Source organism: Megascapheus bottae, chromosome 9, assembly GCF_031878675.1.
Source record: "Megascapheus bottae isolate mThoBot1 chromosome 9, mThoBot2.hap1, whole genome shotgun sequence".
In the NCBI taxonomy this organism is placed as follows: Eukaryota; Metazoa; Chordata; class Mammalia; order Rodentia; family Geomyidae; genus Megascapheus; species Megascapheus bottae.
Window position 1 is genome coordinate 68,052,059 of NC_143517.1, and position 52,623 is coordinate 68,104,681.

The 52,623-nt window shown below is 57.9% G+C and overlaps 3 protein-coding genes and 1 long non-coding RNA gene across 7 annotated transcripts; 2 read left to right on the forward strand and 2 right to left on the reverse strand.

Moving 5' to 3' along the window:
- Positions 1-20,536: 20,536 nt before the first annotated feature.
- Positions 20,537-22,739, reverse strand: Ly6h (lymphocyte antigen 6 family member H). Of its 3 annotated transcripts, none has more exons than XM_090339495.1 (4): positions 22,721-22,739; positions 21,483-21,613; positions 21,136-21,255; positions 20,537-21,015 (listed from the first exon to the last, which is right to left on the reverse strand). In XM_090339495.1, the coding sequence occupies exons 2-4, from the start codon at positions 21,547-21,549 to the stop codon at positions 20,780-20,782; spliced, it is 423 nt and encodes a 140-aa protein (XP_090195621.1). In that variant the 5' UTR covers positions 21,550-21,613; positions 22,721-22,739; the 3' UTR covers positions 20,537-20,779. The 3 variants fall into 3 exon arrangements, with proteins under 3 accessions (XP_090195621.1, XP_090195620.1, XP_090195619.1); XM_090339494.1 differs by lacking the exon at positions 22,721-22,739 and adding an exon at positions 21,990-22,068; XM_090339493.1 differs by lacking the exon at positions 22,721-22,739 and adding an exon at positions 21,708-21,784.
- Positions 22,740-29,621: 6,882 nt separating this feature from the next.
- On the reverse strand, positions 29,622-43,226 carry LOC150059329 (uncharacterized). The gene is made up of 3 exons (XR_016536646.1): positions 42,218-43,226; positions 31,536-31,638; positions 29,622-29,972 (listed from the first exon to the last, which is right to left on the reverse strand). It is a non-coding gene; the product is annotated as an uncharacterized LOC150059329 (long non-coding RNA).
- Gpihbp1 (glycosylphosphatidylinositol anchored high density lipoprotein binding protein 1) lies at positions 33,232-34,966 on the forward strand. Of its 2 annotated transcripts, none has more exons than XM_090338754.1 (4): positions 33,232-33,470; positions 33,793-33,927; positions 34,356-34,472; positions 34,566-34,966. In XM_090338754.1, the coding sequence occupies exons 1-4, from the start codon at positions 33,419-33,421 to the stop codon at positions 34,868-34,870; spliced, it is 609 nt and encodes a 202-aa protein (XP_090194880.1). In that variant the 5' UTR covers positions 33,232-33,418; the 3' UTR covers positions 34,871-34,966. The 2 variants fall into 2 exon arrangements, with proteins under 2 accessions (XP_090194880.1, XP_090194879.1); XM_090338753.1 differs by having other exon boundaries at positions 33,236-33,470; positions 33,781-33,927.
- Positions 43,227-44,938: 1,712 nt separating the features above from the next.
- On the forward strand, positions 44,939-48,882 carry LOC150059331 (zinc finger protein 41-like). Its single transcript, XM_090338755.1, has 2 exons — positions 44,939-45,091; positions 47,543-48,882. Exon 2 carries the CDS (start codon positions 47,678-47,680, stop codon positions 48,275-48,277), a length of 600 nt encoding a protein of 199 aa, XP_090194881.1. The 5' UTR covers positions 44,939-45,091; positions 47,543-47,677; the 3' UTR covers positions 48,278-48,882.
- The last annotated feature ends 3,741 nt before the right edge of the window (positions 48,883-52,623 follow it).

Below are 52,623 nucleotides of genomic sequence, written 5' to 3' on the forward strand. Positions count from 1 at the left end.
GGAGGACAGGACATCATGGAGGACAGGACATCCACAGAGGACAGGACATCCACAGAGGACAGGACATCATGGAGGACAGGACATCATGGAGGACAGGACATCACGGAGGACAGGACATTCACAGAGGACAGGACATCCACGGAAGACAGGACATCATGGAGGACAGGACATCATGGAGGACAGGACATCCATGGAGGACAGGACATCCACGGAGGACAGGACATTCACAGAGGACAGGACATCCACGGAAGACAGGACATCATGGAGGACAGGACATCCACAGAGGACAGGACATCCACGGAGGACAGGACATCCACAGAGGACAGGACATCATGGAGGACAGGACATCCATGGAGGACAGGACATCCATGGAGGACAGGACATCATGGAGGACAGGACATCCACAGAGGACAGGACATCATGGAGGACAGGACATCATGGAGGACAGGACATCATGGAGGACAGGACATCCACGGAGGACAGGACATCATGGAGGACAGGACATCATGGAGGACAGGACATCCACAGAGGACAGGACATCCACGGAGGACAGGACATCATGGAGGACAGGACATCATGGAGGACAGGACATCCATGGAGGACAGGACATCCACGGAGGACAGGACATCATGGAGGACAGGACATCCACAGAGGACAGGACATCCACGGAGGACAGGACATCATGGAGGACAGGACATCATGGAGGACAGGACATCATGGAGGACAGGACATCCACAGAGGACAGGACATCCACAGAGGACAGGACATCATGGAGGACAGGACATCATGGAGGACAGGACATCATGGAGAACAGGACATCCACAGAGGACAGGACATCATGGAGGACAGGACATCATGGAGGACAGGACATCATGGAGGACAGGACATCCACAGAGGACAGGACATCCACGGAGGACAGGACATCATGGAGGACAGGACATCCACAGAGGACAGGACATCCACGGAGGACAGGACATCATGGAGGACAGGACATGCACGGAGGACAGGACATCATGGAGGACAGGACATCATGGAGGACAGGACATCCACGGAGGACAGGACATCATGGAGGACAGGACATCATGGAGGACAGGACAGCCACAGAAGACAGGACATCCACGGAGGACAGGACATCATGGAGGACAGGACATCATGGAGGACAGGACATCATGGAGGACAGGACATCATGGAGGACAGGACATCATGGAGGACAGGACATCCATGGAGGACAGGACATCCACGGAGGACAGGACATCATGGAGGACAGGACATCCACAGAGGACAGGACATCCACGGAGGACAGGACATCATGGAGGACAGGACATCATGGAGGACAGGACATCATGGAGGACAGGACATCCATGGAGGACAGGACATCATGGAGGACAGGACATCCACAGAGGACAGGACATCCACAGAGGACAGGACATCATGGAGGACAGGACATCATGGAGGACAGGACATCCACAGAGGACAGGACATCATGGAGGACAGGACATCCACAGAGGACAGGACATCATGGAGGACAGGACATCCACAGAGGACAGGACATCCACGGAGGACAGGACATCATGGAGGACAGGACATCCACAGAGGACAGGACATCATGGAGGACAGGACATCCACAGAGGACAGGACATCATGGAGGACAGGACATCCACGGAGGACAGGACATCATGGAGGACAGGACATCATGGAGGACAGGACATCATGGAGGACAGGACATCCATGGAGGACAGGACATCCACGGAGGACAGGACATCATGGAGGACAGGACATCCACAGAGGACAGGACATCCACGGAGGACAGGACATCATGGAGGACAGGACATCATGGAGGACAGGACATCATGGAGGACAGGACATCCATGGAGGACAGGACATCATGGAGGACAGGACATCCACAGAGGACAGGACATCCACAGAGGACAGGACATCATGGAGGACAGGACATCATGGAGGACAGGACATCATGGAGGACAGGACATCCATGGAGGACAGGACATCATGGAGGACAGGACATCATGGAGAACAGGACATCATGGAGGACAGGACATCCACAGAGGACAGGACATCCACGGAGGACAGGACATCATGGAGGACAGGACATCATGGAGGACAGGACATCCACAGAGGACAGGACATCCACGGAGGACAGGACATCATGGAGGACAGGACATCCACAGAGGACAGGACATCATGGAGGACAGGACATCATGGAGGACAGGACATCCACGGAGGACAGGACATCCACGGAGGACAGGACATCCACGGAGGACAGGACATCATGGAGGACAGGACATCATGGAGGACAGGACATCCACAGAGGACAGGACATCCACGGAGGACAGGACATCATGGAGGACAGGACATCCACAGAGGACAGGACATCATGGAGGACAGGACATCATGGAGGACAGGACATCCACGGAGGACAGGACATCCACGGAGGACAGGACATCATGGAGGACAGGACATCATGGAGGACAGGACATCCACAGAGGACAGGACATCCACGGAGGACAGGACATCATGGAGGACAGGACATCCACAGAGGACAGGACATCATGGAGGACAGGACATCCATGGAGGACAGGACATCATGGAGGACAGGACATCATGGAGGACAGGACATCATGGAGGACAGGACATCATGGAGGACAGGACATCCACAGAGGACAGGACATCCACGGAGGACAGGACATCATGGAGGACAGGACATCCACAGAGGACAGGACATCATGGAGGACAGGACATCCATGGAGGACAGGACATCATGGAGGACAGGACATCATGGAGGACAGGACATCATGGAGGACAGGACATCCACAGAGGACAGGACATCCACGGAGGACAGGACATCCATGGAGGACAGGACATCATGGAGGACAGGACATCCACAGAGCACAGGACATCATGGAGGACAGGACATCATGGAGGACAGGACATCCACAGAGGACAGGACATCATGGAGGACAGGACATCATGGAGGACAGGACATCATGGAGAACAGGACATCCACAGAGGACAGGACATCATGGAGGACAGGACATCATGGAGGACAGGACATCCACAGAGGACAGGACATCCACGGAGGACAGGACATCATGGAGGACAGGACATCCACAGAGGACAGGACATCCACGGAGGACAGGACATCATGGAGGACAGGACATCATGGAGGACAGGACATCATGGAGGACAGGACATCCACAGAGGACAGGACATCCACGGAGGACAGGACATCCATGGAGGACAGGACATCATGGAGGACAGGACATCCACAGAGCACAGGACATCATGGAGGACAGGACATCATGGAGGACAGGTCATCATGGAGGACAGGACATCCACAGAGGACAGGACATCATGGAGGACAGGACATCATGGAGGACAGGACATCATGGAGGACAGGACATCCACAGAGGACAGGACATCATGGAGGACAGGACATCATGGAGGACAGGACATCCACAGAGGACAGGACATCCACGGAGGACAGGACATCCATGGAGGACAGGACATCATGGAGGACAGGACATCCACGGAGGACAGGACATCCACAGAGGACAGGACATCATGGAGGACAGGACATCATGGAGGACAGGACATCCACAGAGGACAGGACATCATGGAGGACAGGACATCATGGAGGACAGGACATCCACGGAGGACAGGACATCCACGGAGGACAGGACATCCACGGAGGACAGGACATCATGGAGGACAGGACATCATGGAGGGACAGAAGACATCCACAGAGGACAGGACATCCACGGAGGACAGGACATCATGGAGGACAGGACATCCACAGAGGACAGGACATCATGGAGGACAGGACATCATGGAGGACAGGACATCCACGGAGGACAGGACATCCACGGAGGACAGGACATCATGGAGGACAGGACATCATGGAGGACAGGACATCCACAGAGGACAGGACATCCACGGAGGACAGGAAATCATGGAGGACAGGACATCCACAGAGGACAGGACATCATGGGGACAGGACATCATGGAGGACAGGACATCATGGAGACAGGACATCATGGAGGACAGGACATCCACAGAGGACAGGACATCCACGGAGGACAGGACATCCATGAGGACAGGACATCATGGAGGACAGGACATCACGGAGGACAGGACATCCACAGAGGACAGGACATCATGGAGGACAGGACATCATGGAGGACAGGACATCCACAGAGGACAGGACATCATGGAGGACAGGACATCATGGAGGACAGGACATCATGGAGGACAGGACATCCACAGAGGACAGGACATCCACGAGGACAGGACATCATGGAGGACAGACATCCACAGAGGACAGGACATCCACTGGAGGACAGGACATCATGGAGGACAGGACATCCACAGAGGACAGGACATCCACGGAGGACAGGACATCATGGAGGACAGGACATCATGGAGGACAGGACATCAGAGAGGACAGGACATCCACAGAGCACAGGACATCATGGAGGACAGGACATCATGGAGGACAGGACATCCACAGAGGACAGGACATCCACGGAGGACAGGACATCCATGGAGGACAGGACATCATGGAGGACAGGACATCCACGGAGGACAGGACATCCACAGAGACAGGACATCATGGAGGACAAGGACATCATGGAGGACAGGACATCCATGGAGGACAGGACATCCACAGAGGACAGGACATCCATGGAGGACAGGACATCCACAGAGGACAGGGACATCATGGAGGACAGGACATCATGAGACGACATCCACAGAGGACAGGACATCTGGAGGACAGGACATCATGGAGGACAGGACATCATGGAGGACAGGACATCCACAGAGGACAGGACATCCACGGAGGACAGGACATCATGGAGGACAGGACATCCACAGAGGACAGGACATCCACAGAGGACAGGACATCATGGAGGACAGGACATCCACAGAGGACAGGACATCATGGAGGACAGGACATCATGGAGGACAGGACATCATGGAGGACAGGACATCATGGAGGACAGGACATCCACGGAGGACAGGACATCATGGAGGACAGGACATCATGGAGGACAGGACATCCACAGAGGACAGGACATCATGGAGGACAGGACATCTGAGGACAGGACATCATGGAGGACAGGACATCATGGAGGACAGGACATCCACGGAGGACAGGACATCATGGAGGACAGGACATCATGGAGGACAGGACATCATGGAGGACAGGACATCCACGAGGACAGGACATCATGGAGGACAGGACATCCACGGAGGACAGGACATCATGGAGACAGGACATCCATGGAGGACAGGACATCATGGAGGACAGGACATCATGGAGGACAGGACATCATGGAGGACAGGACATCCACAGAGGACAGGACATCCACGGAGGACAGGACATCATGGAGGACAGGACATCATGGAGGACAGGACATCCACGGAGGACAGGACATCCACAGAGGACAGGACATCATGGAGGACAGGACATCATGGAGGACAGGACATCATGGAGGACAGGACATCCACAGAGGACAGGACATCCTCGAGGACAGGACATCATGGAGGACAGGACATCCACAGAGGGACAGGACATCACGGAGGACAGGACATCATGGAGGACAGGACATCCACAGAGGACAGGACATCATGGAGGACAGGACATCATGGAGACAGGACATCATGGAGGACAGGACATCCACAGAGGACAGGACATCCACGGAGGACAGGACATCATGGAGGACAGGACATCCACAGAGGACAGGACATCATGGAGGACAGGACATCATGGAAGACAGGACATCATGGAGGACAGGACATCATGGAGGACAGGACATCCACGGAGGACAGGACATCATGGAGGACAGGACATCATGGAGGACAGGACATCCACAGAGGACAGGACATCATGGAGGACAGGACATCATGGAGGACAGGACATCATGGAGGACAGGACATCATGGAGGACAGGACATCCACGGAGGACAGGACATCATGGAGGACAGGACATCATGGAGGACAGGACATCCACGGAGGACAGGACATCATGGAGGACAGGACATCCACGGAGGACAGGACATCATGGAGGACAGGACATCCACAGAGGACAGGACATCATGGAGGACAGGACATCATGGAGGACAGGACATCCACGGAGGACAGGACATCATGGAGGACAGGACATCATGGAGGACAGGACATCCACAGAGGACAGGACATCCACGGAGGACAGGACATCATGGAGGACAGGACATCATGGAGGACAGGACATCATGGAGGACAGGACATCCATGGAGGACAGGACATCATGGAGGACAGGACATCATGGAGAACAGGACATCCACAGAGGACAGGACATCATGGAGGACAGGACATCATGGAGGACAGGACATCCACAGAGGACAGGACATCCACGGAGGACAGGACATCATGGAGGACAGGACATCCACAGAGGACAGGACATCCACAGAGGACAGGACATCATGGAGGACAGGACATCATGGAGGACAGGACATCCACAGAGGACAGGACATCCACGGAGGACAGGACATCATGGAGGACAGGACATCATGGAGGACAGGACATCATGGAGGACAGGACATCCATGGAGGACAGGACATCATGGAGGACAGGACATCATGGAGAACAGGACATCCACAGAGGACAGGACATCATGGAGGACAGGACATCATGGAGGACAGGACATCCACAGAGGACAGGACATCCACGGAGGACAGGACATCATGGAGGACAGGACATCCACGGAGGACAGGACATCATGGAGGACAGGACATCATGGAGGACAGGACATCCACGGAGGACAGGACATCATGGAGGACAGGACATCCACGGAGGACAGGACATCATGGAGGACAGGACATCCACAGAGGACAGGACATCCACGGAGGACAGGACATCATGGAGGACAGGACATCCACAGAGGACAGGACATCATGGAGGACAGGACATCATGGAAGACAGGACATCCACAGAGCACAGGACATCATGGAGGACAGGACATCATGGAGGACAGGACATCATGGAGGACAGGACATCCACAGAGGACAGGACATCATGGAGGACAGGACATCCACAGAGCACAGGACATCATGGAGGACAGGACATCATGGAGGACAGGACATCATGGAGGACAGGACATCATGGAGGACAGGACATCCACGGAGGACAGGACATCATGGAGGACAGGACATCCACGGAGGACAGGACATCATGGAGGACAGGACATCCATGGAGGACAGGACATCATGGAGGACAGGACATCATGGAGGACAGGACATCATGGAGGACAGGACATCCACAGAGGACAGGACATCCACAGAGGACAGGACATCATGGAGGACAGGACATCATGGAGGACAGGACATCATGGAGGACAGGACATCCATGGAGGACAGGACATCATGGAGGACAGGACATCATGGAGGACAGGACATCATGGAGGACAGGACATCCACAGAGGACAGGACATCCACGGAGGACAGGACATCATGGAGGACAGGACATCATGGAGGACAGGACATCATGGAGGACAGGACATCCATGGAGGACAGGACATCCATGGAGGACAGGACATCATGGAGGACAGGACATCATGGAGGACAGGACATCACGGAGGACAGGACATCCATGGAGGACAGGACATCCATGGAGGACAGGACATCATGGAGGACAGGACATCATGGAGGACAGGACATCCACAGAGGACAGGACATCCACGGAGGACAGGACATCATGGAGGACAGGACATCATGGAGGACAGGACATCCACAGAGGACAGGACATCATGGAGGACAGGACATCATGGAGGACAGGACATCATGGAGGACAGGACATCATGGAGGACAGGACATCATGGAGGACAGGACATCCATGGAGGACAGGACATCATGGAGGACAGGACATCATGGAGGACAGGACATCCATGGAGGACAGGACATCATGGAGGACAGGACATCATGGAGGACAGGACATCATGGAGGACAGGACATCCACAGAGGACAGGACATCCACGGAGGACAGGACATCCATGGAGGACAGGACATCCACAGAGGACAGGACATCCACGGAGGACAGGACATCATGGAGGACAGGACATCCACAGAGGACAGGACATCCACGGAGGACAGGACATCATGGAGGACAGGACATCATGGAGGACAGGACATCCATGGAGGACAGGACATCCATGGAGGACAGGACATCATGGAGGACAGGACATCATGGAGGACAGGACATCCATGGAGGACAGGACATCATGGAGGACAGGACATCATGGAGAACAGGACATCCACAGAGGACAGGACATCATGGAGGACAGGACATCATGGAGGACAGGACATCCACAGAGGACAGGACATCCACGGAGGACAGGACATCATGGAGGACAGGACATCCACAGAGGACAGGACATCCACGGAGGACAGGACATCATGGAGGACAGGACATCCACAGAGGACAGGACATCCACGGAGGACAGGACATCATGGAGGACAGGACATCCACAGAGGACAGGACATCATGGAGGACAGGACATCATGGAAGACAGGACATCATGGAGGACAGGACATCATGGAGGACAGGACATCATGGAGGACAGGACATCCATGGAGGACAGGACATCCATGGAGGACAGGACATCATGGAGGACAGGACATCATGGAGGACAGGACATCACGGAGGACAGGACATCCATGGAGGACAGGACATCATGGAGGACAGGACATCCACAGAGGACAGGACATCCATGGAGGACAGGACATCATGGAGGACAGGACATCATGGAGGACAGGACATCACGGAGGACAGGACATCCACGGAGCACAGGACATCATGGAGGACAGGACATCCACGGAGGACAGGACATCATGGAGGACAGGACATCATGGAGGACAGGACATCATGGAGGACAGGACATCCACAGAGGACAGGACATCATGGAGGACAGGACATCATGGAGGACAGGACATCCACAGAGGACAGGACATTCATGGAGACCAGGTGTGGAGGTGTGGTGGTGAGGGGTATGAGAGGTATGAACGTTGTGGTTATGTAGGGATATGGGTGGTGTGGGGGGGTAGAGGTTATAGAGGGTGTGAGGGTTGTAGAGGTGTGGGGGTGTAGGGGTGTAGAAGGTGTGGGGTGTGGGGGTGTAGAGGGTGGGGGTGGAAGGGGTGGGGTGGTGTAGAGGGTGGGGGTGGAGGGGGTGTGGGGTGTGGGGGTGTAGAGGGTGGGGGTGGAGGGGGTGTGGGGTGTGGGGATGTAGAGGTTATAGAGGGTGTGAGGGTTGTAGAGGTGTGGGGCTGTAGGGGTGTAGAAGGTGTGGGGTGTGGTGGTGTAGAGGGTGGGGGTGGAGGGAGTGGGGTGGTGTAGAGGGTGGGGGTGGAGGGGGTGTGGGGTGTGGGGGTGTAGAGGGTGGGGGTGGAGGGGTGTGGGGTGTGAGGGTGTAACGGTTGGGGTGTTGTGGGGGTGTGGGGTGTGGGGGTGTAACGGTTGGGGTGTTGTGGGAGTGTGGGGTATGGGCGTGTGAGTCGTGTGGGGTGGGAGTGGCATTAGTGCCTCAGTGGGGTGACACTGAGTCAGTCCCCTGGCTCTGGTGACCCGGCCCTTCCTGGCCTCACTCCTGGCTCCTCTGTGTGTTCTAGTAAGGTAACAGCCGTCTGCACGAGCTGTTCCCGGAGTGATCCGACAGGCCGGGTCACAGCTGTCTGCCGTGCTTGTCCACCAGCATCTCCGCCTCCCCTCTGGAAGCAAATCCCACTCCAGGGGCTTGAACTGACGACTCTCAGCACAGTAGAGCAGACGTGCAGACAGCCTCGGAGTGAGAGGAAATAGATTGCGGATGGAGGGAGAGACAGGTAGATGGACCCATTGACAGATTGGTCAGGAAACAGAGATGATCGACATTTTTCTTCAGTGCAGCCAGGCTGCGTCTGTGCCAGGCAGTCAGCGGCTGTGCTAAGAGCATTAGACGAACCCAAGTTAGAGGCCGGCCTGGAAACAGTCAGGTGCTTTTGAGAACACAACACTGACAAGATGCTGACGTAGAGGCCGGGCGCCAGCGGCTCGCACCTGTGACCCTGGCTACTCAGGAGGCTGAGGTCTGAGGATCGCACCACGAGGCTCTCCTCTCCCACAAAGCACCAGAAAACCCGAAGCAGAGCTGTGGCCCAAGCAGTAGAATGCTAGCCTTGAGCAAGAAACAATGTCAAGGACAGTCTAGGCCCTGAGTTCAAGCCCCAGGACCAACACCCACCCCCCCAAAAAAGTGGGGTGCAGGACCAGGAAGAAAGGGGAAGGGGGAGCTCAGTTGGGGTACAGTGACATCTGCACATGAACAGATATGGAGATGTCGGAATGAAATCCTTGTACGACTAATGTAGGTGAGTAAAAACATCTTTAAAAATAATACTAATAGGATTGGGAGCTTGGCCTAGTGGTTAAAGTGCTTGCCTAGCATGCACAAAGACCCAGGTTCGATTCCTCGGCACCACATACATAAAAAAAAAAGCCGGAAGTGGTGCTGCGGCTCAAGTGGTAGAGCTCTAACTTTGAGAAAGTCCAAGGACAGTGCTCAAGCCCAGGAGTGGCAAAAAAAAAAATAATAATAATAAAAATAATACTAACCACAAAATGAAATAAACGCACGAAGCCCTCAGCTTCATTTTCCCAGCGGACATCTGTGGAGTAGCCAGGCACGCGGTTCAGTTTGGGCGTCTCTGGGGCCAGCAGCCACCCGTCGTGTTCTGCGTGCAGCGGCTCGTTCACCGCCACGGTTGCATAACATTCCCTCACCTAACCTGGTCACGTGTGTTCACCGTCTTCTGCTGGTGGTCCCTGGGCCGCCTCAATATTTCTGCTCTTGGGAATGGTGCAACCATCAGTAGCTGCCCCACACCCGCTGCTGGGCCCTGCATGAGACGACGGAAGGGAATGGCGTGGGCCCGGCCGGGGCACTCGGCTCTCCAGAGCTCACGCTCTGCTCCCTGCACAATTCATCCGTAACCAACAGCCTGCGAGAGGCCGGCACATGCGTCTGTCAGACTGCACCATTTGCTTTGCTCACGGTGTGGACAGCGACGCCCACGGTGCCGTCTCCCTGGCAACCGGCACCGGCGGAGGCCATGCTGTGAACCACCTGAGTGTGCCTTTTGCCACCTCTACTAGATGGCTCATTTTCTTTTTCCGGACTGGAGATATTATTAATCTAGTTTTGATACAAGTCCCCTGTCGTTACACAAGTACCCTGTCGTTACGTTGTTGCCAGTTTCTTTTCCTAGGCTCTATTTATGCTTGTGTTGTCTCTATATCTCTCAGATGCAAGGCAAGAGAGCGGGTCAGAAGCACGGACCCTTACACCACTGACATGGAGGCTCTGGTCACACAGAAGAGACTGCATTCTGAAGAGACAGGAGAAAGAGAGGTTGGAGCTCTGAAGGAGGCAGAGGGGAGACAGAAGAGCTCAGAGAAACCAAGTCAGCAGAAGAAGAGCAGCCAAGAGTCCAGGCCCTCAGGGAAGGGGCATGGACAGACCTGGTGGCAGACTACAGGTCCCACTGTGGGGAAGCCCACACGCCCGGCGCCTTCCGGCCAGTGCAGAACCTGGAGACAGACTGCGAGGGTGAGCTGCAAAGGAACAGGAATAAGCACCTGCGACGACAAGTGCATTAGAATAAGGGCTGACGCCCCAATGCAAACTCGACACGCGAGGAGGACATGGAAGGACAGAGTAAAAGGCTCTGTACGGCGACTGCACACCAGGCCTCCTGGGCCTGGAGAGGCTGCCCTCCCTCCATGACAGAAGAAGAACAAAACCTCCGAGACAAACAGAAGCTGAAGGAACTCATAGCCAGTCAGCAAGCAGGTGAGGAGGTGAAGAACTCCACACAGAGAAGGAGATGGACAGGAGAGGGACACCCAGGAGAGGAGGTGAAGAACTCCAGACAGAGGAGGAGGAGGACAGGAGAGGGACACCCAGGAGAGGAGGTGAAAAACTGCACACAGAGGAGTAGATGGACAGGAGAGGGACACCAGGAGAGGAGGTGAAGAACTCCACACAGAGAAGGAGGTGGACAGGAGAGGCACACACAGGAGAGGAGGTGAAGAACTCCACACAGAGGAGGAGGTGGACAGGAGAGGGACACCCAGGAGAGGAGGTGAAAAACTGCACACAGAGGAGTAGACACACAGGAGAGGCACACACAGGAGAGGAGGTGAAGAACTCCACACAGAGGAGGAGGCGGAGGAGGACAGGAGAGGGACACCCAGGAGAGGAGGTGAAAAACTGCACACAGAGGAGTAGACACACAGGAGAGGCACACACAGGAGAGGAGGTGAAGAACTCCACACAGAGGAGGAGGCGGAGGAGGACAGGAGAGGGACACCCAGGAGAGGAGGTGAAAAACTGCACACAGAGGAGTAGACACACAGGACAGGCACACACAGGAGAGGAGGTGAAGAACTCCACACAGAGGAGTAGACACACAGGAGAGGCACACACAGGAGAGGAGGTGAAGAACTCTACACAGAGGAAGAGGTGGACAGGAGAGGGACACACAGGAGAGGAGGTGAAGAACTCCACACAGAGGAGGAGATGGACAGGAGAGGGACACCCAGGAGAGGAGGTGAAAAACTGCACACAGAGGAGTAGACACACAGGAGAGGCACACACAGGAGAGGAGGTGAAGAACTCCACACAGAGGAGGAGGTAGACAGGAGAGGGACACCCAGGAGAGGAGGTGAAAAACTGCACACAGAGGAGTACACACACAGGAAAGGCACACACTGGAGAGGAGGTGAAGAACTCCACACAGAGGAGGAGGTAGACAGGAGAGGAACACCCAGGAGAGGAGGTGAAGAGCTCCACACAGAGGAGGAGGAGGAAAGCAGAGGGACACCCAGGAGAGGAATCAGTCTCTGACCCGCGGAGCGGCACAGCAGGGATGGTAACAAGCAGACAGCTTGGCGTGGCGTGGTGGGAACTGTGCCCCTCCTCTCAGTGCAATGCGAAACTTGACAATGTCAACAATCCAGTCAAAAGAGGTTTGATCTTAAGAACACACTCCATGGTTTACCCTCTACAGAAACGCTCCTCCCTGACAAGGACAAACACAGGTTCAGGCATCAAAAATGGAAGATTTTTCTTCCAGTTAATGGACCTCGAAGTACTGATATAACCCCAATATCATACCAGACAGGTTTTATAATAAAATTAGTCAGAAGGGCTAAAGAAATGAATAAAGGGGAAAATCCACCAAGAGGAAAAATACTCATTAGTGTATACACCGTAAAGGTTAGCGTGTCCAGGTTCATTAGAAAAATACTTCTGGACGTGGCCGTGCTGACAGACCCAGCAATAACAGTGGGCTCTTCAGTGCCTCTTCCCACTTACAGACCACGCAACAGAAAATTCACAAAGAAACTCCAGAACTACATGGCTCGGTAGGCCTCAGTGACCTAACCAGCATTCACGCGGTATCTCACCTGGCAGCCCCCCTCACACACTCAGCTCTGCTGCCCACGGAACCTCCTCCAAAATCCACCCCGCATTTTATGACAAAAAAGCAGTTTTTAGCTAGCATGGGAAATGAACATAACTCCCTATATTCTGTCAGACCATGATGGAGTAAAAGTGTACCTCAACAACAACAACAACAAAATACAAGAAATGTTCTAATACATGAAAACTAAACAATACATTAGTGAATGGGCCACTGAAGAAATGGAGAGGGTTTTTTTTCCCCCCTAGAATCCAATGAAGATATAAACACAACCAACAAATACAGCAAAGGCCATGCTGAAAAAAGTTTATAGTCCTGAGCGCCTGCATCAAAGACAGAGGTGAGTGAAGGAAACAAATAACCCAGCTACCAATCAGGCAAATAATTGAATAAACCGTTCTCAAAAGAAATGTTCAACATCCTAAGCCAAAAAGTGGTCGAAATTATTCTAATATTCCATCTCACTCAAGTGAGAATGGCAACAATCATCACGAAAACGAGTGACAACCAATGCAGGCAAGCATGCAGAAATAAAGGGCCCTTGCACCATGCAGGCAGAGCTGTAAATCACGCACCGTTACTAACCCAGAAAGAAAAATGAAATCCTGTCACTTTCAGGGAAGTAGAAGGGGCTGGATTTCATCATCACGTATGGTCCAAGCTCAGAAAGCCAGACGCCATATTTCTACGCATTTGTGGAATCCAGGCTTTAAACACATACATACATCCATACACACACACAGACACACACACATAACATGCCCACATATACACACATATAGCACACATACATATACACACATATAACATACATACACATATAACATGCATACATATACACACATATAACATACATGCATATACACGCATGTGCATATATGACATACATACATGTATAGCATGCATCCATCATAGACATACATATACATCCATCCACACACATGTATACGCATATAACACATATACCGACATAACATGCACACAAACAACATACACACATACATCCATACATGCACACACGTGTGCATGATTAGCATACATCCTCACATGATCACACACATAACATACATCCAATCATACACATGTACACATATATAGCATATGTCCATACACACATATACACGTGACACATCCATACACGCATATACACATATACACGCATGCACACATAACAAGCATACACCCATACACATATATACATGCATATACCACATCCATGCACACATTTACATACATAGAACATGTACCCACCCACACATGTACACACATATAATACACATCCATATAAACATATAAAATACATCCATCCATACACACATATGCACATACGTCATACATCTATGCACACACATAGACACACATATAACACATATCCATGCATACAGATAGATACACATATATATCCATACACACATATACACAGATATAACATACATCCCTACATACATGTAGATACACATATAACACCTATCCATGCATACACACAAATATATACACACACAACATCCATCCACACACACATACAATATCCAATCATCCATATACTCACATACACACACATAACACCCATCCACCCACACACATACATGTATACACATCTAATATATACACCTATAGCACTCGTGCACATGTGTGCATATAGCATGCATCCATACATATGCATACACATAGGTCATGCATGCACATATACATGCATACTCTGCATGTACATACAACACACACCCAAACACATAGACATGTATGACACACATCCATGCTTAGACATATGACATGCATGCACGCGTATAACATGCATGCATGCTTCTACGTATTCTTTCCCAGGAGTGGGAAAGTTGTCTGCTGGGCTGTGTTGAAGAGGTTCCCCACGTTTCTGGTTTGTGTCTCTTCTCTTCTAACCCTGGTCTGCAGGTCTGGTCTCACATTATTCGTTCACACTGAACTTTATTCCAGCCATGGGTCTGTGTGAGGAGACCAGGGAGCGGAGGAGAGAGGAAGAGAACGACCGAGGACTAATCACACTGAAATTCACTGAGTCTGTGTCTGGAGCTCACTATAAAGTACAAAGCCCTGGGGTGTGGGCGTGGGGAAAGAGCTCCAGAGGGGTTCCTTTGGACTAAATTGTAACGTGTGTGCACACAGAACACATGAGAAACCCCCTGGAATAATTATTATACACAAGAAAATGAATGGCCAGGGACACAAATAGTCTGGGGGCGGGCGGGCCCTGGGGTGGACGAAGCGGGGTACCGGCTGAGTGCCTGTGCGCGATGTGACAAGGTCACAGCTCTCAGAAGAGGGGCAGGATGTGGGGCAGAGGTGGAGGGATGAAGCCGAGGGGAACCTGTGTCGTGGACGGAACTGTCACCATGGAACTTCCCCTCTTCACAAACGCGCAAACCAAGAAAAACCTCACAGAGCTTACTGGGCGCCATGAAATTCAGAGGCCGCAGGCTCTGCTCTCCCCAGTCCCCAGGCCCCTCGACTCCCTCCTCACCACCGGGGGCCTGGCCCAGAGCCGCAGGACTGGCTGGATTCTGGGGCCCCGACCCTCGCCCGTGTCCAGTGGACACGGATGGTGGGTGCTGTGGTCTTTGGGGGCAGTGGCGAGGTCAGGCAGGCCTGGGCTTCCCGTGTCAGCGGGCTGCAGGCCAACCTGTCCCTCTGAGCGGGAGCCTGGTGTCGTTGCTCTTCCACGCAGGGCCCCTCACCCTCCCTGGGCTGGGATGGGGGCCCTGCCAGCTCAGCCCCTCAGTGAAGGAGGGAAGGAAGGAATTCCGGGTGGCCTCGAGGCCAGGTTCTGGGTTGAGGGGCTGGGAGGGTGGGGAGCGGCTGGGGGAAACACTGGGCCTGCTGTGTGGCCTCTCCAGGGGACGCCGCTGTCCCCAGTCCCACGTCCCCCAGCTCTTGGGCAGGGGGAGGTTCAGGTCCTCTCCAACCACCCTGAGCACCTGGTCATCCTGGACTGCAGGCCTGGTGCTTGTGGCCACCGCTGGGTGGTGGGACCAGGACTGGGCCCTAGGGGTGGGCAGAAGTCATGAGCTGGGGAAGCTTGTGGTCCTGATGTGGGGGGAGCAGGGGGCTCCGGGGGCTGTGAGGCACCTGGGGTGCAGCCCCGAGAAGGAGCGCTGAGGACTATGAAATTCAGTCTTTCTTTGGTGACTGCCTCCCAGGCTTCCATCCCTAATCACCATGGTTACCGGCTCTGGACCTGTTTTCCCCGTGGGCCCCCAGGGCTGCTGCACTCGCTGCCTCCCACCACTGCCTCTGGGGGCCTGGGGGGGGGCTCTGCCATCCGATCCAGTGCCGCTCCTGGGCTATCATCTTCCCTAGGGAAGCCCAGAGCCGTGGTCTAGGGCCAGGCCCCGCCTGCTCCCCCAGGCCAGGGAGCCCCTTCCTCAGGCTTCCCAGGCCCAAGGACCAGGAGCAGAGCCTCCGGAGTGGACCCCACCCAGCCTCCAGGCGGCACAGACTCCTCAGTCCTGAAGAGTCTCCAGCCCACCTGCAAGGCATCTGTGCTGTCCACCCTCACCCACCACCCAGCTCTGTGTACATACACGCGCACACACACACCACCGACCGCTGTGTAAACACACACACACACACACACACACACACACACACACACACACACACACACACACACACACGGCTTTTCAAGCCAACAGCCAGCACAGCTGGGACACAGGAGGCCCCTGTGAACGGACCAGGGTGCGCATGCCCAGCCAGCCCTGCTTCCCAGAGGCGCCGGCGCAGCCATGGACAGGAAACGTGGGCAGAGCAGGAGCTACAGAGGCCAGGCGGTCTTCAGGTGTAGGCGAAAACCTACGCCATTCACCCGGAGGGATGCGGGGGCTGCAGCACCCGGCCAGGGCCTGCGCCCTCTGCTGTGATGTGGCCGTGGCTGAGCACCTCCAGCCCCCTCTCCCGGCCTTCCCTTCCCAGCCCGCCTGCCCCTCCGGGTGCCTTCTGTGCCAGGAGTCCCCCTTCTTGTCCAGCAGCCTCCCAGCCCTCTGTGGAGCGGCAAGCCCTGGGGACAGGCACAATTTCCGAAGAGGTGACAGGGTGCTGCAGCCTCGAGCAGCCAGGCCAGTGTGGACACCGGGTCTACGCTAGGGGAAGTGTGGCGTCTATGCTGGAGGACAGGGTGGCCTCTGCACCGGGGCGGACGCTGGTCTCTGCTGGGTGGAGGGCACGCAGAGCCCACGCCACTGGTCCATTCCCTGGCACCATGGGGACGCGGTGTTCGACCTCCTTGGCCGGGGTGTCCTCGGGTGTCCACTCAGATTCCACAGCCCTCCAGAAGGTCCTCCAGCACCATGTAGTGTGCTAGCCGCCCTGGTCTAGCTATGGCCTCCCCACTCCTCACACTGCCCCCCGGGCGTGGAGTCCACGGCAGCCTGTGGCCTGCTGGCCTGTGGCCTGCTGGCTGTCCCCATCACCCCACCCCTGCAGATCCCAGGAGGAAGGTGGCCTGGTCCAGGGAAGCCCCTCCTGCGCCTACTTTGGGGTGTGAGGAGAGGCCCGCGGGCTCGCTCCCTCCGTGCCCCCACTTCTCAGAGAGACCAGGTCACAGAGAATTCAGGTCCTGGGAAATGAAGTCAGCGACCCAAGCTGCTCCCCGGCAGCGGCAAGGGCTCCCCTAGTACACCGAGCGGCTTATGTGGGGTGGAGCACTGGCTCGGGAGCCCCCACGGGGCAGGTTGGCCTCCTGTGCATGCAAGGACGAGCCCAATTATAAAGACTCCTCTTCCATCCACAGGAGAGGACAGGCTACGTACCAAGGGGCACTGAGGAAACGTGGCTGTGGGGAAGCCCCGCCTCCGCCCGCCCTCCCCCCCCCAGTAGGGCCAGATGTGTGGATGTGAGCTCTAAAAACCAAATCTGTGCAGCTCTAGAACCAGGAGTCTGTGACAGGGGGAGAGGGGCTCTCCTGAGCAATGAAGCCCCGGAACATTCCAGAACAGTGGGGACTCCTCTGCATCCAACCTCAGCACACACAGGGTGGACACCAGGCACCACAGAGCTCACCAAACAGCTCCACCACTGATACTGGAAGGGAGGCCTGCCGGGGCTGGAGGCTGGGGGTGTGAGACAGCGTGGTCAGCTGGTAGATGGACGCCGGCAGGGCTCTCCTCTCACACAGGAGCTGGTCTCCTCAAGTGGACCTGGACCGCCAGGGTCACAGGAGGGGGAGGGAGAGCTTCTCTTTCCTTACAAGGCTTCCTCTCTGGCTCAGCTTTGGCCCCACACGAGGCACAGAGACAGCCCCTTACAGGGCTGAGAACGGACCCCTGGCAGCAATAAAGTTCACCGAAACAAATCACTGCTGGCTCTATTCTGGGAATATGAACCAGCGCCTGAAAACAAGAGGCAGCCAGCTATCAGACTGCGCGAAAGTTAGCAAGGCCTCATCTCCGTCATTCATCTGCCATCCTAGCCACATGGAAGGCCATAGGGCAGGAGGCTGACAATGTGAGGCTGGCTCCAAGAAGTCTACCTGGAAAAAAACAAATAAAGCTCAAGGACTGGAACATGGGCGCAAGTGGCAGCTATGCCCACCTAACAAGCGTGAAAGCCTTGAGATCGAATTCAGTATTGCCAGAAGATGAAAGGAAAAGTTCAGCCCAGCCCTGGCTCTGTGGAAAGAGGCGTCAGCGTGCAACGCAGTACAAAGGATCTAGCCAACCAGACCCAGACTCTCAGGCTGCCCCCCCCTGCCCCCAGACCCCCATTGCCCGAGGCTGTGGAGCACAGGGACAGGGGACAGCAGAAACTCTCCTAGAGATGAAGACACCGGGAGGCAGGGAGCTGAGAAGTGGGTCTGGGCCTCGCCCGCTGCTCCTTCAAGCAGCCCCTACTTTCATGTTTTTCTCTCAAACCATCTCTCAGCACGTGGGACTTCCTGGCCCACAGCTCGAGGTTCATCTCCCTGCACCCGCGGCCGGTCCGTCCTCCTGGGAACCCCCACGTCCCCTCCAGCGTCCATCCCTCCACGACTCTGCCCTTCCTACTTCCCGGTGCAGCCTCGCCCTGCACCAGCTATGGGGCCCAGGCCCCCATGGCACCAGGCGTTGGCAAGGCCAGCACCCCTTCATGAAAGGCAGGCCAGGAAGGCCTGACCACTCAGCAGAGAAAAACTCAGATGGCAGAGGAGCGGCTAGGGTCCCCGGTGGTGTCCCCAGCATAAGCTCCACCAGAGGCCCTGCATGCTCTCCGGGTCACCTCCCATCGAAGGCTCGTCACTCCAGTGTCAAGTGCAGATTCTGCGGGAAACACTTTCCTCTCTGAGATGCCAAGGCCTGGCCCTGACCTGGTCAGTCACAGGTGGTATGAGAGCACTGACCACGGACCAGCACAGAAACCCTGGGTGTCCACCACGGGGCGAGCCTGGGCAGCATGATATGGAGGCCCATGGGGGAGGAGGACAGGGGCTCCCGGCTGAGCCAGGGAGGCGGGAGGGCTGCTCGGCTTCCACCCCTCCCCACACCACCCTCGAGGGGTCAGCTTCCTCAGGTCCTGACCCCTCCCAGACTAGTGCCATAGAGTACGTGGCATCTGGACAGTAAGGACCCATGGCCCACCAGAAGCCCCCACGGTCCAGGACTGGGAGAGATGGGGTGGGGCTGGAGGAGGCTGAGTGTGGCACCCCTCGGTCTGAGAGCTGCCCAAGCCTGTATTGGAGGTGGGTGTGCATGCGTGTGGGTGTGCCCAGCGGGGGACCCGTGAGCACACAGCAGCCACGGAGAGCGGCCGTGCCCGAGGGCACGTGTGTGGCAGCGTGCATCTCTGTGCGCCTCGGGGCTCTGGTGTGTGCACACAACTTCTGACCCCTTACCCTCGGGCCGCCCTCCATGCTGGACACCCAGGTGCAAGCAGCCCTGCTCAGGGCAGCTCGGGGCAGCACAGCACCCCACCTCTCCCCGGACCTCTCTCCAGTAAGCGATCAACGCCCCCTCCCCGCATTCTGCTGTCCCAGCTCTCTGCGAGAACCCCAACCCCAGGCTCAGACCCGGCCTCAGGCCTCAGAAGTGACTTTATTTCTCTGCAGAAGATGCCCGTGGGCCAGGGCGTTGGGCTGCACTCGCTTGGCCTCCCCTGCCCTCTGGGATGGGGGTCCCAGCCCCGGCGCTGGCCCCCAGCTTCTCACCAGGACGTCTGATCTCCTGGGGAGATGCCTGGGGTTCCATCTGGAGACGTGAGAGCCACAGACCCCGGTGGGTGCCGGCAGGGCCAGGCGCACACTCAGGCCTGCGGGAGGAGGGCACTCAGGGCCCGGCCCAGAGGAGGGCGGACCCCAGGCCGAGCAGGAGCCCCCAGGCCAGGGCCCAGGGGCTGAGCCCCACCGCGGCCGCCCAGTTGCACAGGTCCTCCTCGCAGCAGTCTACGTCGACTTTGAGGATCCCGGAGTTGATGAACCTCATCAGGTAGTCTGAGAAGAAGTGCCGCTTGATGAAGTCGCAGGAGGACGCGCACATCTTGTTCACCGAATGGTCCTTCCGGCCTGGGGACGAGGACGGCCGCGCGTGGGGCTCCACGGGGCCGGCGCGCGCGCGGGACGGGGCCGCCGCCCTGCCCGTCCTCCTCCCCCAGCGCCGGCCCGCCCCGCCCCGCGCCCACTCACTGCTGCTGGGGTCGGTGATGCGGACGCTGGCGCACACGGTATCGGACGGCTGGCACAGCTTGGGCGTGCAGTGGCTGGAGTTGGTGGTCAGCGTGCAGTCCTGGCACCACAGAGCGCTGGCTGGAAGGGGGCCGGGCAGGGGACGGGTGACCAGCGGGCCCTGCCCGGGGGCCGCGCTCCGCCCCACCCCACCCGGGCCCCGCCAGCCGGGCGGGCCCCAAAGCACTGGATGGAGGCGGGAGGGGGGGCGCCGCGCGGGTCCCCGGCCGGGAGGAGCGGCGGGCGCGGGGCGGGCGCGGGGCGGGCGCGGGTCCGGGCGGACGCGCCCCGCCCTCGGGGCCACTCACCGGGCGCGGGGCACAGCAGCGCGGCCAGCAGCGCCAGGCCGAGGCCCCGGGCGGCCGCCGACAGCATGCTCCGGGGGCGCCGGGCGGCGGCGGGGCGCGGGCGGCGGGCGGGGGTCCTCCGGGGCGCGGGCCTGGCGGGGAGACGCGGGGTCAGCGGCGGGGAGGCCCGCGCCCCGCCCGCCCCGCTCCCCCCCGGGGCCCGAGCCCGCGGCCGGGCGCACTCACATCCCTGGGCGTGGGCCGGGGCGCGCGGCGCGGGCGGCGGTGCCCTCCGTGTCCCTGCGGACCGCAGCCCGGGCGCAGCCGCGGCTTTCGGGGAACGCAGCCGCAGACGCGGACCCCGCGCGAGAGGCGGGGCGGAGCGGGGCGGGGGCCGCGCGGGGCCCGGGGCGGCGGGGGCGGCGCGCGCGGGGGCGCCCGGGGCTCGGTCCCCCCGCGGGTCCCCGGCCGGGCCCTGCCCGCGCCCCCCCGCCCCGCCCGCCCCCCTCCACCCCCACCCCCACCTACCGGGCGGGGCGGGCCTCCCCCTCCGCTGGGCCGAGGCCCCGGGGATTCTCGGGGAGCTGCGACTGCGAAAGCCGGCGGGGCGCACAAAGAGCCGAGGAGGGCGGCCGTGGGCGCGGGGCCGCCGTCCTCGTCCACGCGCGCGGGAGCCTGGCCTCGGGATCCCTCCCTCCCTCCCTCCTCCTCTCCCTCCCTCTCTCTCTCTCTGCTTCCCTCCCTCCCTTCTCCCCCTCCGCCCCTCCTCTCTCTCTCTCTCTCTCTCTCTCTCTCTCTCTCTCTCTCTCTCTCTCTCTGCTTCCCTCCCTCCCTCCCTCCTCCCCCCTCTCTCCCTCTTCCCTCCCTCCTCCCCCTCTCTGCTTCCCTCCCTCTTTCCCTCCCTCCTCTCCCTCCTTCTCTCCCTCCTTCCCCCCCTCCTCTCCCTCCTTCCCTCCTTTCTCCCCAGCAGCTGGAGGGTCGCAGTGACCCCGCTGACAGTCCCTGCCCAGGACTGGCACCAACCACACCCAGCCCGGAGGTTCGGTCCCGGCCGGCCGGGAAGGGTCCTGGGCGGCCTCCTTGTCCTCCTGGGCCGGCTGCTGGGCTGGGGAAGCCTCCGGAGCCGCGCTGGCTGGCTGGCTGGCTGGCTGGCTGGCGTGGACAGGAGAGTAGGGGAAGAGGCGCCCCTGCTCGCACCGGGAAACTGGAGACCCAAGATCCAGGTCTCTGCCGGCCCTGCATTCATCACCATCACTTACCACCATGTGGGGTGAGGCGGACTAAGGTTTGAACCCAGGGCCCTGCAGTTACGAGGCCAGCGCTGTTCCACTGGGCCACGACCCCAGCCCTTTTTCTTATTTCCTCAGTGGGCCGGCTTGGAGTGCAGGCCTGGGGTCTCCACTGCGATGACCGTGGAGATGACGGCGCAGGCTGCTGGACCCAGCCTCTCCGTCCTTCCAGGCCGGAAGCTCCCAACCCCCCCCCCCAACTCTTTGGCTTGGGCTGGCTTCACCATTTGGTCCTCCTACACTCAGCCTCCTGAGCAGCCAGATGGAAGACCCCAGGTGGAGAGCCTCCGTGCCGTGGGGTCTAGAAATAAAGCACCCGGCATCCTCCCACCAGAGCCCCCGCTGCCCGGGCGCGGGCATGCAGAGCTTGCAGCTGCTCCACAGGAGTGGGTCTGTGCAGACACCGCAGCCTCCAGCCCCAGCCTGAGCACAGGCCTCCTCTCACCTGCTCAAAACACTACGTGGGGCCAGGAGTGGGCCTAGTGGTGGAGTGCTTGCCTAGCATGCACGAAGACCCGGGTTCGATCCCTCACTACCACATACATAGAAAAAAAGCCAGAAGTGGTGCGGAGGCTCAAGTGGTGGAGCTCTAGCCTTGAGAAAGCTCAAGGACAGTGCTCAGGCCCTGAGCTCAAGCCCAGGACTGGCAAAAGTAAACATATGGTATCTGGATAGCGACTCTTAGAAACCCTACTGTTCAAGGACTGTTTTCATTTCTGGTTTTACAGATGAGGACGCTGCCCAGAGATTGTGCTCACTGCTTAGGTAGGGTCACCCAGTGGTCAGACCAGAGGCAGCCTCAGAACTCACTCACTTCACCGAGCAGCCTTGGAAGGTGAAGAGAGACCGGCACCTGCCTGCCTGTAGGACAGGCCAGCAGCATCCTGAACAGAGCTGAGGCCCATGCTGGCTCCAGGGTCCAGTCTGGTGTGAGCCCTTGCCACACACGCAGGGCCCAAAGCAAGGCTTCCAGGGCAAAGCACAGGAGCGGCGCTGGGGGTGAGGGGTCCCGTGACCCTGAGCCCTCTTCGCTGCTTCCCACTGACTCCACCAAGACAAGCTGTTGGGAGGAAGAAAAGATTTATCTAGAAAGCCAGGACACAGAATGTGCAGCCATAGTGGAGAGGCCCGCTGTGGGAACTGGGCGCTCAGGCTCTGCAGTGCTGAAGACGTCCCTGATTACAAAGTCATAGGACTTTATTTATTTATTTTTGCCAGTCCTGGGCTTGAACTCAGGGCCTGAGCACTGTCTTTGGACTTTCTCAAGGCTGGAGCTCTACCACTTGAGCCTCAGCACCACTTCTGACTTTTTTCTGTGTATGTGGTATCAAGGAATCGAACCCAGGCCTTCATGCATGCTAGGCAGGCACTCTACCACTAGGCCACACTCCCGGCCAGGACTCTGTTCTTTTCAGTTCCTTTTAAACTAGTAAACTGCAACTGCAGAATCAGGATGCAAAATGAGGACCAAGGCAAATGGTAAGAGGCACCTCCCCCACCCCTCCAGCTCCCAGGACCTGGGGAGACAAAGCAAAGCAACCCCACCCCAGGACGGGGGAGGGGAGACTCTCTCCAGAGCAGTTTTACCCTGTTCGGGCAAAGCCAGCTGGTGTAACAGACCCAAACCACCCCAAGGGGAAACTGAGCCCAGTGTCGCAGAGAAACTCTGAAAAACACCAAACACCCAGCCTCTGAGGGACTATACCCACGCACGGGAAGCTGCAAGACTTTTACAGCCACCCCCAAGCCTTTGCACCCCCAGAGGCTCCTCTCAGAGTACCAGGGAGATCACACACCGCCAGGGGAGTGGTGGCAAAGAAACACTGGAGGAAGCTGTAACCAGAGGAAAGGTGCAGGCAGGCAAGAGGGCAGCCCAGCCTGCGACCGCCCCGACCCGTGGACCCCAGACTCAAGAACAGCTCACAGTCAGCAAGGGGGCAGTGGAAAGGGGCCCGGAAGCCAAGCATGCTGGGACAAACTGAGCGACAGAGTCAAGACCGGAGGGTTTTAATCTAACACGTGTAAGGTATGCTAAAAGAAAAGCCCTTATGTGTCAGTGATTGTGTATAGAGATTTCCTTCTTGAGTACTTGTCTGTTAAACATGGCATTTGAAATAAGTTATTAAAAAAATCAGTGTTAATAAAATATTTTAAAATATTTTTTAAAACAAGAAAGAAAAAACAAGGCACTATCAGACTCAGCAGAATGCGTATATGAGGGGAAAAACCTCTCTGTAAAAGAGAAACTTTCAGGCTGGGAATTTGGCCTAGTGGTAGGGTGTTTGCCTAGCATGCACAAAGACCTGGGTTCGATTCTTCAGTATCACACACATAGAAGAAAGCCAGAAGTGGTGCTGAGGCTCAAGTGGTAGAGCTCTAGCCTTGAGAAAGTCCAAGGACAGTGCTCAGGCCCTGAGCTCAAGCCCAGAACTGGCAAAAGAGGTGGGGGGGGGGGCGGGAGTTTGGCCTAGTGGTTAAAGTGCTTGCCTAGCATGCATGAAGACCTGGGTTCGATTCCTCGGTACCACATACATAGAAGAAAGCCAGAAGTGGTGCTGAGGCTCAAGTGGTAGAGCTCTAGCCTTGAGAAAGCCCAAGGACAGTGCTCAGGCCCTGAGCTCAAGCCCAGGACTGGCAAAAAAAAAAAAAAAAAAGAGGTGGGGGGGACTTTCATTGAAATGAAAGTCTGCAAAAACCTCAAAAGAACTAGGCTAATTGAGAAGGAAAGTTATTGAAGCAAATCCACATGATCTCCTTTAAAAACCTCAAAAGAACGAGGCTGAATGAGATGGAAAGTTAGTAAAGCAAATCCACATGATCTCCTTTTGAGTACAGGGCGCGTCCACGATGGGAACATCCAGCAGACACAGACAAGACCACTGGATGGGTCACCAGACACTGAAGCAAGCATTCTACCCCTGTGCCACACACACTCTCAGTGAAGCTATTCAGAAAGTCCTCCAGTGAGTCAAACCACGAATTGGACACAGCTGAAGAGAAAATGTGTGACCTGGAAGACAAAGCTAAAGGAATTATGCCCAAACGTAGCACAAGAGGTAAGGAGACGCTGAGAAACATAAGAAGAGCATGAAAGGAAGTGCACAGAGAGATGCTAAAGGGAGTCTGGTCAAAATCCCAAAGCAAAGAGGGTCATGTAGGGAGACATCATACCCTGGAATATTTCAGAACCTAGGAAAGCAAATACCCCAGAGAATTCAACACATACTAAGAAAAATAGAAATGAAGTGCATGCTAAGTACAACACAGTGAATTACAGAGCAGCAAAGGCCCTGGAAAATGTTTAAAGCTGGCTCTGCCAGGGAAATCAATTCTAAAGATATAGCCTTTAAACGCAGTAGAAATCCAACAGTAATGAGGAAAGCCAATATTGTGAAACTGTATCTTTTGAAGCATTTATACACAATTAAAAAAATAAGTGTCAAATAAATGTTGTAGGTAGTTATGTTTTTTTTAAAACAAACAAACAAACTCAGAAGAAACCAAAGCATTCAATTTAGAATTGGGCAAAGAATCTGACTTAAAAAAACAAAACAAAAAAAAACCAGAAAAGAAAGCAAAAGGTCATGATCAGATAACCACAATGGAATACAATTCAGCTTTTAAAAAGGAAGGAAATCTTGTCCTTTGTGACAGAATGGGTGACCCAGGAGGATGAGGCCGGGAAAAACTAACAAACTGACCTGTAAAATGAGTAGAGTTGATTTAGAGGTGTTGGGGCTCACAAAAGGAGAAGGGAGGCTGGTCAAACATGGATACAAAGTGTCTGTGAAATGGAAAGGAAGGCATGAGCCACCGGGCTCAGGCCTGTAAGTAATCCTAGCTACTCAAGAGGTTGAGGTCTGAGGATCTTGGTTCAAAGCCAGCCTGGGCAATACAAAGCCAAGAGACTCTTATCTCCAATTAACCTCTAGAAAACAGGAAATGGGGCTTGGCCCAAGGGTAGGGTGGTAGCCTTGAGCTGAAGAGCTCAGGGACAGCGCCCAGGCCGAGTTCAAGCCCTATGACCTCCTCCTAAAAAAAGGCAGCTCATGAACGTAGAGCTAAGGACTGTGGTTCAAAGCCACCACCATGGACAGGAGAGTCCATGAGACTCTTATCTCCAAGCTGGAGGAGGAGCTGTGGCTCAAGTGATAAAGTGCCAGCCTTGAGTGGAAAAAGCTCCGGGACAAGGTTCAGGCCCTGAGTTCAAGCCCCAGCGCTGGTACAGAAGAGGATAGGGAAAATCTCCCCAAGATGATATTGCGCCAGGCTTACAGTGTGAGCTCTGCAAGATCCAACTCCCAGGTGCTGGGGAGAGAGGAGGCTGTGAGTCAAGTGAGGAAGAGAGGGAAAGGAGGAGGGCCACTGAGGAAAGCCACGATGGGTCCACAGGGCCGGGCAGGGCTTGAGCGTCTGCATCTGCCTGTCCTTGGCCGTCTTTGACTCATCAGATTCCGCGTGCCCTTCTCAGGACATGCTGTCCCTGGCTGCCCTGGCCAGGGAATGGCCTTGGTCCCTCTGGTGGTTGGATCAGGGAGTCCCTGCCCAGCCATGAGGGGCCATGAGTTGACACTTCCTGTGACCCCTCCTGGGGAAGGAGCCCTGCTGGACCTCCGTGCCGAGACCTGGAAGCCACTGCCAGGCTCAGAGCGAGGCAAGCCCCAACCCTCCTTGTCTAGAGGGCAGGGGAGGCGGGCAGGCTCCAGGAGGGCCCGAGCCCCACCCCAGGGCTCTGCCCTGTGTGCTCTGCCCCTGGGGAGCAGGCCATCCATTGCTTACTCAAAGCAGTGGGCGGAGGTGGGGGTGGGGGAGGGGTGGGGAGCTGCTGTGTCACAGCAGGGAGGTCTGGGTCTGAGCCTCTCAACAGCCAGTGAATGAGCTTGAGACTTCATTGCCCCCCACCTCCCGCGCCAGCAGAGCCTCCAGGCCGCCCCAGCCTGACAGGAGAGCAGGAGTCTAAGCCCTTCCCCTCCTGCGGGGCCCCTGGGTTCCAGCCAGACACAGGGAGAATCAACGTTGTCATGTAGGGGTGACCTGCTGTACCACAGAGATAGGGAAGGTGGGCAGAGCAGGGCTTGCAGGAAGCCTGGAGCAGGTGAGGTGCAGGAGGGGACAGGGTATCCAAAGATACTGTCTGAGGAGGGAGGGCCGGCCCCTGGGACCACCAGTCTGAGACCCGCTCTCCCCAGGCTGGGTTGGGTTGCCAGGGAGACAAGATTCCCAGCCTGGTTTCCAAGCTACTCTGCCTTCCTGCCTTGCACGTGGGCTGAGTGTGCCCTATCAGGATTTTTGCAAACAAGAATAACAATCGTGCTCATGACTGGCAGAAGAAAGGCCTTGCTCCGGTGACACTAAGCAAAAGGATGCCCACACCTAGCCAGACCTCAGCCGGGCGGCCCTGCGGGAGCTAGCTCAGATCCTCCTCCCAGCCTGAGCCGGTTCAAACAATGCCTGTTTTCAGGAACATGGGGCAACAGCTTTCTCTGCCCAGGACACCCCAGCAAGCACCTCACAGCCAACCACAGTGCGTGGCCATGTCTGGGACTCTGTCTTCCTCTCAGAGTTGGGCCAATCACTGGAGCTAGACACCCTGGAGCTGCCGCCCAGAGGAGTATTTGTGTCCGAAACGGGATCACGGTCAGGAAAGCCACAGCTCCCTGGACCAGGCTGGAAACTCCAAAAGTAGACAGAAGCAGAGGTGATGGCTGGACTGACGGCCGAGGCGCGTCACAGATTTCCCCACAAACTATCAGAGCCTCGGCACAGGCAAACTGCACAAAGATGGGCCCACTGAGGGCCCTGATGGGAGCTGGACAGGAAATTATGTGGTCATAGGCCACATAAGCTACAGGGTACCTGGAGCCAGGACCCCAAAGGCAAAGAGGCCCCTGCCAGGCTCCTTGTCCCCTCCGAAGAGTGCTGTCCTGCTGACACCTCAATTTACAGCTTTGAGCCCCTTCAAATACCTAGTAACAATAAAAGCCCCTCCTAGCCAGGGACTGATGGCTCACAACTGTAATCGTAGCTACTCAGAGATCTGAGGACCACAGTTTGAGGCCAGTCCAGACAGCAACGTCCATGAGACTCATAATCACCATAAAGCTGCAAGTGGGGTTGTGGCCCAAGTGGAAGAGCACTCGTCTTCAGCACAACCGCTCGGGGATAGCACCCTGCTCTTAGTTCAAGCTCCAAGACTGTACCTGGAGGGGGGCTGAAACGAGAACCTCAGGCTCCACCGTCAGGATCTTGAAACTGCCAAATCTTTTTTCTTGCAGCCACAGCAAGCTGACATCACCTCTGGCTACTAGCGGCTCTTCAAGACGCCCTGTGTGTCCTTGGAACGGAGCAGAGGGAGGAAACTGGGAGAACTGCACAGCGGGCCTCACCACCCTGGCGGCCAGGCTTGCTTCGCACTTGGACAGAAGAATTACCCAGTACACACCCTTAAGTCCAATTAACATTGGCCATATTTAATTTATCTGTTATGTTCTGCTCTCTTCCCCTCGTCAACTCACCTCATATTACTGATAGACTTCACACACACACACACACACACACACACAGCCTCAGCATGGGTGTCATCAGCCTGTCATTCCACACACTCAGTTATTTAGGTAAAAATCGCCTTCCCATTCCAGTCTCAGTCAAACCCCCCACCAAAATGCAGATATGGGGGCCGGGAATTTGACCTAGTGGTAGAGTGTTTGCCTGGCATGCATGAAGACCCAGGTTCGATTCCTCAGTACCACATACATAGAAAAAAGCCAGAAGTGGTGCTGAGGCTCAAGTGGTAGAGCTCTAGCCTTGAGAAAAGTCCAAGGACAGTGCTCAGGCCCTGAGCTCAAGCCCAGGGACTGGCAAAAATAAAAACATGCAGGCATGTCCATCACCCCAATAATCCCTCCTGCCACTCCCCTCTCCAAAGACAGCAAGCGAGGTGAGGCGTCGTTATCTGGGCCTGTCCTCTCCCTCCATGTCCTCTGTGGGGTCCAGCCTGCCCTCACCTGGCTGAGAAGCTGCTGGATGGCCATCCAGGCTGAAATGGGCATGGCAAGTGGTCCCTCGCTGTGGCACTGCATTAACTCTGAAGATGCTAGCATGTCCAGTTCCTGCCCAGCATCGGAGTGTCTCTGCGAGCCTTGTTTCTTTGCATGGCAGGGTACTCCAAGTCCAGAACCAGAGGTTCTAATGTCCACACTGCTGGCCCACTATGTCGCTGGTGCTATATAAAGAAAACAGTTTGCAGTCCATACTTTTAGTGGCTGGAAAGCCCAAACATTAGGGCACCAGGATCCAGCAGGGGTCCCCCATTCCTGGCAGACCCAGCCCCTCTGGATGCCTAAGCACTTCTGGGGGTCCTTGGAGACTCAAAGCTGGGCTTCTCCACATCTGGGCTCACTGTCTAAGTAGATCCCACCTGACCTGAGGGCCCCCCATCCAGACAGCCCCACCAAGCTGCCTTCAGTCTCCATCCCCTCCCTAAATCCTCTCCTAGCCCTCCTGCCCACCAGGAATGCACAGTAACCCAAGCGGGGGGCGGGTGGGAGAAGCCCACTGAACTGTGCAGAGAGGCGAAGCCTAGCTTTGAACCCCTGGATCCCTAAAGAATAGGCCTCAGACAAGCAGGGCTGAGCCATTGGTGGGGAGAAGAAGCAGGAGTCTGGCCCTGGAGGCAGGGTCCCGGGGAGGGAGGCTGAGAACCTGCAGCCTGCTGAGCAGATGCAGGCCCGGATCTGTTGCTCTTTGCCCGTGGGTGCTGCGTGGGGTGAGGAGGTGTAGAATAGGGAAAGGGCCCTCAAAAGCTCTGAGCACCCAGGAGGATGCCCAAAGCAAGAGAGTTTCACACAGAGTTAAGACCCCTCTGGGGTCCTGGAGATGAGCAGGACAGCAGGGCCTCCCCTGCCCGCACCTGCCTTTTTCTGAGTGTAGGTCCTCGGACAAAGGTGCTCAGCCAGGAAAGACCACGGGCCGTCCGTGGGGAGACCTGCCCTGCCCGTCCTAGGAAGAGGCGCTGCCTGCTGCTGGAAAGGAGTAGCTTTCCCTGGGGGCAGCCCTGCAGGAGGAGGCCGCCCCAGACAGGGAGATGGCCACGAGGGCTGCCCCATCTGCCCCGAGGCCCACTCTCAGGACCCCTTCTCCAAATGCTGCCAGCCACCCACCCTAGCCCCTCCCCAAAACTTGTGGCCCCGGCACCTCAGAAGGGCAGGATCTGACACCAGCTGTCCCCAGAGGCCACCATGGGTGACAGGATAGAGCAGCGTCTTGGAGTCCAGCAGGAAGCCACACAAGGTCCATCGTCCCTGCTCAGCATGGTGCCAGCACTGTCCCATCCCCTGAGACCCCCCCGCTGCCCAGCTGAAGGGCGTGTGAATAGCCAGGGAAATGGCCGCCGTCCACAGCCAGAACTGAGCTCTGCACCCAGAGAGAGCAACACAACACAATGGGATAGTCACATAGTCCCCACGAGGGAGGCTCCAAAGACCAGCAGGACCCACAGGGACAGTCAGAGAGCTGGCAGGCCAGATGATAAGGCCAAGCCCGAGGCACAGGGGTCCCCCACAGCAATTGGGAGTGGCCAGGCTGTCCAGAAAGGCCCAGGGGGGATCTCCAGCTGGAAAGGAGATGGCAAACCCAGGGGCTCAGGGCCCAGGTCCCCAGCCCTCGGCCAAGGCTCTCAGGAGGCCATGTCCATACCCCAGAGGCCTGCCCAACTCCCCTGGGAGGACACAGGAGGTATGGAGGCGGGTGGAGAAGAGGGCTTGCCACACTGTCCTGTCAGACTCACCTACAGGCATGACATGGCCATCAGAATGCTGAGGGGGTGTCAGCCCTGCGCTGGACCCTTGTCCACGTCTGCATAGGTGCTGGACCAGACCCTGAAGCTTTTCCTGTGGGGCGGAGGGAGCAGGGTGGCTGAGTGTGGAAGGTAGTGCATGCTCAGAGCCCTGAGCCGGCAGCCGGGCAGAGCCGGCAGCCGGGCAGGCACCTCTGGTCAGGCGGGTGCTGCGGTGAGTAAAGCCAGGTGCATCTGTGCACTGCCCCCCCGGAGGTGAGGCTCAGCAAAGCCACATTTCACTTGTACAAGTCAGACGCTGCTCCTTGTCACTTTGTCCCAAGCTCTGCTCTGGGTTTCTAGGGGCCCAGCTCCTGCTGCTCCAGACTAAGGTCCCCTGCAGGAAGCACTGCAGCCATGCCAGGCCTGAGAGGGTGGGGCTGGCAGGAGATGACCCTGGCTGGGGACATAGGGAGAGGCTGGGCAGAAGGACAGCTGACGAAGACCTAGGGAGGCACAGTGCATGCTGGGGCTGAGGTGTCTGATAAGCATTGTCTCAGAGGCCAGGAGATGCCTTGACTTTTGGGGGGGTGGGGGGCAGTGGCCGGGCTTGAACTCTGGGCCTAGGCGTTGTCCCTGAGCTCTTCAGCTCAAAGCCACAGCAACACTTCCCGTTTTCTGGAGGATAATTGGAGATAAGAGTCTCCCAGACTTTAGTGCCTGGGCTAGCTTTGAACCTGGATCCTCAGAACTCGGCCTCCTGAGTAGCTAGGATGAATAGGCGTGAACCACCACACTGTTGGTGGTCAGTCCTGGGGCTTGAACTCAGGGCCTGGGCACTGTCCCTGGCTAGCACTCTACCACTTGAACCAATGACTGCACGACTTCTGGCTCGCTGTGTATGTGGGACTGAGGAGTTGAACCCAGGCCTTCATGCATGCTAGGCAAGCACTCTACCACCAAGCTTCATTCCCAGCCTTGTAAGCTCTGGACCTCCAGCTGCATCGCCCTAGGAGGGAACTAAGGCCAGACACCTCCAATCCACCAGGCCCACTCTCCCCTAGTGCTCAGAGTCAGTGTCCTCCAGAGGCGGGGGGCGGGGGGCTCTCAATGTATGGGGCGAAGCTGGGCTGATGGCTTTCCCAGTCTTCTGTCAGGCAGACGCTGGAGCTGGTCCCAGAAGGACCCTCCCGACAGGAAGCAGGAGATGAGGAGGGCACTGGCGGCCAGGCCTGGCTCCCACAATGTGGGAGGTGGACAAACAGCCAGAGGACAAGCGGGGAGCGGGGGGCAAGGGAGGCCTCCCTGGGGAGATGATCCTGAATGGAGACAGGTTGGGTGGGGGAGGAAGCTACAGGCAAGAATAGCATTTCAGGCAGAGTAGAGTGGACGGCAAGGGCCAAGGCCACAGGAGCCAGGGTAGCAGCAGGACAGCTGGAAGGGTCAGCAGGACACTGTGTTCTTATCTGGACGCTTGGGGAGAGCCCTGAGCCTGATGCTGGCTCACAGGGCCTGTGACCTCAGCCCCCTCCGCTCTCCAGTCGGGTCCCCCGGTGGGGCCAGGCTCCCAGCAGACACTGCAGGCTGAGACATGCAGGGCCATGGGGACCCTGAGGCCGAGGCGCCCACCCTCCACCATCTCCCTGGCCCAGGAACAGGGCCGGAAACCACAAAGCTGATACCATGACTTCCCCTTCCCCTCTGGCCCCACGGAGTCCTGGAGGGAAGTGTCAGCCTGGCTGGGTTCCTGCAGCTGGGGTCCAGCGTTGAGGCCCATTGTTTGAGGCTCAGGCGGGGGCCACTGAGAGCTGCAGGATTGCCCTCCGTCCCACCTACAGCGGACCAGAGCCCTGAACAAAGCCCACACGGGTGGACAGAGCAGAGCGGCATCCAGGATGAAGGCACTCGGGGCTGCCCTCCTGGTCCTCCTGCTGTTCAGGCAGCCAGGTGCGGGGACACAGGCGACCCCAGGGGCAGGGGGGCAGTGTGTACGGGCCTCCAGGGACCCTCAGCCAGGGGACGAGGCAAGGACTTTGGGGGAAGGAGGGGAGCCCTGGGGTGCCCGAGCCAGGAGGAAGGCGCTGGCACCATCCTGGACCCAGCATCGCGGGTCCAGGGGCTCCCCTCTCCCTGGCCTGAGGTTGGGCTGCTGCAGCACAGCAGTTTCCTCTTGTAAACTGGGCAGAGCGTGGAAAGGATGGTTCAGAGGGGGGAGCGGTGGCACCGGGCCCCGAGCATGTCCTCTGAACCCGGGTAGCCGGGTTTACAGGCGTCCCCGCGCAGCCAGGGCACAGGTTGGCACAGGAGGATGAGGATGAGGACTTGATGTCAGATGGCTACGATGATGACGATGAGGAAGAGGAGGAAGAAGAGACCAACATGATCTTCGGTAGCAAGGACAGAGGTACCCTCTCCACTCAGGGCCCCTGGGCTTCCCCCCCTCTTCTGGCACATCCCCCCATCCCCCAGGGTCAAGCAGGGACCCAGGCCTGCCCTAGTCACCGCCTCCACATGCTCCCATGGGCACCCAGCCTCCTCCGCCCCGGCCCACTGGCCCCCACCTACATGCTCCCTCAGCCCTCTCCAGGCTCCATGGGCCTCGTCTGAGCACTCGGAGCCCAGGGCAGGCACCGTGGGCAGGGCCGTGTTACTTTAGGAGCAGAAGAGCTTCAAGGTTGACCTGCCTGATTCCCCATGACCCCATCTTATTCTGTCCTTCCAAAGGACCCAGCATAGACTCCTCTGGGAGAGGCTTTGGGGGATGGCTAATGAGTGGGAGCAGGGGTGGGGGTCTGTGGGGCCCTGGGCCTGAGCTGGCCGCACTGCCCTCAGTGCCCCTGGAGTGCTACGCCTGCCAGATGCTGCAGCGTGGGGAGCGCTGTGAGGAGACGCAGCGCTGCGCTGTCAGCCAGACCTTCTGCACCACCATGGTCTCCCACGGCAGCACTGGTGAGCACAGGCAGCCCGGCGTGGGCAGAGCGGGCACAGCTGGGCACACCTGCCATCCATGCCCCGACGCCAACGCCTGCTCTCCACCCCCAGACTCGGGTCTTCTGACCACCTACTCAACGTGGTGCACGGACTCCTGCCAGCCCTTCACCAAGACCGTGGAGGGGACCCAGATGACCAAGACGTGCTGCCAGTTCCCGCTCTGCAATGTCCCACTCGGGCAGAGTCCCCGTGTCAGGGCAGGCAGCCCCCAGGGTGGTAGAGCAGAAGGTCCTCAGGGAAACTGGACTGGTCATCCCCTGGACAACGGGGCCCAAGGCCTCCTGGGCTGCCCCACGCATATGGGCACAGCTCTCCTGCTCACCCTCCTTGCCAGCCCTTGGGCAGTGGGGGCCTGAGACCCCTGCTGCCTCTCCGCCCAGGCCACCATGCCCAGTGCCTCCCCCACCCCTCGCTGTCTCTGGAGAATAAACTTGGAGGAGGTTCTTGATCCCGCCAGCTCTACCTCTGTGGCCGTCTCCCTCCTCAGTCTCCCCCTGAGGCCTCCGTGGTGCATCTGCTCTTCTCTGTCCCAGAGCAGTAAGAGGCCAGGCCTTAGGCACCTGCACCTCTAGGACCTACAGCCTCCAAGGGCCACAGCAGCCCAGCCACAGGCAGAAGCAACACTACTGTGTTGTGGAGGCCTGATCCTCACCCGCGACGTCCAGCAGGGAGCTCCTCCATCCTCCACTGCACCGAGTCACGCCTTGCTCTGTCCAGGTACTGGACAGGCTTGGGAGGGGGCTGGGAGGCTGCAGCAGCTGGGGGGGAGGGGCTGGGGAGAGCTGGAGTGAAGGAGGAGGCTGGAAAGGAGTGGAGGAGGGAGAGAGGGAGGAAGAGGGCGAGGGAGGGAGGCCCAGGAGTCAGTAGCCCTTCCCTAGCCAGGAAGTCTGAGGGCCAGGGAGGAGCAGGTAGAAGCAGTGGCCCCTGGGGTGTGAGGCCCTAGCTCTGAGAGGGTACGGCCCAGCCCCCGAGTTCAAGGAGCCCCCACCCAGGAGGAAAGCAGCCTTGCCTGACAGGGTCCAGGGGTCAGGTTGGGCCCCTGGACCCCAGAGTTCAAGGAGCCCCCACCCAGGAGGAAAGCAGCCTTGCCCCGATAGGGTCCAGGGGTCGGATTGGGCTCTAACAACTCAACTTTTAGAATTCAGTTTCTCCCCAGTTATTTAGAACCCTAGTCTTTAACTGATTATAAAGTTTAGGCCCCTCAACAATGGAATTGGGGTTAGGGTGAGCAGGTGGAAGCATGATTTAGTTAGTAGAGTACCTAAGTTCAAACCACAGTACCACAAAAATGGGGGAAATCTCTGGAGGGGTAGAGGGTTCTCTGGAGGGGTAGGGGTTCTCTGGAGGGGTAGAGGATTCTCTGGAGGGTAGGGGGTTCTCTGGAGGGATAGAGGTTCTCTGGAGGAGTAGGGGTTTTCTGGAGTGGTAGGGGTTCTCTGGAGGGATAGAGGTTCTCTGGAGGAGTAGGGGTTTTCTGGAGGGGTAGGGGTTCTCTGGAGGGGTAGGGGTTCTCTGGAGGAGTAGGGGTTCTCTGGAGAGGTAGGGGTTCTCTGGAGGGGTAGAGGTTCTCTGGAGGGGTAGGGGTTCTCTGGAGGGGTAGGGGTTCTCTGGAGGAGTAGGGGTTTTCTGGAGTGGTAGGGGTTCTCTGGAGGGATAGAGGTTCTCTGGAGGAGTAGGGGTTTTCTGGAGTGGTAGGGGTTCTCTGGAGGGATAGAGGTTCTCTGGAGGAGTAGGGGTTTTCTGGAGGGGTAGGGGTTCTCTGGAGGGGTAGGGGTTCTCTGGAGGAGTAGGGGTTCTCTGGAGGGGTAGGGGTTCTCTGGAGGGGTAGAGGTTCTCTGGAGGGGTAGGGGTTCTCTGGAGGGGTAGGGGTTCTCTGGAGGAGTAGGGGTTTTCTGGAGTGGTAGGGGTTCTCTGGAGGGATAGAGGTTCTCTGGAGGAGTAGGGGTTTTCTGGAGGGGTAGGGGTTTTCTGGAGGGGTAGGGGTTCTCTGGAGGGGTAGGGGTTCTCTGGAGGAGTAGGGGTTCTCTGGAAGGGTAGGGGTTCTCTGGAGGAGTAGGGGTTCTCTGGAGGGGTAGAGGTTCTCTGGAGGGGTAGGGGTTCTCTGGAGGGGTAGAGGGTTCTCTGGAGGGGTAGGGGTTCTCTGGAGGAGTAGGGGTTCTCTGGAGGGGTAGGGGTTCTCTGGAGGAGTAGGGGTTCTCTGGAGGGATAGAGGTTCTCTGGAGGGGTAGGGGTTCTCTGGAGGGGTAGAGGGTTCTCTGGAGGGGTAGGGGTTCTCTGGAGGGGTAGGGGTTCTCTGGGGGAGCAGGGGTTCTCTGGAGGGGTAGGGGTTCTCTGGGGGAGTAGGGGTTCTCTGGAGGGGTGGGAGGTTCTCTGGGGGAGCAGGGGTTCTCTGGAGGGGTAGAGGGTTCTCTGGAGGGGTAGGATTTGAGACAAGGTCTTGCTCTTGATTAAGCAAGACCCTAAGTTTTACCCTCAGCACTGAATGAATGAATGAATGAATGAATCTAAAATGGCAGCTCTGTCTGGCTCCCCTGACCAGAATTCTGGGCATGGCTGCCTCGGTAGTGCAGCCATCCAGGAAGGACGTTCACCTCCAGAAACGACTGGCCATGGTCTGCCTGCACCTTTGGCCCAAGAGGGTGACTGTAGTTTACCCAGTCACCTGGTAAATGGTCCTTGTCTCCCAGCCAGGGAGGGGCACAGGGCACGGCCTGCTTCCTGGGCCTCAGGGGAAGGCCTGGAGGGCCGACACCATCGGTCCTACGTCTCTCACCTGTCTCCATCGACCCCCTCTCCCCCCTCCCCCCATGTCCCTGGCCTCCGTCTCCCAGCTTCTGCGCTCCCTCTCGCTCTGTCCCTGGCATTTCCATTCCTCCTGTGGTCTACAGTTGAGCTCTCTGCGGCCAAGTGCTTGGCATGAGTCAGTGCACCAAAAACTATTGCCTAATCCTTGGGGCTCAATGCACCAGGGTCCCGCCCCCAGGCCCAGTGCCAGAGGCACCCCACCAGCCGTGAGCTTGGCTGTGCTCCTCTAACAGTGGACTTAGCAGAGCCCTGCGTCTCCTGATGGCTGTAAGGGTGGCTGGTGGCCCGGGCCAGAATCAAGGCCAGAGCCCAAGCTCTGAGGTCTTTATCCACACTACTTCCAGGCCCTGGGGTCTACTCCTGCTTGCACCTGAACCCCAACCCAGAACCTCTGCAGTGGGGTCTCCAGGCCCCTCCCCATGTCTGAAGCAGAAATGGCATGTGACAGAGACCCCTTCCCTGAGTGGTCAGTGCCCTGGATGCCAGGCTCAGCCTACTTACGAGCTGACTGAAAACATGTCCCCCCAGACCAGCAGGCCCCCCTCCCTAGACCAGCAGGACCCCTCCCCAGACCAGCAGGACCCCTCCCCAGACCAGCAGGCCCCCCTCCCCAGACCAGCAGGCCCCCCCCCCGCAGACCAGCAGGCCCCCTCCCCAGACCAGCAGGACCCTTCCCCAGACCAGCAGGCCCCCTCCCCAGACCAGCAGGACCCTGTCCCATGTGAGCTGCCCATGCCATTGCAGCTATCATTTATCTGTCACTTCTGTCTTGCCATGGCACCAGGCTCAATAGGAGAACCCCAGTCAGAGATGGGGCTCAGTTCCAATGGACTCCAGCCCCTCTATGATGTGAGACCGACAGGAGAGGAAAGGTCAGCCTGTGGGGTCTGCCAAGAAGCTCACCCAGCAACACACTGTGGTTCCTTACTGCAAAGTACACGATGACACGATGCCAGCCAGAGGTGCGTGACAGTCAACACACAGACCACAGGGCCCAGACGTCCACACAGACCACAGGAGGACAGATGTCCACACAGACTACAGAGGACAGATGTCCACACAGACCACAGGGGGACAGAGGTCCACACAGACCACAGAGGCCCAGATGTCCACACAGACGACAGGAAGACAGATGTCCACGCAGACCACAGGACAGATATCCACACAGACCACAGAGGCCCAGATGTCCACACAGACGACAGGAGGACAGATGTCCACACAGACCACAGAGGCCCAGATGTCCACACAGACCACAGGAGGACAGATGTCCACACAGACCACAGAGGCCCAGATGTCCACACAGACCACAGGAGGACAGATGTCCACACGGACCACAGGGGGACAGATGTCCACACGGACCACAGGGGGACAGATGTCCACACAGACCACAGAAGGACAGATGTTCACACAGACCACAGGGGGATAGATGTCCACACAGACCACAGGACAGATGTCTACAGAGAACACAGGAGGACAGATGTCCACACAGACCACAGGAGGACAGATGTCCACACTGACCACAGGAGGACAGATGTCCACACTGACCACAGGAGGACAGATGTCCACACAGACCACAGGAGGACAGAGGTACACACAGACCACAGGACAGATGTCCACACAGACCACAGGAGGACAGATGTCCACACTGACCACAGGGGGACAGATGTCCACACAGACCACAGGAGGACAGATGTCCACACAGACCACAGGAGGACAGATGTCCACACAGACCACAGGAGGACAGATGTCCACACAGACCACAGGGGGACAGATGTCCCCACAGACCACAGGAGGGACAGATGTCCACACAGACCACAGGGGGACAGAGGTCCACACAGACCACAGGAGGACAGATGTCCACACAGACCACAGGAGGACAGATGTCCACACTGACCACAGGAGGACAGATGTCCACACTGACCACAGGAGGACAGATGTCCACACAGACCACAGGGGGACAGATGTCCACACAGACCACAGGACAGAGGTCCACACAGACCACAGGAGGACAGAGGTACACACAGACCACAGGACAGATGTCCACACAGACCACAGAAGGACAGATGTTCACACAGACCACAGGGGGATAGATGTCCACACAGACCACAGGACAGATGTCTACAGAGAACACAGGAGGACAGATGTCCACACAGACCACAGGGGGACAGATGTCCACACAGACCACAGGACAGAGGTCCACACAGACCACAGGACAGAGGTCCACACAGACCACAGGAGGACAGATGTCCACACAGACCACAGGACAGAGGTCCACACAGACCACAGGAGGGCAGATGTCCACACAGACCACAGAGGCCCAGATGTCCACACAGACGACAGGAGGACAGATGTCCATGCAGACCACAGGAGGGACAGATGTTCACACAGACCACAGGAGGGACAGATGTCCACACAGACCACAGAGGCCCAGATGTCCACACTGACCACAGAGGCCCAGATGTCTACCCAGACCACAGGAGGACAAATGTCCACACAGACCACAGGAGGGACAGATGTCCACACAGACCACAGGGGGACAGATGTCCACAGACCACAGGGGGACAGATGTCCACACAGACCACAGGGGGACAGATGTCCACACAGGCCACAGGGGGACAGATGTCCACACAGACCACAGGGGGACAGATGTCCACACAGACCACAGAGGCCCAGATGTCCACACAGACCACAGGGGGACAGATGTCCACACAGACCACAGGGGGACAGATGTCCACACAGACCACAGGGGGACAGATGTCCACACAGACCACAGGAGGGACAGATGTCCACACAGACCTCAGGGGGACAGATGTCCACACAGACCACAGGGGGATAGATGTCCACACAGACCACAGGAGGGACAGAGGTCCACACAGACCACAGGAGGGACAGATGTCCACACAGACCACAAGAGGACAGATGTTCACACAGACCACAGGAGGACAGATGTCCACACAGACCACAGGACAGATGTGTACACAGACCACAGGAGGGACAGATGTCCACACAGACCACAGGAGGACAGATGTCCACACAGACTACAGAGGACAGATGTCCACACACAGACCTCAGAAGGACAGATGTCCACACAGACCACAGAGGCCCAGATGTCCACACAGACCACAGGGGAATAGATGTCCACACAGACCACAGGAGGACAGATGTCCACACAGACCACAGGGGGATAGATGTCCACACAGACCACAGGAGGACAGATGTCCACACAGACCATAGAGGCCCAGATGTCCACACAGACCACAGGGGGACAGATGTCCACACAGACCACAGGGGGATAGATGTCCACACAGACCACAGGAGGTCAGATGTCCACACAATCCACAGGAGGACAGATGTCCACACAGACCACAGGGGGCCAGGGTATCCTCTATGCTTGCCCCCAACCTGGGGTCAGGGCTCTGCCCTTGCACCTGTGGAAGGGCACCAGGGACTCCATCCTTGTGAGGCTGCAGGGGCGGCCAGCCCACAGGACGGGAAGCAGTCATCCAGTGATGCCCCGCCCCTCACCCTGGTGGAGAGCAGGCAGAGGAGCAGGAATTTCCTGGGGAAGGAAATTCCTTCAACAGCGCAGGACATGCAGAAGTGGGGGGAGAATGGGGCTGCCTAAGGACAGATCTACACCCCCTCTCTGCATGTAGTCCCCCATATGGGCAGCCATTGCCAGGAACTTTCCAGAACCAGCAGCCTGGGGCCATGGGGAATGGTGCCTCTCCCTTTGCTGTGCATGTCAAAACCTCCCCACTGTGGGACAAGCAGGCAGGCGGGCAGGGCAAGTTCAGCTCTGCAAAGGCAGCTTCCAGATGCCAGGGACTTCTCAGTGGCAGAGATGCGGGAAGAAGCCACATCAGCAGGTGAGCACACTCTGGGCTGCAATCCCAAACCAGAAACCTCACAAACAAGAGGAAGGGGGAGGTCCCAAGAGGGTGGCTACTGCAAGATATCAAGTTCCCAGCTGGAAGGCCGGAAGGGTAAGTCACACGGCCATAGCACCTGTGACCCAAGTCAGGCAGAGGATCCCACTTACAGCCCGCTGGGAATCTGCTTTGTGCCTTAACTCCAGGTGGCTCCCTGGGGCCACTGACCATGCTCTCTCCCTCTCGGGGAAAACCTCACCTCCGGCTGTATCTGAGCGTGCCCACAGTGAGCCAGGAGGAGACCCTGCCATAGCTACCCAGACAGGACTGTTGGCATCATAAATCCTGAGCAGGATCATTAGGACAATAAACCCTCAACAGGAGGGGACAAAGACATTCCCAAGGTCTTACCCTAGACCGTATAAAAACCAAGCCCCCCTGCCCCCCCACTCCCCGGCTCTCCTGCCTGGAGACTCTGGTGACTAAAGCCTGTTCTGCTCTGCTGAGGCCTCTGCCTTCTCTCCTTCGTCCGCTTGCTCTCTCCTAACCCTGGTGACTCCGTTTCCTAACACAGCCCATCTACTGTGGAGTGGAAAGACAATAAGCCTGCATGAATGTGCAGATGAAATCATCAAAAACTGGCCACCGATCACACTCAGGGAACTATAAATTAAAACTACAAGGATTCCCCCTTCCATGATTACCCCCAACTGCCACACTAAGCTGTGCTGCTGAGGATGGCTGCAGGAAACCATGGGTCACAAAGGCACAGCCTGGCCCCTAGAGACACAGGCCCGGAGTGAAGAAGGGACTCTCCACACCCAGACCAGCATGTGGGTGCTAACAAGGGTTTTACTTGTGATGGTAAGTCCAGTGGCGTACGTACTTCAGGAGACGGGAATCAGGACTGCAGTCCCAGGCCAACCCAGAGTAAAAAGCTCGCCCAGACTCCACTTCAGCGGAAGAGGGTGAATACAGAGACACTAAAAACAGAAGGCATGGGCCTAGAAAAAAGTGACACCTTACCTCAAAACAGTGTTAAAATAATCCACAGCAGCACAAATGTGAGCCCATGCAAGCCACAGCACTGCCCGGGGTAGGGCCGGGAAAGCAGGGCGGAAGGTTCTTCCCTCTGGTACACACTCCACAGCAGTCAAGCCGTAAGGAGCCCCTGGGGCACAGCCTCTGGACAAGCTGCAAAGCACAGGCCACGAGAAAGGGTGTACTCTACTGGTGGCACACTGGGTGGTGCCTGTGGTTCAACTCCAGAAAGCGAGCAGGCCAGGGACCTGAGATGCTCCTTCCAGGGGCAGGAGTCTGCAGCGCTGTACTATGGTGGAGAGAAGAAAACTCAGCAAAGCATACATTGGATCTCTACTTTTAATTATCATTGTTATCAAGGTAACATACAGAGAGAGAGTTACAGTTACGTGTCAGGTAAACACTACATTCTTTTAAGAAAATGTCATCCCTGGGCTGGGAGTGTGACCTAGCAGTAGAGTGCTCGACCAGCATGCACAAAGACCTGGATTCCATTCCTCGGTACCACATACACAGAAAAAGCCAAAAGTGGTGCTGAGGCTCAAGTGGTAGAGCTCTAGCCTTGAGAAAGCCCAAAGACAGTGCCCAGGTACTGAGTTCAAGCCCCAGGACTGGGGGAAAAATATCATTCCTTCACTGTCTCTCAATATATATATATATATATATATATATATTTTACAATTTTATGGGAATCTACAACTATCCAATTAAAGGCAGCAGCCTGAAAAAGCACAGCTGCAGGGGCTGGAGTTTGGCCTAGTGGTTGAGTGCTTGCCTAGCATGCATGAAGACCCAGGTTCGATTCCTCAGTACCACATACATAGAAAAAATCCAGAAGTGGTGCTGAGGCTCAAGTGGTAGAGCTCTAGCCTTGAGAAAGTCCAAGGACAGAGCTCAGGCCCTGGGCTCAAGGCCCAGGACTGGAAAAAAAAAAAAAAAAAAAGCACAGCTGCAGAGGTGTGACCCCACAGGCAGCCACATATGGCCCAGGGGATAGATGGGTGCCCCCACCCCTCCCTGTCAGCGCCCCCAGCCCCCACCCTCTCCCTGTCAGCGCCCCCAGTCCCCACCCCTCCCTGTCAGCGCCCTCAGCCCCCACCCCTCCCTGTCAGCGCCCCCAGCCCCCACCCTCTCCCTGTCAGTGCCCTCAGTCCCCACCCCTCCCTGTCAGCGCCCTCAGCCCCCACCCCTCCCTGTCAGCGCCCCCAGCCCCCACCCTCTCCCTGTCAGCGCCCTCAGCCCCCACCCCTCCCTGTCAGCGCCCTCAGTCCCCACCCCTCCCTGTCAGCGCCCTCAGCCCCCACCCCTCCCTGTCAGCGCCCCCAGCCCCCACCCTCTCCCTGTCAGCGCCCTCAGTCCCCACCCCTCCCTGTCAGCGCCCTCAGTCCCCACCCTCTCCCTGTCAGTGCCCTCAGTCCCCACCCCTCCCTGTCAGCGCCCTCAGCCCCCACCCCTCCCTGTCAGCGCCCCCAGCTCCCACCCTCTCCCTGTCAGCGCCCTCAGCCCCCACCCCTCCCTGTCAGCGCCCTCAGCCCCCACCCCTCCCTGTCAGCGCCCTCAGTCCCCACCCTCTCCCTGTCAGTGCCCTCAGTCCCCACCCCTCCCTGTCAGCGCCCTCAGCCCCCACCCCTCCCTGTCAGCGCCCCCAGCTCCCACCCTCTCCCTGTCAGTGCCCTCAGTCCCCACCCCTCCCTGTCAGCGCCCTCAGCCCCCACCCCTCCCTGTCAGCGCCCCACCACCACACCCCAGGGCTTCCTCGCATCTCGAGGCCTTGATGGAGACCCGGAGAGCAGGATGCGAGAGTCAGGCTCTGAGCTGAGCCGTTTGCTAGAAAGAACTGGAGGGGTCTCAGGTCCGGAGCGGCCGGCTTCCCGGCTCTGTTCCGAAAGGCCTGCGGCCTGCGGTGTCGGGAGGCGGGCGGGCGGGCGGGCGGCGCGCCGGGAGAAGGCCGGGCTCCCGGCTCGGCGCGGGGGCCAAGGAGGACCCAGGACGCAAGTCCCGGGAGGGAAGGAGGGGAGGTGGCCGGCGGGAGAGGGGCCACGGGCGGGCCACCAGGGGCCGGAGCCGCCACGGCTCGCCGCCCGCCCGGCGGAGCAGAACCAGCCAGGCCCGCCGGAGGTGCGAGAGCGGCACCGGAAGGGGCGTGCCAGGCTGCGAGGGCGGGGCGGGGCGAGGCCTCGCCGCGAGGCGGGAGGGAAGCCTAGAGAGGCGCCGGAAGGGGCGTGCCAGGCTGTGGGGCGGGGCCGGACGGGGCGGGGCGAGACCTCGCCGCCGAGGCGGGAGGGAAGCCTAGAGAGGCGCCGGAAGGGGCGTGCCAGGCTGCGAGGGCGGGGCCGGGAGGGGCGGGGCGACGGCCTCGCCGCCGAGGCGGGAGGGAAGGCTAGAGAGACACCGGAAGGGGCGTGCCAGGCTGCGAGGGCGGGCCGGGAGGGGCGGGGCGACGGCCTCGCCGCCGAGGCGGGAGGGAAGCCTAGAACGGCACCGGAAGGGGCGTGCCAGGGTGCGAGGGCGGAGCCGGGCGGGGCGACGACGCAGAGAGCAGCAGGGGAGCCTAGAGCGGCACCGGAAGGGGCGTGCCAGGCTGCGAGGGCGGGGCCGGGCGGGGCGGGGCGACGCCGCCGAGAGCGGCAGGGGAGCCTAGAGCGGCACCGGAAGGGGCGTGCCAGGCTGCGAGGGCGGGGCCGGGCGGGGCGGGGCGACGCCGCCGAGAGCTGCAGGGGAGGGCCGGCCTTCCTGCGGGCGCCCCCGGGCGCGGGAGCTGCGGAGGCCGCGGGTTCTCCGCCTGCCCGCCCCTCGCCGAGCCCCGCCAGGCGTCTGCGCCTCGCCGGGGAGGCGCTCGCGACCCCTCGCCTCCCCCAGGTACCTTGTGCGTTGGCGCTCTGCTCCCCGGGCCGGCGGGAGGAGGGCCGGGCGCCGGCGTCGGAGGGGCCGGGGCGAAGGCCTGGGCGCGGGGGGAGGAGGAGGGCGCGGCGGGCGGGGCGCGAGCGGCGGAGTCCGGGTCTCCAGCTCGGCCCGGGCCCGGGACGGGAAGGGCGCGGGCGCCGTTCCCGGCCGCCGCTCTCAGCTCCCCAGCTCTCCGTGCGCGCGGCGGGCGGGGTCCGGACAGAGCCCGCCCTGCCCCGGTGCTGCGGGCTGTGGGGCGCGCCGAGTCGGGCGCAGGCACCCGGGGGTGGGGATGGGTTCCGGTGACCTCCCGCCTCGCCCCCACCGCCGAGAGGCCGCGGTCGACCCCCCACGCCCGCCGCCTCACCCCGGCACGATGGCCCGCCTCCCACAGGGCCCTTCCGAACTGCACGAGGTCGGCCTAGGCGGGGTCACGTTTACCCGAACCTTCCCCTGCTCCATCGGTGTGTGGGGCGGAGGGAAGGCCCAGCCTCCCCCCTCTGAGAAGGGAGCGTTTGGACACTAGGGGCGCCCTGGATGTGTTTTGCCCGTTTTCTACTCGGGCTAGATGCAGCTCAGACTCCAGCCCTGCTGACCTAGAACCCTCCGTCATACAGGATGGCATGTGGCTGCTTAAAGTATAAAAGCCATCTGACCCTTGGACCTGGTCGTGGGCAAGAGGAGCCATTGTCTGTGCCTGGGGGCCGCAAGGGACTGGCGCTGATCCTGAGGGGGTTTTCATATGCGGTTAGGGCTCCACTTTAGCTGTTAGAGAGGCAGATCGATGAAATGTAGAAATAATGCAATGAAGAAATACAGCGTGGGGCTAAGAGTGTAGCCTAGTGGCAGAGTGCTTGCCTTGCATGCGTGAAGCCCTGGGTTTGAGTCCTCATACTACATGCATAATAAAAACTAGAGTTGGTTCTGTGGCTCAGGTGGTAGAGCACTGGTCTTGAGAAAGCCCAAGGAAATCCCAGGCCCCGAGTTCAAGCCCCAGGATTGGCCAAAAAAAAAAAGAAATAAAAAGAAGAAAGAAGTGCAGCATGGAGCCAGAAGTGTGGTTTGGTGGTAGAGTGCTTGCCTAGCATACATGAAGCCCCAGGTTTGATTCCTCACACCACATTCATGGAAAAAGCTGGAAGTGGTGTTGTGGCTCCACTAGCGCTAGCATTGAGAAAGACCGAGGACTGGCCAAAAAGAAAAAAGAAATACTTTGTGTTCTCTTGTTGCAGTACTGGGAGTTGAACCCATGGCCTTATAGCAAGACTGTCCTGTAGAACAGGACTTGATCTATACAGCTGCCTCTTCAGATCCCTGAGCCGCCTTGTCACCATCTGAAGGGGACTACTTAGGTTGACACTAACATTGGGATGCTGTTGGAGGGACTTGTGGAGGAGGAGTGTGCCTCCCTTTTTCTCTGTGTAGCCCTCCCACGAGACCCTTGCATAGGATAATAGACCAGGGGAGCAGAAACCCAGTTGGTGGTTACCTGTGTTTCCACCCTAAATCCAGATGAGATCTGCTCAGACAGGAAGGCAGTGCAGGACCAGCGTCAGCCAGAGCAGGACCAAGTCCTCCACTCGCCCTGTGAGAGGCTGAAGAAACGAGATGTGTGGGTGTCAAGTGCCTGGAATGATATAGTCACTGTTTTAACTTTTAGTCACTCAACAAATAATGATCCAAGTACATGTGTCAGGAGCTGTCACAAAACACTGGGAGAGAATACAAGAGCACATGCTCATTTAGTGTGTGAGAGAACTTTAGGCCTGTAAGCAAGGTGGAAAGCCAGAACAGTGAAGGGAGAAGAAGGTGTGGGGATTCTGAGGCGAGATGGTGGAGACAGGACCTGCAGGGAAGGAGCTGGCATTGTGCAGGCCAGTGGAAGCAGGAGCCTAAAACCAGCCAGGATGAGAAGGGGAGACCCGGGGGAGGGGCCATGGCTGCAGAGGGCATGTCAGGGTGGGAGGAGCCTGTTGGTGTGGGGTGCTGCCTGTGGGCATGGGGCACTGGGGTTTGCAGGCTATTGTGGATGGTGAGGGGTTTCCCAAAGTTCTCCCAGCCTGGAGCCAGGCTGTGGGCGACAGGGACACAGTGCATAGCTCCAGAACTTGCCATCCAATCCCAACAGAGGCTGATGGAGCAGGAAGGAGTAAGGAAAAGCAGGGAAAGAACCATGGAAGGGGCGACGTTGGTGAAGAAGCATTGCACTTGTAACCTGACTTAGGGAATTAGAACCTCTGTGGGCAACTTCTGAATAATACTGGGGGGGAGGCCCGCTGGGGAAAGCAGGGAGACGGATGTGGGCTGCAGCCCACGAGGAGTCCTGCAGACATGGGTGGAGACCAAACCACAGCAGAGGATCTGGGGTTGGGTTGTCTGGGCAGGAAGGCTGTGCCTGCTCAGGTGCTCACCGTCTTGCTTCCACAGCCTCGGGAGGAAGGTGGCACGGCCATGTTGGTGCTGAGATCCCGCTGCATGTGAGGACTGAAGTCACGGAGGAGTGTGCAAGTTGCTAGCGGTGGGCCCTCCACCACCCCCTGGCCCGGCGACTCTGGAGCAGGGATGGAGAAGCCTGCAGGCCGGAAGAGGAAGACCCGGACCCCCAAAGAGGAGGGGGATGCACAGAAGGCCTCTGGGAATGGAGAGAGTGCTTCTGGGGGGAAAAAGTCCAGAAAGAGAGCAGCGCCGCCGGGCAGAAAGCGCAGCAGGGAGGCGGTCCTGAGCCCCGAGGACGAGGCGCATCTCTTCGACGCCTTTGATGCCTCGTTCAAAGATGACTTTGAGGGGGTCCCCGTGTTCGTCCCCTTTCAGAGGAAGAAGCCCTACGAGTGCAGTGAGTGTGGGCGGGTCTTTAAGCACAAGACAGACCACATCCGGCACCAGCGCGTGCACACGGGGGAGAAGCCCTTCGCGTGCGAGGCGTGCGGCAAGGCCTTCCGCCACAGCTCCGACGTCACCAAGCACCAGCGCGTGCACACCGGGGAGAAGCCCTTCGCCTGCGGCCAGTGCGGCAAGGCCTTCAACTGCGGCTCCAACCTCCTGAAACACCAGAAGACGCACACGGGCGAGAAGCCCTACGCGTGCGAGGAGTGCGGGAAGGCCTTCGCCTACAGCTCCTGTCTCATCCGCCACCGCAGACGCCACCCCAGGAAGAAGCACTGAGGACGCCATGGCACCCGGCACCGCACCCCACGCGTGCCTCCCCAGAGCCTCTCCGCCGGCACCCACAGCCCCTGCCGTGCCCTGTGCTGCTCTGCACCTCCGGGAGCGGCGTCAGGAACACTCGAGCCCACTCACAGCCCTCTGCGGGACAGACTTGGACACCAGGCGTCCGACAGGAGAGGCTCCACCGGTCGGGGCCAGCACCTCCCTCCTGAGGGCTGGGGTCAGTGGCCAGTAGGCTAACTGGCCCTCGAGCAGCCTGGAAGCAGCCGGGGACCCTGAACAGGGCGGTGGCACTCTGGGGACAAGGTCCTACTCTTCCCCACGGCTGGCCTCAGTGACCACGCTGTCGCTTCTCTTTCACGGGCTGACGCGAGTGTCCCCCAGGTCAGCCCTGCCCCGAAAGCCAGGCCACACCACGTGCCCTGTGCTCGGCCATTTCCTCCACAAGCAGCCGACTCACCAGGCAGCCCCACTGGCCAAGGGCTCCTGGGGCTGCCACCATGGGAGATGGCAGGCCAGCCCTGAGGTGGCCCCAGCGCCAGCGTCAGCTTCCACCCACTGGATCTCCACATGCAGTGACCCTGCCCCCACGATGTCCTCTGCTCAGGTTAGTCCTCCTCCCGGCCCTGTCCTCAGGTCCACGCCATGGCAGGCCACCCCTGCCTGCGGTGTTGAAACGGTCTGCACCGGGCGGGGGGCGAGCTTCATAAATCCAGCCATTGTTTCTGGTGTGTGGACATAAAGGGATAATGAGCTAAGTCTTTGGGGACCTCTCCCTGAAGGAGGGGCTTAGGCAGAAAGCCCGGCAAGAGCACCCCCTCAAGTGTGGTGTTTTACCCCTAGAAGATGCTTCTAAAGCGGGGGCCTCAGACGCCCCTGCCTGGCTGGCGTCTCCCAGGGCGGCAGCCCCGCAGCTGTGGCTGCAGGGGGAGCTGGTGCAGCTGCTCCTTGCTGGCCTGCAGCCGGACTCCCTCTCCCAGCACAGTGCCCACCAACCTGGGGCCCCACTCCTGGGTGGAGCCCAGGTCCTCGCCAGCCGTTTCCTGGAGGGTGCTGCTGCGTCCCTCAAGCCCACTTGCGCTGTCGCTCTCTCCTGCTTTCTGCCTCCCCTGCCACAAAGCAGGGAAAGTCCCCAAATGAAGCCATTAGAGGTGTCCGCCCCTGGTGGATAACTTCTAATGCCAGACATTGGAGCCTGGCCTGTCATCGGCCGGGCCCAGGTCCCAGGACGTCCTCTGAGGCGGGGCCTCTTGGGGCCCCGGCCAGTCACTGCCACCAGCATGGACTGCAGGGGGCCCCTCAGGGCAGAGCCCTCTCGCCAACATCTCCCTGTGCAGGTACTCCTCGGGGGGCACGGGGGCTGCCCCGCTGGGTGGCCTGAAGCGCTGTCCCCTCGTGACCCAGCATTGGTGTGAGGGCAGCTGGGAGGACACGTGTGTTCACGCACGGTCACTTCAGTGCCCGCTTGGTGATGTGTGGAGCCTGAAATGTCGCTGTCCACCAGAGGGCAGGGCAGCGGGTGCCCGCAGCCCCGCAGCCCTGGCTTCCATGCTGGTAGTTTGCCTTCAAATACTGAATGTAAAAAGGCAAACAAGACAAGAGGCGTCTGCGTGGCACGAGGTGCGTGGACACTGAGGGAGCCGTGGGCCGATGGTCACGTGACCACACGCTCCTGAGTCCAGACCAGAGGTTGGTGAGCTTCCTGTAAAGGCCACCTCACAGGCCTGGCTGTGTCGTGTGAGGAGCGTCAGCAGTTGCCCCTGCCACCTGGCACCCCAGCAGTTACGGGGCACAGTGTAGGTCTCTGTGCCATCTGAACTCCACAGAAAGTCAGCGCCTGGCATCTGTGGTTTGTTTTGTGTTATTCTATTGACTCCTTTTTGAGACACTTCAAGTTGGATTCCAGAGGCTTTCTCTAGGTTTTTAAAGTCTTTCTGGACTGCCCCGGGGTCGGTCAGGGAGCGTGTAAGAGCTTCTTAGTTGTGATGCCACGTTTGAAGACAGGCTGTCTGTGACAGCCCAGGACACGCACGCCCTCCAGGTGTCTGCAGTTGGTTTGGTTTTGAATTCCTCCTCACTGTTTCTCCAGGGAGGCATCACTTTTATCTAGTGCACAGTGTTCTGTTAACCAGGAAAGCAGGAGATGACCTAGTCACAGAGGTTACTTCCAGCGCAGAGTATTGGCGATGATGTGACGGACAGCTTTTCCACCCTCAGGACCTGTAAGATGGGGCCCAGATGCCGAGGGTCATGCTGCCAAATACCTGCCTGAGCCTGGACTGTGGGGACACCAGAGACAATGCCAGGTGGCAGGCTGGCACCTCTGTCCAGCATCAGTAAGGTAAGTTCTTTCCTCTACTTTGTTTTGGAGGCCTAGGGCCTCAAGTTTATCTTAGCAAACTCTTCCACTGACTACAGGCCCAGCCCTGGTTCTTAGTCTTGCAGATTCTCCTGAAGAGAAGAAACATGAATTTTGTTTTGTGCCAGTACCAGGGTTTGAACTGAGAGCCCGGGCACTGTCCCTTGGCTGGCATTCTACCACTTGAGCCACAGATCCACTTCTAGCCTTTTGCTGGTTAATTGGAGATAAGAGCCTCCTCGTAGACTTCACTGCCTGGGCAGGCTTCTAATCCCAATCCTCAGATCTCAGCCTCCTGAGTAGTTAGGATCGCAGGTGTGAGCCTCGTCCAGCAGGGAAGAGACCTGGTTTAAGATGCTGCCTTGCTTGGGGAGGAAGCAGGTGGTGGAGAGTGTAGGCTTTCAAAGTGGGAAGCTGACCGCCTATGCCTCACTTCCCCACTGGCAGTGCTTGACCCCGTGGAGCTGCCGAGAACCAGTGGCCCCCAGGAAGATGAAAGAAAGTGTGCTGTGGGTGGGTTCCTGCTGCATCAGCATCCAGTGAGGCCGGACAACCCTGCTCACACTGCAGGATGGCCGTCAGCCAGTGCCTGGATGACGCTCCCAGGAGAAAACAGAAACAGAATTCAGCAAAAGCAAACATGGCAAACTGTTTAAGAATAACGTACTTTGCAGGAAAAAAATTTCCCAGCAAGACAGAACAAGTCTAGCCTGCTGTCCCCTTTTTCCTGCTCTTCTGGCACTGATGGGTGGACTTAATGCCCAGTGTTCTAAGGTCACCATCATGGTGCCAAAACACTGAGCCCAGATCTCTCCTTTGGCTAACACTGATGTTTATTTTTAAGCTCACGGCTTCTGCTTGCTCAACTTGTTTATTCAGTTGGTACTCTGCCACTTGAACGGTACCCCCAGCTTTTTTGCTAGCTACTTTGGAGATGGAGTCTTGCTGTTTTTATCTTCTCATACTTGCTTCAAAACTCAGTCCTCAGATCTCAGCCTCCAGAGTAGCTCGGGTAACAGGTGGGAGCCAGTAGCACCTGGCTTTGGGAGCAGTTTAATTTTCTAAAAGAAAGTGTCTACATCATGAGGAAGGTGTATCACCTCACCGACTAAAACATCCTCAGTTACACAGATGTCCTTGGCACATAACGTAGAATCACTGCACAACCTGAAGCCTCAGGGACGTCTCACTGTGGATCAGAAACTCAGGTTCTGCCAGGCAGTGTGAAAGGTGAGGCTTTACCACACTTGGGAATGGATAATGGCTATGTGATTTGGGGGGTACGAAAGAACCGTCGTGGAAGCAAACCCGAGGCAGAGTCCCCAAACAGCCGGAGGGCACAAGCTGCTTTCCTTGGAAGCTTTTTGGCTTCTCCTTCCCACGGTGCCTTTCTTGTAAAGCAAAGCCAGCGGCTTGGGCTGGAAGCTCATCTGGGTAGTGTCCAGGCCCTGACTGGGCCGTTCTGGGGCGGAGGCGTGGACTTACCACAACCCTGAACTCGCACAGGATCTCCAAAGCCGGTTCACACGTGACAGCAGCTTCCCATTTGCCTGTTGTGCCAGATCTGAGCTGAGAACTGGCCTCATCACTCTAGCCTTCTGTTGCCAGTCCTCCTCTTGCTCAGAAAGAGAATTCAAATTCAGAAAATAAGCCCAGATCACAGATAGCGGATGATGAACAGCTGCTCTTTCTGTTAGAAAGACTCTTCTTACACCAAATCCCAGGTCACGAAGGAAAACACTGGTGGTTTAGGCATATTAAACTGTGGGTGGCCCACTGTGATCCTACCTGTTCGGGGCTGAGACGTGAGGATTGCGGTTTGAAGTCATCCCCGCTGGAAAGTCCTGGAGACTTACCTCCTGTTAACTACCAGAAAACTGGAGATGCAGCTATGGCTCAAAGTGGTAGAGCACTAGCCTTGAGAGAGAAAAAAGGCTCAGGGACAGTGCCCAAGCCCTGAGTTTAAGCCCCACAATGTGACAAC

What these genes read in the sequence shown, in the direction of transcription:
- LOC150059331 (XM_090338755.1), top strand. Translation starts at nt 47,678, where the DNA reads ATGGAGAAGCCTGCAGGCCGGAAGAGGAAGACCCGGACCCCCAAAGAG.
- Ly6h (XM_090339493.1), bottom strand. An exon ending in GCTGCTGTGCCCCGCGCCCG is followed by an intron (nt 21,256 to 21,482) that starts GTGAGTGGCCCC and finishes GCCCCCTTCCAG; the next exon opens with CCAGCGCTCTGTGGTGCCAG. An exon ending in CATCACCGACCCCAGCAGCA is followed by an intron (nt 21,016 to 21,135) that starts GTGAGTGGGCGC and finishes CCTCGTCCCCAG; the next exon opens with GCCGGAAGGACCATTCGGTG.
- Gpihbp1 (XM_090338753.1), top strand. Translation starts at nt 33,419, where the DNA reads ATGAAGGCACTCGGGGCTGCCCTCCTGGTCCTCCTGCTGTTCAGGCAG. An exon ending in CCTGCTGTTCAGGCAGCCAG is followed by an intron (nt 33,471 to 33,780) that starts GTGCGGGGACAC and finishes GAACCCGGGTAG; the next exon opens with CCGGGTTTACAGGCGTCCCC. An exon ending in GGTCTCCCACGGCAGCACTG is followed by an intron (nt 34,473 to 34,565) that starts GTGAGCACAGGC and finishes CTCCACCCCCAG; the next exon opens with ACTCGGGTCTTCTGACCACC.